General features: G+C 41.6%; 1 long non-coding RNA gene across 1 annotated transcript; it reads left to right on the forward strand.

The window, feature by feature from the left end:
• Positions 1–14,970: 14,970 nt before the first annotated feature.
• Positions 14,971–26,250, forward strand: LOC140104963 (uncharacterized). Its single transcript, XR_011850465.1, has 3 exons — positions 14,971–15,087; positions 21,910–21,982; positions 25,633–26,250. It is a non-coding gene; the product is annotated as an uncharacterized lncRNA (long non-coding RNA).
• The last annotated feature ends 45,839 nt before the right edge of the window (positions 26,251–72,089 follow it).

The raw sequence follows: 72,089 nt of genomic DNA on the forward strand, positions 1-72,089 counted from the left end.
TTTTTTTCTGACCTGATCTAGAAAGCAATTTTAATCTCCTAACTCTCATATTATGTTACTTGCAGCTACACACAGATCAATCTTAATATCCATTGATAAGGATGTAATGAAATCAAAGAGATGCTGAAAATGTCTAATTCCAGCAGCTCCATAAATTAGTTTTTTTTTTTTCCCCAGACAGGATGCTTTGTCTCGAAGGTCACAACTAGGAATGAAGAGCAAATGTATCCTATACAGGGACTTATTCTATCTGACACACTGGCAATGTGCAGAGCACAATTTAATAGATATTGGATTGTGACAGACTGAGAGAACTTGAAGACTTACTGGAATCATGTTATTTATTTTGCTAGATTTCTCTGGTTACTTCCGAAAGCACAACATAAAACTCATATTTATGCTGCAATGTATTTTTGCGAACCCTTCTATATATATATATATACACTCACCGGCCACTTTATTAGGTACACCTGTCCAACTGCTCTTTAACACTTAATTTCTAATCAGCCAATCACATGGCAGCAACTCAGTGCATTTAGGCATATAGACATGGTCAAGATAATCTCCTGCAGTTCAAACCGAGCATCAGTATGGGGAAGAAAGGTGATTTGAGTGCCTTTGAACGTGGCATGGTTGTAGGTGCCAGAAGGGCTGGTCTGAGTATTTCAGAAACTGCTGATCTACTGGGATTTTCACGCCCAACCATCTCTAGGGTTTACAGAGAATGGTCAGAAAAAGAAAAAACATCCAGTGAGCGGCAGTTCTGTGGGCGGAAATGCCTTGTTGATGCCAGAGGTCAGAGGAGAATGGGCAGACTGGTTCGAGCTGATAGAAAGGCAACAGTGACTCAAATTGCCACCCGTTACAACCAAGTTAGGCAGAAGAGCATCTCTGAATGCACAGTACGTCGAACTTTGAGGCAGATGGGCTACAGCAGCAGAAGACCACACCGGGTGCCACTCCTTTCAGCTAAGAACAGGAAACTGAGGCTACAATTTGCACAAGCTCATCAAAATTGGACATTAGAAGATTGGAAAAATGTTGCCTGGTCTGATGAGTCTCGATTTCTGCTGCACATTCGGATGGTAGGATCAGAATTTGGCGTCAACAACATGAAAGCATGGATCCATCCTGCCTTGTATCAACGGTTCAGGCTGGTGGTGGTGGTGTCATGGTGTGGGGAATATTTTCTTGGCACTCTTTGGGCCCCTTGGTACCAATTGAGCATCGTTGCAACGCCACAGCCTACCTGAGTATTGTTGCTGACCATGTCCATCCCTTTATGACCACAATGTACCCAACATCTGATGGCTACTTTCAGCAGGATAATGCGCCATGTCATAAAGCTGGAATCATCTCAGACTGGTTTCTTGAACATGACAATGAGTTCACTGTACTCAAATGGCCTCCACAGTCACCAGATCTCAATCCAATAGAGCATCTTTGGGATGTGGTGGAACGGGAGATTCGCATCATGTATGTGCAGCCGACAAATCTGCGGCAACTGTGTGATGCCATTATGTCAATATGGACCAAAATCTCTGAGGAATGCTTCCAGCACCTTGTTGAATCTATGCCACGAAGAATTGAGGCAGTTCTGAAGGCAAAAGGGGGTCCAACTCGTTACTAGCATGGTGTACCTAATAAAGTGGCCGGTGAGTGTATATATATATATATATATATATATATATATATGCAGGCAGTCCCCGGGTTACATACAAGACAGGGTCTGGAGGTTTGTTCTTAAGTTGAATTTGTATGTAAGTCGAAACTGTATACTTTATAATGGAAGTTCTAGACAATTTTTTTTCTTTTGCCCCAGTGACAATTGGAGTTTCAAAATTTTTGGTGTAATTGGACCAAGGATTATCAATAAAGCTTCATTACAGACATCTTACAGCTGATCATTGCAGTCTGGGACTATAGTAAAGCATCCAGAGAGCTTCACCAGAGGTCACATGGGGCAGAGGGGTCCGTCTGTAACTATGGGTTGTCTGTAAGTCGGGTGTCCTTAAGTAGGGGACCGCCTGTATATATATAGTGAAAGGAAAAAAAGAGCAGATTGTAGTGAAAAAATACCTTAGTGAATTTATTCCATGTGAAAGAGCAATGTTTCGGCTCCAAACAGTGAGCCTTTCTCAGCTTGACCCATTCTCTGTTTTGATAGTGCTGCTTGGATCTTTTCTTACTGTATATATATACAGCACTTCACACTGTAAACTGTAGCATGTACGACCTCTAGTGACATCATAGTCACATGATCACAGCCCTAAATGCTAGCAGTGAGTAGCCAGAGTTACAAGAGTAAATAGCAACTATGGTACAGCATAGACACACTAATCCCTATAATAAATGAAGCATGAATATGACTACTATATGTATGGGACTTCTTTTGTTTTGAGGAGGGAGAGCATTATGACTGTGACTGTATAGGGGGCAGTGTTATTATGGCATATATAGGTTTTTAAGATGGCCATGTGGCAGTGCATGAGAGATTTTTATTAGTGAATCATCATACAGACTTGAGTATTAGCCAGCCCGAATATAAGCTGAGGCCCCTAATTTTACCGCAAAAACTGGGAAAACCTATTGACTTGAATATAAGCCTAGAATGGGAAATGCATTGGTCATAGTCAGTGTATAGCTAATCAGTTCCCTTACCACTAGTATATAGCCATCCAGCCCCTGCCAAAAGTATATGGCCAGCCCCCTTCCCCAGTACATAGTCATCCCCCTTCCCAAGTATATAGTCAGCCCCATGCCCCAGTATATAGTCAGGATTCTCCCAAAATAAAGCCAGCCCCCTTCCCCAGTATATATAGTGCAGCAGGTCCATGTGACACTCTGGACAATCACTGGACTCTGCTGTGTTCGGTATGAAACAATTGACTCCAATGATGGGCTGCAGTGCTGTTTTTTGTGTATGGACACTTCTCCACTCCAGAAATGCTAGTGCTCAGGACCATCGCTGGAAGCATGAGGATTGGCAACTATAAGTTGTTTTTCAGCATTCTCTGCACTTAGGCAAAAGTTTGCACACCTGACAATAGCCAGTGTTTTTCATTCCCACCTGTGATACATGTTAAGAAATATATATTTATGTTTAACTAACTTTAAAAATAGAGCTTTGTTTGCCATATTCTGCAACCCCCACTGAGTACTGCAGTTAAAGGGGTTGTCCAGAGATGAAAAATGATTAGAGTTTTCTGACAAATATAGCTCCTACGTGGTGCATGGGATTACTCGATTCATCTCTACACAGGGGCACAGCTCTAACCAACACAACTCCAAGCGGTCTCATGGAGGTCAAGCTGAAGCTTTGTAACTTTGTAAGTGCTGCTTACTTGGAGTTTGTGTCTGTAACTTGGTTCTGGTGGTGTATGTGTTCTAACTTCTTGATTTAAATCTTTTCTCGTGCCACCCTACTCTCGTGCCGACAGACTTCTTACTCGCCCATGGTAGTACAGTATCTTCATGAGCTTTGCGTGTCACGTGTGTGAAGATAAATGTAGCAATGCTATCCCTTAGAAACCAGACAGCTGTCCTTGGATATGACCACCCACATGCTCTGGCAGCAGTGACCACACATGCTCTATTGAGGCACCCGGCCACTTGGATTAAATGTTCATTACTATACTAGCAATTTCAAACACAAAAACAATTAGTTTCTGTCAGCAATCACTCCAGAAGTGGTGGTCATATCCAAAGACAACAATCTTGTTGCTGAAGGGACAAAATGGCTACATCTATAGCATATTATCTTCATATAGGTACATTTCTTTACCTCGTTCAAGTGAAGAGATGTATGTATATGGAAGATAAATTAAAATAAATATCCTGTTAATATTCATAAGCTAGTACTCTGATTCTAGAGCTGCTGATTGATAACTTTCTATCTATTAAGGTGCACAAGGAGGAAGCTGTCAGCTATGAGGAAACGGTAGTGAGAGAAAGCCATTAATCATGGCTATGAAGATGTGGATACAACTTATATAAAGTGGAATTTTATGGAAACTAACAGTAAGGGACCAGTGAAATCAGAGTGTCTGTCACTATTTTATAGGGTGGCAGCATAAATCTACCAATAGTGATGTCCAGTTACCATGGTATTTCTCAATGTAAATGTACAGTACTGTAGCATCACCCCTATAACAGCTAAAGAATCTTCAGCTGACAGGTTTTTGTATATGTAACTATTTTACATTGGGCTTATTATTATATAATCTGGTTTTACAGACAATTAATTCTCTCAGCAGCTTCCACTGCTGTGTAACCCAGAATAGCAGCTGTACGTTGCCAGCAGATCTGAATTCCAAAGGTTGGTGACTGTATCAGTAAAATCACTCCAAACTGTGATTAAAACATTATATCTTGCTGCTCTCAGAAGTACATGTCATGCCATCATGACACATTCTCGCAAATGTGACAAATAACGCCTTTAAATAAAATGAAGTTAGCTATTCAACTCAAAAGTTAGTCATTAAGTAAGCAGAATTGGAATTTGCATGTGTTTAAAATAAAATACACCCACTCTGTAGAAATGCACAGAAAGAATAAGAAAAAGTCAAGAGTCAACATTGGATTTTATAACAGAAAAGTGAATTGTACAATTTATATATGTTACTGTCGCTCCAGCAGCAGCCAGCAGGTGGTGCCCCTGTTAAAAGCTGTCACAGTGATTCTGTCCGACAGGTAATTGGTCCTGTAGATAGCAGGCAGGTATTGAGCTGCTCCTGACCCCTCGCCCTAGCACCTCGTTCACTTCGACTACAATGGCAGCCAGTAAATGGGAGCTGTCAGCTGTCCTGTCAGAGACCGGCCCAAGATGGAATTTATTGGCTGTGTTTATACTCTGTTCTATGCCAAATCTCAGTAATTATCAGCATGATGTTACCAGACATGCAGAATGAATGTATCAGAGACCTGTAATTACAGCATCGATTCATTCCCTTTCTAGCCCGGTGTGCTGCAAATTAATAACTGCAATGTTTATGAATGTACAAAGCGGCGCGGATGTCTGCTATGTATGTGTCTTTACATATCCAGCTGTGGGCGCATATACTTATTTGTGTAGAGGGATTGCATTTCTCTTTGTCTCTCTCTCTCTGAATTTTAAATTACAGTAAAATGCAAATAGCTGATCCAAAAGGATACATTGTCCATTTTTTAACGCTCTCCTATTAGTAGAAGCATTGCTCCCCTTTCTAACCCTGTCCTACCCACAGCAACATTGTCCTCTTTCTAAACCGGTGCTACTGGAAGCAGCATTTTCCCTTTTCTAACCCTGTCCTACTAGAAGCAGCATTGTCCCTTTTCTAACTTTGTCCTATCAGCAGCAGTATTGTCCCTTTTCTAACGCTCTTTTAGCAGAAGTATTGTCCCCTTTCTAACCCTGTCCTACTGGAAGCAGCATTGTCATTTTTCTAACCCTGTCCTTCTGGAAGCAGCATTGTCCCTTTTTTAACCCTGTCCTACTGGCAGCTGTATTTTCCCTTTTCTAACTGTGTCCTACTGGAAGCAGAATTGTCCTGTTTCTAACACTCTCCTATTAGCAGCAGCGTTGTCCTCTTTCTAACCCTGTACTACTGACAGTAGCGTTGTCCTATTTCTAACCCTGTCCTAGCGGCAGCAGCATTGTGCCTTTTTTTAACTCTGGTAGTAGTATTTTCCGTTTCAAACTTTTGCATATTAGAAGCTGCATTGCCCATTTTCTAACCCTTTCAATTGGCAGCAGCATTTTTACCTTTCTAACCCTCTCTACTGGCAGCAGCATTGTCCCCTTTGTAACCCTGTCCCACTAGTAGCACTATTGTCCCCTTTCAAACATGACTCCTCCTGGTAGCTTCATTGTCTCTTTCACTCAATGTAGTTAGCGGCTGGTATTGGCTTCATTTGCTTCATTATGCAGGTTTTGCATTTGCAAAATCTCACTGATCTCCCACTGCAATTGATATTTAGCCATAAAATATAACTTTTATTTAAACCAAATAAATTATTGCATTAAGCACAATGGAAATGATAACCTCTATTATTAAATGTAAACTTGCAGCAAAGTACATCTTCAAGACAATGCAACATTCATCTCCCAGAGTTGGGTTTGCATGTTAGATATAGGTTTTTAAATCTATTTAAAGTGGTTTCCCACTTTAAGCACATTCCAGCAAATAAGTAATATTGTATGAAAAGCTTTACAATTTTAAAATATACTTACTTCACCATTTTCTAGATCTCTGTTTTCTGTCATGCAACAGGACGCTTCATTATTTACTTCCTGTCGATAGACACCAGTCCATGTGCAGCTCGTTATAATGCACAGTGTAATTGTCAGGATCAGTGGTAGTGGGCCCACTGTATCACCACGGACGATGGTGTAAGCCAACACCTGGGAGCAGAGTCTAAGTGGCACCTGGCTTTCATCCGAGCCCGCCGCTAAGCGGGTTGGACTTACCATGGCGTGGTACCACCAGGTCGCTCCACAGGAGTCGAAGAGCAGAATCATAGTCAGAGACAGGCAGGAGGTCAGGACAGGCAGCACTGTATCGTAGTCAGGGAAGGAAGCACAGAAGCAAGGTCAGAATCAGAACCGAGGTCACAACGGGAAATCAGGATAAATGCACAGGGTTTGGAATACAGCTTTCTCTGAGGCATGGAAGCACAAAGATCGGTCAGGGATGACAGAGGAAGGACATTTATTAGATCAGCGGATGGCCAGCACCAATTAGCGGTGCACAGGCCTGATAAATTTCAGAGAGCCGGCAGGTTGCACACCCTAGGACGTCGGGGACACACACTTCGGAACACATGGGCCGTCGCAGGTCCGCGGGAAGGTAAGTCAGCCCGGGACAGCCGTACTGGGAAACAGGGAGGAACACGTGTGTGCCTGTGTCTGGGTCGCCGGAGCACCCGTTACAGTAATCATTGCTGTGTGATGCAAATGAGCTGTACACCATGACATCACATGACCATGGAACAGTGTTTATCTATAGGAAGCTAACAATGAAGCTTCCTGTTGCATGACAGCAAACAGAGATCTAGAAAGTTGATACAGAAAGTGTATTGGAAAATGTAATAACTTATTTTTACACAAACAATATTAATTATTTGCTGTAATGTGCTTAAATTGGACAATACCTTTAATTCGTGACCTTATGGTCCAAATTAAGAGTCTGCTTCATTTCTAGATTTAGATTTATCAGGCGTGTTTAAATCCTTATATAACAATGTTTAAAATATTGTTCTTATATTGCTCTTATATTATTGATCAGTGTCGGGTGGGATACCATAGCAGCTATATGTGCCGCTAAAAGGCCTGCAGTAAAATCATTTTGGGACCATATTCTTTGACTTGGTGGATGGATTTAAAAACAAACCCCGAATTGATCAGGGGCCCAGCATCAATCGGTACTCTTTAAGGTATTCTTTAACTGGATATAAACTAAGAACAATTCCTGTTATAGTAGATTATCACAAGGATCTTCAGAAGCTGCAATTAGCATGTTGTCAATAATCATTCAATTGATAAAGTTCTATAACTGCAGATTACCTAAATTTGGACAATTTTAAGGATGCATCAGACTCAGAATCTTAAAATGTTTTGTGTACAGATGTGCACTTTAGAAAATAATATGTATTTAGTTCTGAGGTTGTTAGTCTATATCAGTAGACGCCTAAAACTAGCCACAGAACAGAATTTCTATAATGTCAGGGAGAGATATATCCATCAGTCACTTTATTTCATCTTTGCAGTCTTGTGTAGAGCTAAGCAATGGTGTGGGAGGCAAGCGAGAGCTCTGTTATTACTGCATATAGATTGTGTATTCCGCGCTAAAACCTTCTCCTTTGCTAGATCAAGAGGGCTGTCTGATGCCAACCCATGGGACCTTTCCCGAAGGAAATAGTTATTTGCAAAATAAAACCTGAATGGAATTTGTGATTCTCAGGGAAGATGTTAAATAAAAGAAGGAACTTAAGACCAAAACATTAACCCCTTCCCGCACCCTGACGTGATTCTACGTCATAGGATGCGGGTAGTTCCCGCACCTTGACGTAAAATCACGTCATGGCGATCGCCCGGGCTCAGAAGCTGAGCCCTTGCGATCGCCGCGGGATCCCAGCGGTACGCGGTAGCTGGGATCCCGCAGTAACAGCCGGGATCGCGACTATCGCGATCCCGACTGTTTAACCCTATAGACGCCGCGGTCATAGTGACCGCGGCGTCTATGGTGTATCGGCGCGACGATCGGCACCCTCTGTGCAGGGCACGGAGGTGCCGATCGTTGCCATGGCAACCCAGAGGCACGATCAGGTCCCCTGGGCTGCCTATGGCAGCTGCCTGCTAGGATCGTGCACTGTGCACGATCTAACAGTGCAGCTGTCAGCCTATGCAGAATGCATAGGCTGACTATGTAATATGCTGCAATACATTAGTATTGCAGCATATTACAATGAACAAGTGATCAAATGATCACTTGTTAATGTCCCACCCTGGGACAAAATAAAACAGTAAAAAAAAAGTTAAAAAAAAAGGTGCAACTAAAAAAAAATTATTTAAAAAGAATAAAAGTCCCATTAAGTCCCGTCCCATGCAGTAATCATATAAAACATAAAAAAAGTGAAAATCACCAAAAAACCCACAACATATTGGGTATCACAATGTCCGTAACAACCCGTACAATAAAATAAAATGGTCACTGAACCCGTACGGTGAACGCCGTAAAAAAAAAAACACAAAAAACCTCACAAAAATTATTACATTTTCACATCTGACCGCATAAAAAGTGCATAAAAAGTGATCAAAAAGTAAAATGTACCCCAACATGATACCAAGAAAACGTACAGCTTGTCCCGCAAAAAATAAGCTCTAAACCAGCGCTGTAAACAAAAAAATATAAATGTTCTGCCCATTGTTACATGGCGATACAAAAACAAGTAAATGTCTCACAAAATGAGTTCTATATTCTGCAAAACAAGTTAACCATAAAAAAGCCATACAAATGGGGTATCGCCGTAATCGTGATAACCCATAGAATAAAAATAACACATTATTTTTATGGTACGGTGAACGTCCGAGGAAAAAAATGCTAAAAACCATAAACAAGAATTAATGATTTTTTTAACCACCACCAAGAAAGAGTTAATAAAATCTGATTATTGGCTATGAGCCCCCCTGTAAATGATGTACCTGAAAAGTGGATCTCATCCACAAAAAAATAATCCCCCATATATCCAAATTACAAAAAAAATAAACATTTTATAGCCTGTAAGATGTGACATTGCAGATCTGCTCTGAATGGCGCCTCCTTCCGTTCTATGCCCGGCCGTGCGCCCGTACAGCAGTCACCACCACATATGGGGCATCCTCATACTCGGGAGACATTGGGTATCAAACTTTGTGGAGTTTTTTGTCATTTAATACTTTGTGACGGTTTAATTTTTGGCCAAAATGAATATATTGTCTAAAAAAAATGACAGCTTGTAAATTAGACCTCCATTTTGTTTTAACCACTGTGAAGCATCTAAAGGGTTAACATACTTCTTAAAGTTGATTTTTTACACATTGAGGGGTGTACTTTCTAAAATGGCATAATTTATGGGGGTTTACTGCTGTTTAGGCCTCTCAAAGTCAGTTAAAGCTGAGCAGGTGCCTCTAAATAAGGGTTTTGGCGTTTTTCATAAAAATGAGAAAAATTGCTCCCAAAATTCTGAACCTCCTAACAACCTAGAAAAGAGAGGGGATGCATAAAACCCTATGCCGATATTAAGCAGACATTCGTGAAATGTTAGTTATAAAGTTACTTGGGTGCTATGACTATCTGCCTGAAAAGCAGAACATTTTGAACTATGAAAATGAAGAATTTTTAGAAATTTTTGCCAAATTTAAGTTTTTTTCATAACTTAACACAAAATATATCATCAAAATTTTTCTATTACTTTGAAGTACAATGTGTGACGGTAAAACAATCTCAAAATCCCCTGGATATGTTAAAGTGTCAAAAAGTTATAACCTCCTATAATGACACAGGGCAAAATTTTAAAATCAGGCCTGGTCCTAAAGGTCTAAAATGGCATAGACACGAAGGGGTTAAGGCAGGTTTACCATATTTTTCAGACTATACGGCGCACAAAAAATCCTTAGATTTTTTCAGAAATCAAAGGTGCGCCTTATAGTCCAGTGCACCTTATATATGAACCGTACTTACAGACAACATGTGCACAGGTCTGCCACCTGCTAGTCATTCATCCTTATAATCAGGTGCGCCTTATAATCCTGTGCGCCTTATATATCAACCTAGACATTTTAGAAGCATTTATTGATGGTGCGCCTTATAGTCTGAAAAAAATGGTACTCATCAAATTGAGTTGAATTGAATGGCATACACAATTTCTACAATATTTATTTGTGGTCCTTCCCCGATCTGAAAAGGGTAAGAAAGTGGAAGATCAAGCAGCAAATGAAACATAATAATAGTTAGTTTTTTAGACCTGCGCCATCCATTCTCTAAATAAGGAACTGCTGATGGTCAGGTGACCACCATAGGTCTGGAGACTGAACCCAAAGAATTAAAGATACTCTCAAAGAACCTATTTCTGGAGAATACTGGTAATCCATTAGCACAGCGCCTGGCGTAGAAAATGACGCAACCGGCGACTTTTCACGTATGAAAAGTCGCCGACAGCAGCGAGTGCGCAGGCGCGGGGACAGTAATGCCCCACGCGGGCCCACTCCCGCGTCCCCCCTTCACGCCCCTTCACGCCCCACTGGCGTGAAGGTGGCGGATTGGGGAAAATAATTGCAAAAGCTAGCAATAAGCTAGCATTTGCGATTATTTCAGGGCCTCTACGCCACTGGCGGTGCGCAGAGGTCCTGATAAATATCCCCCTATGTCTAAATGACCACATGAACAATTCCTGCCAGCACTTTCTAATACAACCTTAATATTAGTCATATTTGATTCTCCACTGTACTTGAATCCTGAGTTTACTGTCCTTCCTTGCCTGCACTGACCCCCACCACTACAAAAGATTTTGTGAAAAATTTTGAGAGATTTGAAGTATTTATGTAGAGCTTACTTGTGTAGAACCCTGGGTTCACGGAAATCTAGCTGAGAATCTCTGAGAGAATGATCATCATTCAATTAGAATTTTAGTTCTCCCTCTAGTCCTCAACCTGTCTTAAATATGACAAGCGTCATCAACAGCTCAGTGTAGCTTGGATAGGAAACAGAACATGTAACTTTCATGGCAAATGAAACAGACATGTTGTGATATTGTATTGTACACAAACTATAAAATTCATCATTGCTTCTTATTTGATGCTTGCAGTTATTTCATGAAATCTACTTATGATGCATGATATTTAATTTTAGGAACTAAAAAGTACACATTTTTTTCACTGGAGTCTCGGAGTGCTGCTATTCTTTGATATTTATTTTATATACATTATATATTAACATATCTCTCTCTCTCTCAACAATATATATATAGTGCCCAACCTTTTCCACATTTCAGGTCTCAAACATAAAAGATATAAAATTGAATTTTTTTGGGTGAAGAATCAACAACTGGGACACAATTGTGAAGAGGCACAGAAAACAGTGGCATAATCTGATTGGCATATGCACCCAATGCCAATATCCACCATGATCGACATGTTGAATAAGAATACAATTGATCCTACCATAGGAGTTGTTGGAGAACAAAAAGAGTAATCTCTAACCTCAGGGTGGTGAATTCTCCAGGCATCACATAGCTGTAGAGAATGCAGACTCTTCCCAAGCCTGTTAATCTCGTAAGAAATAGAGCAGCAGGTTGTAGAGGAATCAGGAAGAAGGTTAGGCACCATATTCAGATCAGCCCATAAAGTCAGCGAGCCCCTGGTTTTCAGACTTCAAAAATAGATATTTAGCTTGTGGATCAATTTCACTATCTATCTAGGACCTTATGTATTAAGACAGATACCCCCTTGGATTTGCCTTTCGGATTGGTACTATGATAATGAGTAGGATAGTATCTATTATTTATAGTAGGCATGTGCCTTGTCTTAAAATGTGTCTCCTTGATGTAGAGAGGAGAGATATGGTCTGAAAAGAGACCCATTAGGGGGTAGGCTATATATAGCATTGCCCTGGTCTCCTACAGCTTGTGCCCTAGGAGTGCAGCTCAGCTGAGAGGCACTCTGCTGGCTAGAATGTTCCTTCCGTGGAGATGCCATTGTTTCTTAGGTGGAAAGTGGGCAGGAGGACCCCACAGGACCCCAAGGAGGTGTCAGCTGCATTGCTGCACAGGATGGATCGATCAATGTGCCGGCTGGTGCAGGGGCTTTCAGCAAGGCTCGGTGGTCAAATCCCATGATTGTCTCATTGGCCGGAGCTCCTGATGGAACAGAAGCAAGTACAGAGGGAAGCACAGCCCAATGAGGGGAAATAATTAAATATTGGGGTGACCATGGCAGCCCTTTCCTGCAGTCTCTTATATGCTCTTTGGTGGCCAAATCTCCCCAAATATGTCTGGTATGTAATCCCTACTGCAGGAGCAGACCAGTGACTTGACTTCAATTCTGACCACCAGCACATCATCATTGTACATAGTGATCCTATCTCCAGGATTCTAGCCTTTTTTTACCTCTGTTAACAACAGTACCCAAAAACCCAAACAAGTAAGTTAAATAGTGGAGGTCTTTGCTGGTACCTTACAGCGTTAAACATACTGACAGGTTCCTGTCAATGCTCCTACATACTTTAATTACCCCGCTGCATAATAATACTTTTAGCCTCCCTTGCACCTTTCAGCACAACTTTTACAAACAAGACAGTTGCCTGTGCTAATCATAAATTGTTAGCTTGACTCACTTTTCTTTGGTATACGTTGTGCTTGCTTAAGCCAAAGAGGCGGCACGTCTATGCTTACTTTACGTTTAAAATGTGGGTGGTAAAGTAGGAGTGGTTAGTCTGATTTTTCCCATATTTATGAAATATTCATATATTTTTTTTAAATTGCTGCTATCACTTCAGTAAAGTGTTGTTGTATAAAGTACAGCAACATCTCAGGTCAGTATTATAAGTACAGTGGTGACAAATTTATTAAACATCAAACAATTTTATAAAATTTGACACAATTTCCAGCAATACCGACAACAGCAAAAGCAACTTTGGAGGGTTCTGTCATGATTATATTTCCCTCATGGCCCAATAGCAGGATTTTTTTCTTGCTAAAGCATTTTACAATCTATGCTATAAGAGTGGAGAATAGAATACTGAGTGAGCTCTGGGTTATGCATCAGTGACACAAAACATAAGTATTTTCAAATTTATGAAATCCATTTTCTAAAATAGTAAAAAGAAAGTCAAAACTGCATTTGGTAAATAGCACAATTCAGTGTATACTTCACCCATCAAACTTCAGCCCTTTCCTGGTGTGTCTTAGATTTTCTTGATACATGGAAATGGTTTGTCAGATCAACTCTCCAGCAGATACATCAGGGATTGCAGGCACATCCGAACCCAGCAAAGGGAATTCTAGGTTTCCTTTTTTCTCAAAATGAATGCGCTACGTCTCCCTTGGTCGGCTGACAATATTGTCAGTCAGAATTTGTCTGCGTATAATTCCACCTTTGGGAGATGTGTACACTGTGCAGTTTTACAACTTAATTAACTGCAGTGATGGAAGGAATTTCTAAATCCCACTTATACAACAACAACATCAAAACCTGCCTTCTTCATGGAGAGATTGACCTAGGAGCATATACCAAACGCGTGCAGCCAGCTGGAGGGTTGTGTTGGGTCATTATCGTTATTCTGCAGTATAGTTTGAACTTTGTACTTTGTATTATAAAGCAACTTAGTATGATTATCTCCTTAGATTTGTGCCAAACTGCATCATTTGTGGGTTTGGTTGTCTCTTTGAGATGATAGGTGCATGTTTCTCAGCTGTAGGTACATTTGTCTTGTAAAGGGGTCGACCTTTCTGTGGTGTACTAAAACATTCTGAATTTATCATGGACAACTGTGGAAATAACATCTTGTTAGCTTATGTCAGGCCAAGAACTATGACTTTATTTGCAAACTTTGCAATATACAGTCCTGCAGCTGACCCTATCTGCAAGGGCTCTGAGAGGTTAATCTTACGCCTTTGGCAGAGTAGCAGAAAGCAAAGTTTTTCTAAGATGTACAGCCTTATTTAAAGAAACACTCCTAGACAAATTTTCATAATAGAGTATGGTATTATTTTTTGATTGCTAATATTAGGATGCACCTGTATTTGTGATCGCTATGTCGGATTTTAACCAATAAAGAAAAGGATTTCTTCACCTAAATTGTGAGTGCCGGATCCTTTTTCCATTTGAAGATTATGGTATTATGGTACATGTTAGCAGTTTATAGGCTACATTTTCTGGATCCAGGGGTGGGTTGAACACCCATCTGGATCCCAATCTGTCCTAGGAACCTGGAGAGAGAAGATATGCAAAACTCCTAGTGAAAACATAGGAGAAGAGCCATGATTAATGTCAAATTGTGCTGTGGGTCCAGCCAGATCTAATGACAGCACCAACACATGACCTTCCACTGAGAAGTTTTGATCTGCCCTAGGTTTAGTAAGTTCACTAACCAATGGGAGGGAAACTAGGACCTTTCCATGGGCAGGCAGGGAGTTTCGACCTCCCATCCTCCATTAAGGCTGCTGTGATTTCTTGTAATCAGATACATACAGGGTAGATAACATCACCATGGTCACATGAACTTTAGTGTCCACTAATGTAACAGAGCTCATCTCAATGTTCCACACAGCAGCATGTTCTAGCAGTGTCCTGTCAATTAGGAACAAGGATGCAACGCAGAGCAGTGAACGCTGTATATACCATACCTGATTACTATCATTGGACTTACATCAGATGATAAAATGGGTCTCTTTGACTTTATAACTGTAATACATTTATTATTAATGTCCTGCCTCTTTTCATATAGTAATAAAACAAACTGCCTGCAGCCACCTCTAGGGGGAGCTGACTGAATAGGAATTAATGGTGCAACTGACTGAACTGAACCATAAGTGTTTCCATACATTGCTGAGAAACAACAGTGCTGTGTACAGGTGTGTGTCTCTGATTTGGCTTTTTTTGCATACTGCTCCAACTGGACAATGTGGAAACAATATGCTTCTCTACATTGCTATATCTTTTCTATCAGACGCAGTAGCCTACCCTCCTCCAAACTCTGGAGTATATATATATATATATATATATATATATATATATATATATATATATATATATATATATGTGTGTGTGTGTGTGTGTGTGTGTAAAAAGTAAAATCAGTTTAGGAGAAGTAACATTCACAGCTGTTTGTACAATGACATATCAGCTCCAAGTTTGAAGACGATCCCCTTTTCACCTTTTCTGTTAGCGCTGAAAATGACCTTGCTGTTCTTGTTATCGACATCTATTTTCCTTCATAATACTAGGCTATTGCTTTCATAACAACAGACCGGCCCTTTATCCTGCAATAGACAGGAGTAATTTCATTGTCCATTAAGTACGTGACAGAAATGAACCAAGAGGTTAACTCTTTGCTCAGCAGGAGAGATATTAATTCCTTGTGCGTAAACGAGCCATTACTGCGTAAGCAGATGCAATGGTTTGGTTTCACACTAGGCTGAATGCTGAGGAGAATGCTGAATTGTAAGATGCTATTGTCACCTTTCATCAGGACAAGTGTTTGACAAGTACCTGAAGCAAACATCACCGTTTCCAATATGTCTCCACACCAATTTCCATTTTAAAGAAATCAGTCACCATGAAAACACAATGTAACATGTTTGCAGCATGTTGTAGAGCAGGAAGAGCTCTCATTTATAGTTTGGGAATCAAAAGATTCAGTATTAACTTTCTATATGTATATCTTCCAATGCTGTAAAGGCAAGGAGGTGGTCCTCCATCCATACACCAATACACATGTCAATTACCGGTGGCACCACCCCCATGACTTCATAGCGTAGAAAAAGCTGAAATAGATTTAATCTTATTTCTCAAAACTATATATAGAACCCTCTATAAATATGTTAAATTCCTTCTTCTCTATTACATGTCTTCAGATAAGTTGCCATGTTCTATCTGCTCAGCCTCAGCACTTTCCTCTCTATAACATGCTGCCTGCAGATAGGACATTCCCTACAATCTGCTCTACTCCACCTTCTCTTAAACATGCTGATTGCAGATAGGACACTACATACAACCTGGTACGCTCTCCTTCTATGTAACAATGCTGAATGCATACACATAATCCAGCTCTGATATACGAACATCCACTTGTATATTAAAGATCATATATTCTTTATTGAAGGATTCTTCAATACAAATAAATTCACGCAGAGCAGTCACATAACTCAAGGCTGACATGTGGTGAATGCAGATATGAAAATTTGTACAATCTGCTCAGCGCCTCCTGCGCTATAACATGCTGCCTGCAGATAGAACACAATGTACAATCTGTTCTCCTCCCTATAACAATGCTGCCTGCAGATAGGACACAATGTACAATCTATTCAGCTCCATATAATAATGCTGAATGCAGATATGAAACTTTGTACAATCTGCTCAGCTCAGGGCACTATGTACAATTTGTTCAGCTCCTCCTGCTCTATAACATGCTGCCTACAGATAGGACACTAGGTACAATCTGATCAGTTTGTTTTGCTCTGTATCATGCCACCAGCAGATTGCACTTCTTTTTTATGAGAATAGCTTCATTTTAGCGACTGCAACAAAAATAATACTGAAAAATTTAAAAATTACAAAGAGTTATTACCTAGAAATAAGAGACAATGATCCATTTTTAGTACAGTAAACAATGAACCATGCCAACTGGTAAAATGTAATGTTATCGCAGACACAGCTCAAATCCTATTACCTGAATTCCTGATTAATTCCCCAACTGGGATATATGACCTGCAATGTGTAATTCTTTCTCTTGATACTCTTTACTAATATAACTGTCAGGATAAAATATAAATATATATGAAATATAGAAGTACAGACACCCGATCTACAGACGACCCCCTAGCTACAGATGGACCTCTGTAGATGTGACCTCTGGTGAAGCTCTCTGGATGCTTTGCTATAGTCCCAGGCTGCAACAATCAGCTGTAAAGTATCTGTTATGAAGCTTTATTGATAATCCTTGGTCCCATTACAGCAAAAAAATTTTGAAACTCCAATTGTCACTGGGGCAAAAAAAAAAATTGTCTAGAACTACAATTATAAAATATAAAGTTTCGACTTACATACAAATTCAACTTAAGAACAAACCTGCCTGTATCAGAAATGAGTCTCTTTTTTACTTGACTTGTGGCCACACCCTATGTATTGTTAAGCATATTTAAATTATAGTACAGTGGATGAGAGGAGGCTGACAATGGTTTTTAGTTTTATAATTAAATAATTATGTTTGCAGGATAGCAGGTTAAAACCAAAGGAATATGTCCTGGTGAGATTGAAATCAAGGAGCACCTATCGCGTTTAATCTGTGTCTATCGCGTTTAATCTTAGTCTAACTCAACAGCGTTGGGTCACCACTGTGAATGCAAATAAAGTAACACATTTAATGAGTTTATGTGAACACAATTATTACCATGTGAAGGTTGTCTTTGGTCATTGACCTCTGACAAGAATAGACATTGTACAGCTCTGTGAATGACAGCTGTAGCTGGACTCTGCAAGACTTTCCCCTCACTAAAGACTATTTTTATATTTAGTTACACATTCTAGCTTTCTCATCAGCTTTATGTAAAGGGCATATATGGCATCATGTGTTCTCTTATGTCATCAGTCACATGTCTATGTTGATTGTGAGGGGCAGTCCCAGGATTTCACTATATATAATAAAGTTTATTTGAATGCTCTGGGGTGGGGGGGGGGTGGATAGAGCACTAAGCAAGATGTGTCACCTGTGTCTCTGTCTCTACCCCCACCATCTCCCAAGGGGGGGTGACTCTGTTCTCTCTGTATGTCAGTCTGTCTGTCTTAGTCGCTCACCCATAGATAACTAGTTGTTAGCCATTGCAACTACAGCATCAGGGTGGACTGATCAATTGTTATGACACATAAAATAATAAACATGCTCGGTATCCAAACCTCCTAAATTCCTTACTAAGTAGTATGGGGGTATGTGGACAACTCAAGTAAAACAAGGTCCTTGAGAAAATGTTGCAAGTACCTTTCTTTTGTCAATTCCACTGTGTTTGGAATTTTGGAAGGTACTTATTTGTCCTGCAGAACATGTCCATCTATAAGCAGCAAAAGGGTTGCAAGCCTGTATATTTGTACAGTCCAAGTTATTTTATTTTGGTGGTCATGAGTTAACAAAAATGTATTTTAGACGACTAGAGTGGTTTATTTACCAATTTTCAGGTCAATAAAAGGAACATTGGTTGAGCTCCAATAAATTCAAACCTGAATTGATTTACAAAAAATTTGTTGCGGCTTCAACAAAGGGAATCTTAAAGGGAACTCATAGAGAAGAGCAGATCGTTTAAAGGGAACCTGTCACCAGGGACCTCATTTTCACTAAAGACAGGTGACAGAATCCCATCACACCTGCATTGTAAATACATCTTTCTGCCTTCCTTAAGCATTTGCATTACAGTATAATTGTGTGTTATCACTTACCTTGTACCCTGACAGAATTCTCTGTGTAGTCCTAGCGGTTGGGCTTTGATTTGGATGCATTTCAAAAAACAACATGTGACTTGTCTGTGGTGAAGACTGCTCAACTCTCAGCCCCCACCTTTGTGCTCCTGTACAGCTGAGAGCTAAAGAGTGAACAGCACAGACAAGTCAGATGTTGTTTTATGAAATGCATCCAAAACAAAGCCCAACCCCTGGGACTACACAGATGATTCTGTCAGGGTACAAATTAAGTTATAACACACAATTATAATGTAATGCAAATGCTTAGAAAAGGCAGAAAGATATACTTGCAATGCAGCTGTAATAGGCTTTTGCTACTCTCTTTAGTGAAAATGAGGTCCAGGTTACCTTTGAACAATCTGCTCTTCTCTATGAGGACAGGTTAAGGCCAAATGTAAGATCAATATCAGATGCAGGTTAAGAGATTCAGTAGTTAGGTTGAGAAACAAAGTCAGGTCAAAGGACGGTTAAAGAGCAGAAAATCACAGAAATAGCAAATAGGAAACTTGCCTGGAGGGTGTGCTGGTCGCTTTAGGAACTATGAAATAACACCATGGGTATTAGCCCAAAACCACAAGGTTTGGTGATACAGAGGGTTCACACCTTTTATTTGTTGTTTGCGTGGGTCCAAGTAAGCTGTTTGTCTAGATGTACAGCAAAATGCAACAAAAAATTGTGACTATAAACCACCAACTAACCAAAATGTACAACAAAGAAAAGCAGATTGACAGATTGACAACTTGCCACTTGCATTGCACATCAGTCCAGGCTTTTGAATGGACATAACCAGCATAACAGGCAAACAACATTTTCTAAGGCTGCACAATACATAATTGTGAAATTAACATGTGTTATCACAATTACACGGTTATTTTATGCAATTATATGGTTATGAACAATGAAATATTTGTTCAGCACTGTGTCCTGCCATTCTCCACACTTCGGTTTTTGGCACAGTGCTCAGAGTAACTTCTCTTGTGAAAGCTCAGTGGGAACATTTCTACTTCTTTTATTCCTCATGCTATAAATTCTCTTGTAAAATGAAAGTGGTGATTTACAGAGTTTACTTGATATGAAGCGACCAAGAGACGCTTGATGAGAAATTCTCTATTTTAACGCAAGCGCTGTCAGGCACACATTGGGGACCAGGCAACATATTGTAACAGGAGAGGGCAGGAGGCACGGCTCCGAGATGGGAACCTGCTGTGAAATAACCATCTGTGTTTAACTGTAATTTAATTACCGGCATCAGCCTCTGGTGTATACAGAAGGAACGGCACCATATCCATCCACATCTTTACAGGAATACTTTGCACATCCAAACAGCAATTTTGTGGTTAACAGAATTCACTGTCTACTACACTTTTATATGGAAAAAAGGATGGAAAAACAAAATATGAGAGACATAGTGAAACCAAGCCGTCAATACAAATACAATAGAAAGACACCAGTCAATGCTCGAGTATTTCAGGATCAATGGAAAGACACAAAGGTGTTCTGTTGCTGCATGAAGACAGAAAGTAGTAAAAATATAGGTCATATAAAAATGTTATTGACTTTTTGCAAAGAAGCAACTTTCTCCTCTCAAAAGCTCCAGGATTTGGCATTTATGTAACTTTGCATTCATTTTATTGAATACAATAGGAAACATTGTATGGCACCAGCACACGACAAGTCAGAATTACTAAGATGTCCCAGCCTCCAGTGATTCTAGGGTATGATAGAAAATCCTCTAGATAGATATTACTTGTAGTAAATTTAGTGGGCCAGGATATCCCCGGCCTGCATTGTCCATTATAGGGGCAAAAGTCACAATTTCCTGGGTGCATGATAAAGGCCTCCCATTGTATCTCCTCATTTCAGATGTATGTAGCAAGAACTCTCCTGAGCCAAGGGCTGAGTATTTTAGAGTGACCGCAAGATACTGCATAAATGCAGCCATATTATGGCCAAAAGTCCTGCTCTTATACAAGTAAATGAGGTTATAATGAGAGACGAGCTTATCACATCAGAAGAAAATACCAGAACATTGGGGCTTATTTACTAAGGGTCTACGGGGCCGCAATTATGACGGGTTTCGTGAATATCTCCAAATTGCCCCCGTGTTTTTGGCGCACGCGAACGGATTGTAGGGCATCGGCGCTGGCATGCATGCGACAGAAATCGTGGGGTATGGTCGTCGGACAACCCGACGGATTCTGACAAACCGCAGAATTTAAAAAAGAATTGTGTACTGGAGGAAGCGCACGATGTGAGTTACATCAAACTCACTAGTGGGCAATAGGCCCAAAGAACTGTTTAAGGAGATCCCTCTGTCACATCAGAACCCCTAGCTGCTATTGTGGGGTGTCGGTGATGTCACACAGCAACCTGGAGTCCGCTGAAGCACCCCAGGGCTGTCTATGATAACTTTGCCTGTGCCAGTGTTAATAGCTGCCTGTCAGTGTCTGACAATATATTGCGCTGCACGACATGTACAACTACTTTATGTACTTCAAATTGTGCAGTGCTTTAAACAAGAGATATAACGTTTTCATGTCATTGTAAAATATATATAATATAATAAATATATATATATATATATATATATATATATATATATATATAAGTTTTATGTAAAATGAGAAAAATAAAGTCTGAAAATTTTTTTAAGAAAAATACCAACACACAAAAATTCACAGAAAATTAGAAAATTGTAATAGTATTTATCCAGTACGACAAATCACATGAAAACAGTGACCAAATTGAAATTTTTGTAATCATCTGGTAGAGGGCATCTGCAATGACGTTTCTCCTTCAGCTCCTAACAGTGACACATCTTTGGCAAAATATGACTCTTCTCTGCTCATTTTCATGTGTTTTTTTTATGAGCGATGATTTATATATGTAAATAGACAATATTTCCCTTGAAAAAGGTAAGTCTAGAAATATAATTTCATACCCTACTTGAGAGGGCTAGTATTTTAAAGAGGTAAAATCTGGTGACATTATACATTATTGTCGAGTACTTTATATGAAACAAGCAGTTTATTACATCCTCCAAGATCTGCCGCAATAAAAATAGATTTTCAGCCGAGCTTTTGAAATAACAAGTTAACTCATCACTCAATTCAGCTCTATTTTCCCGTCAAACACCATAAAACAACATGCTCTACTACAAAGCTTTTATGATGCATGCCCTAAAAAAAACATTGTTTTGAAGTTGCTTTAATTTCATTCCATGTTAGGTTGTCAGTGGATTTACAACTGCTTTAATGTGTGATGTCATGGGGACATTTAGGATGAGCACGTTTTGCAAAAGTAAGTATTTAACACATTCATTTTCATTTTTTATATTGTAGCATCTTGAAAAGTTGTATACAGTTGAAAAAAGACCATCAGGTTCAACCAAGGAAGGGAAGGGATTGCATGAGGAAGGGATTTAGGAGAAACAATTCTATATAACATAAGCATAAATGGTTTAGGTGTAAAAAGGCATCTAAACCCTTCTTGAAGCTCTCTGCTGTCCCTGCTGTGACCAGCGCCTGAGGCAGGCTATTCCACAGATTAACAGTTCTCATAGTAAAACAATCCTGTCCTTTCTGGAGGATTAAACCTCTAGATATCTCTAGAAAAGCTTTACATATCATAACAATTTTTACTTAATTTTTTTGATGTGAGACTTTATCTTGATAGAATAGATTTATTACTTACACTTACACACATATGTCATGAATATGTACAGCATTATTCCATCACTCTTTCCAAGGTTGAGCTACAGATGCAGAGGGTGCATGTACTTCTGCAAAGTGAAAGTGAAATTCTCCTGTAGCTTCCTCTATATTCTGCCCTCAGCTGACAGTTATTTCAAATGCTCATATCTCCTGAACCCTTTTAATTATTGCGTCATATTAAACAAGAGAGTCTCCTCTTTAAAATGATGTATGGATTGTGCATGAATGCTTAAGAGAGCAGGAGAGATCCACTCTTAAAGTTTCAATCCTGAATAGAAAGATGTACATGAAAATAATTTTTTTAAGTTCAACTTTCTCTAGTTAAGTTAGGCATCCATAGACAATTATCATTAAAGAGGAAATGCTTCTGTTTAAAATGACACAAAAATTGTGTTTCCATGTGCCAGGGTTCAGGAGAAATGGCCGTTTGAATTTAGTCACTGTCAAGACATTTATAAATGTCCCTTTTGCACGGGTTATGTGCAAATAGGACGTATATAGCTGTATGGCAGTCGTGAAGGGGTTAAGAACTCTGGGGTGTAGCCCATCTGGTCCAGGAGCCTTGTACACATTGATTTATTGAGCTTAGATTGGATCATGTCTACATTCAGCCAGTATATTACAGGATGCATGACTGCACTGGCACCACCCACGTCAGAAGTTCTTTCCTCTATTGTATAAACGGAGCTAAAACACTTAGTATCTCCACCTTCTCTTGGTCGCCAGGCACTAATGCCCCAGTTTCAGAATATACGGGTGCAACCTGCTCTGACCCATTTTTATACATCTGTCTTTCATTTTGTATTTTGGCTGTAATAATTGAAAGCCTCAGGTGATCAGATTTTTTTTTTTTGAATGCCCTCTTTTTATCATTAATTGCCTTTTTACCAGTAGCTCTATGCCACACGGGGTGTAATCTTGGAAATCTCTGCCTTTTTTGCAATCACAAGGTCTATGACAATGCATCACCTCTTGTGGAATCCTCAACAAGATGCACCATAAAATTATCCTGCAGAAAGTTGATAAAATGTCTCCCCTTCACAGATGAAGAAGAGCCCTGACCCCATTTTATATTTGTAAAGTTAAAGTCTCCCATTATCACTACTGTCCCCTCCTGTGCAGCCCACTCTAACTGTTTATATAGGTGACCCTCTATTTCCGCAAATGATGTTAGGGGGTCTATAAATTACACCAAAAATAATTTTCTCAAAACTCTCTTTAATACCCTGAATATTAACACTCCAATCGTGTGATGCATCGAGCCATGTCTCCACTACACCAACAACCAACAACTGTTCTTCTAATACCAGAGCCTCAAGCTCGCTCATTTTGCCTGTGATACTTCTGGCATTTGTGAACATACAGTTTAATTTTCCACTGTTATTTATCTGATTTATAGTAATGTTACTGGCACATAATTTCCTCACTATTGTTTTTTAAACTGTGTATCTCCCTCTCCACTGCCCAAGTCCCCCATACACCGCCCATTTCACCATCCACCAACATAACCTGTCCCCTCTCTGACCTGTCTACCCCTTTAGCCACCCCTGCTAGGATCTTCTCCCCCAGCTCATCAGCTTCCCTTTCATTTAGGTGCAAGTTATCTGCAAAAAACAGCTTGTACCCCAATGAAAAGTCAGCCCAGTGCTCTAGGAACCCAAATCCCTCTGCACCAGGATTTAAGCCATGCATTTAACTCCCTGAGCTCCCCCTGGCTGCTCTATGTAGCACATGGCACAGGTAGAAATCCGGAGAATACTACCTTGGAGGTCCTTCCCTTAAGCTTTGAACCTAATTCTTTAAAACTATTCTTCAGGTTCCTCCACCTACCATCTATTCTGTCATTGGTCCCAACATGGTCATTCCCACCCCCTCCCAGTAATTTATCCATCCTTTCCAACACATGCCGAACCCTGGGACTAGAGAGACGGCAAACCATTCGGTTGAGGCGGTCTTGGCGACAAATTATTCTATCCGTCTTCCTGATTATAGAGTCACCTACAACCACTAGCTGCCATGGCCGTCCTGAACTCCCATCCACCCTACTACTAGCTAACCTGCTCCCCTGGCTGTTAGGGAGAGCAGGATCCGCTATGGCTGCCATTTCTGACACTGACATCCTTACATCATTGCACAATTTTGTAATTTTGCTGAAGTGTTCAGAGTTAGAATTGGCCTTCCTTTTCTTGGACCCCTTTCTACCCCCTCTATTTACAGTAACCCAGCTACCCACCTGGCCCTGCTGGCTTGCTTCTCCACCCTTCTCCACCCTGAACACCAGTGGTTTATAAGGAGGGGCATGCATGCAGTAAAGAGTGCACAGTCCCCTGACCCACCAAACCCGGCAAGATTTGAGACATCCCAGCCTGCTGCGGGTGGGTCATGTGACCTGCGGCTCCTCCAGGTCAAAGGGGAATGTTTACCATCATGTCAAACAAAAGCTGATGCACCTACATGTGGTGTATGAAAGAAAATCCATGATTTATATAGTCATACCTCTATTGTAAAAAGAAAGTATTGAGACATTGGCTGTATTCTAAAGAGATGTAGCATCTAAGATTATTTTAAGATAACTATACCAACACAAACTTAACATTTAATGTAAGCATATATTAGCATATATCATACAAGACATGAAGATACTAGCCCTTATTATTTTATATTCTGATGGCTCCCTTTAAGAAAATAATCACAATAATAACCAATGGTAGATGCATATTTATAGTTTATATACAGTTGTATTAACTAATACAAGACATACAGTAAATATAGGCCACGTGTACTTCTATTAATTAATAAGATACATGGCTCTATATCCTCTAGGTAAAGACAGAGACTGCTTTAAAACTGTGTTTATTTCATTCTTTTCCCTGAATCTGTCCTGGGAACCGGGGCCCCTCGTGGCTCTGACATCTGCGCTTTCAGAAAACCTTTGCCCGATGTTTTTATTAACTCAATTTAATGGAAATCTTCTTTTATGGTGACCTTAAGAATTTAATAACTCTTCAATGCAAGGACAATACCATCTGCAGGTCCTGTGGGATTACTCTGTACTGCTCAATATGTCTGCAGGAAAACATTAGCAGGGAAGTGGAGGGGGATGAAGCAAAGTGAGAGGCGCAAGCCTGTCAGTCTTTCATCTAAGACTAGCTCTGTACTTCAGCCGTAGTGCCTTGTGTAAAGTGCTGGGTATTTTTCAGCTTATGTCTCATTTTACTCATAATATCTGTGTTGCAGGTGGGAATGAAACACAGGAGATATGGAACTGCTTACGTCATTGGATGAAAATATCATTCAACCAGGTTTCAAGCATAAGGAAAAAGCCACTGATGACACAAAATATATAGAAGAAAAGAAAACGGATAAGCAAATGCACCCGAAATGGAAACTATATTGTGATTCATGTGTATGTTTAGTACTACATCTAATACTATAGACTGCTTTACAAATAATAGGAGCTAATGTAGACAAAGGCATCAGAAATAAAAGTGTAATACAGTGGAGTGGGAAATTACTTTTAGATGCATATTCAGTACATGGTATAATAAAGGGTAACCCATCAAGGTTAGTAATGATCGGACCCATAAAATTTGGCTTCAGCCGAGTTTACCCAATCCCAACAAAACGGCACGCTGCTATTTTGGGGAGGGGCGTCAGTCACACCCAATGATGTAATTGAGGAGCGATGATCCCTCCCAAAAATAGTGGCACCAAACAGCATTTAAAGAGTTAACATCTGTGCCGGAAACGATCACAGGAGTGAACCGCAGGCAGAAGCTGAGCCAAATCAAGCCCCATACTTCTACTGAAGTTCAGTTCAGGGTCCGCTCAACTCTAATCAAGATCAGAAAAGATCTGTCAGTTCTGTTTGTCTGTTTTGTAAATAATTATTGTATTATGGGACAAAACTAAAATTTTAAAAAACAAAATTTGAACTGTTCTACTATTTGAAAGGGGCTGATTAAAGTTGTGATTATTATTATTATTATTATATTATATACAATAATCAGGAGATTCCAATGGCATCTGTTGAAATAAAATACATGTTTTAAGACCATAGCAGGTTCATCTTGGTTAAGACCAAGCAAGGTATCATACAGTGTTACATCTAAAAGGGACAAGGGCAAGAAAAAGTGCAGGAAGGGAGATGTAAATGATCTGAAGCTCCAGGACTGGGGATCACACTGAGAAGAATCCAGGATCTATTATTGAAATACTTCTTATGTTGTAGTGACAACTCACACCCTGACCCGATGTACATACTACCACATACCTAATTTACTCTTATCCTTATGGTGCCCGAAAATACTACACAATATGCTTGTAGCTCTTTTGTTTTTCCTATTATTTTCACAATCTAAAACAGAAAGCTGAGTGTATATGTGTGTATATGTGACTCACTGAAGAGAATTCCTGAGGGGGAAGATAAAGGGACTTGAAAGAGATGTTTGCTGCGTGTGACTCACTGAAGAGAATTGCTGAGGTAGGTGTGAATGAGGGAGTTGAGAGAGATGTTTGCTGTGTGTGACTCGCTGTAGAGGAATCAGTTTCCTCCTTCTCCTCTCTCATGCTGTAGGCACACATGTGAACACTTATGAATTAGTCAGCTTACAAGAAGGACATGGATACTTTAGCATGTGACCTCAAGGAAGCGTGAGTAAAGACCTCATAAAGTTCAATCCAAGGGTAACTGGAGAAAACGGGTACCAACGCCACACAACAACATCAACTAGCTGTGCAGCTGGATGATCCTCAAAATAAAAACAGGAGGACCTCCCGAAAGCAATCCACCCATCAGATCTTGCTCCCACCATAACGAGTATTTTCAATATGCTACTTGATCGTCTGGCAGATACCCCTGTAGAGATGGACAGTGCTCATAGGGCTCTCAGAGCAAGAAATGATAACCAATCCAAGCCATGAGATGTCATCTGTAAGGTGCACTTCTACCCCCTAAAGAAGCATAGCTGCCCTGCACCCACTCCTGTCCTTCCTCCAGGAAAAGGGTGTCCTTCTAAATATGCGCTTTCCTCTTTTGCCTTATATGTTTGCTCTGGGGCAAACCAACTCTTGCTGAAACATCCTGAGGAACTTCCTGCTTTTCTACATGCCCTGGACATCAGTCCTCAGGGACGTCGCAGAGTGAGTTCGCCACCACTTACCTAGTCTGACAGCTAGCGCCAAGCCTGGTTGTGGTTGTGCGGTTTGCTGGACGGGTGCTGACAGTTTGACTGTGAATTCTGCAGAGAAAAACCATAGTCGTGAGAAATTGTAAATAAGTCTTCTTCCTGGTAGAGCAGATCATCACCTGTAAGCTACTACATACTAGATGTCACTAATGTCTGTGTCACTGACTGACTACTAGTGTTTAAGGTAGCATCACTGGGCGCGGAGGGGGAGGCATTTTCAAGTTTTGCCTCAGGGAGCAAAAAGGCTAAAATCCGCCCTGTCTGTAGGTCCCATGTTCCATTAACCTTCAAAATGCTGTTGACTACAATTGGACGTCCTATGTAGGATGAGGCACTGTCACACTTTCCATGTCAACCCAGAATGCAGGGGGATTAAACACAACAGACACATTTCTACAACACTAACAAGGTCACATTGAACTTAGATCTCTACAACCCTTTGACACTTGATGCTTCCCCCCTTCTCTATTATGTGATCTCAGCCATATACCACCTTCTGCTGGACAAATGGGCTGAACCAGAGCTTCATTTTGTGTGAGCCTGGGAGTCTGAAATCTGAACAACCTATTCTCCTGAAGATGCAGGATGCAAGTTTCTGGAGACCAATTACAAAGTCTTATCCCAGTAGTATTGGATCCCTGATTGCTTGCATAAGATAAACCCCTCATGCCAAGCGGAATGCTGGAGTTGCAGGCATGCTCCTGCCACCATGCTGCACATATGGTGGAAATGTCCTGTAATTCAGCCATTCTGTAGAGTCTGAGTCATAACCCTGATACACAAAGTGTCTAGAAACCACATGAAAAAAATTCCCCAGCAGTACTTCTATCATTCATGTTCCCTATGGCCATCAGTAAAACCAAACACTCTTTAGTTGGTTTTCTATAAATTGCCTCCAGAACCTTGATTCCTAGATAATGTAAAACCACACGCACCCCCTCGATCTCGGACTGCTTTGCAGAGATTCTTAGACTTCAGAGAATGAAGGAATTAACTGCCTACTTAAATAACACACGAGAACAATGGGGCTCATTTACTTAGCCATCCGCTGGAGTGGGCCGAAAGTGCATTGTCCAATAATAATACACTGTTTTGCGCTTTTGAGTGCCCAATATCCTGCATGTGTGGCTTCCCTGCTCATGTCCAACAGAGTTCACCATTATATTAGTGGTGAAGCTAAGTGCTTGGGGTTGCGTCACAATTTTAAAGTTAAATCCCGCGCTCAGTCCAAATCAGTAAACTATTATACTGAATCCAAAGTATGATGTAGTGTATTTCTAGAGTGGGTGGAAAACAAGGAAACACAAATTTTATTGCAGGTTTCAACCATGTCACTATGCATTGCCTCAATTTTTATTAATAGCCATTATGTACTGTATACTTGTTCAAATAACTTATATGTCTTTTTCATCATTCTGCTTTGGTTCTTCTTGATAACTGACTGTACACATGCTAGCTAAAAGCAACTTAAACCATCAAGTAAAAGACAGATGGAAGGCAACATGCCCACTGGGGGCAGAAAATGTATGGGGGCAGGTTTTAACTTGAACCAGAGCGGCTGGCTTGGTGTCATCTGGGCCGCATGTGTCAAGGTAACCTTCTCTGAATGGATGCCCAGGGTGGAAGGGGCAGGCCCAGGGATGTACACAGAAAATGGAGATCTTAAAAACTTACGGTTCCTTTATTAGGAGAACTTTTCATGGAACAGCAACAGATAACAGCCTGGTAACAAATGTATTTTACGCCTGACTTAGCAGGAGTAAAGTCCTCTAGATAGCAGGAACAATGGAGGTACCTCAGCCAGGACCCTTGGTCAGCTTGGCTGGCAGCAATCTTCAGAAGGTCAGTAGCAGCAAAGGATAGCAGCATGTAGTGGCTAGTAACAAGGGTCTAAACACCAAAAGGCTTTATCCTGAAGGGTCCCAGAGCCCCAGACAGAGCCTATATTGGCTAGAATGGTTGCTCCCCCCCCTCCTTATGTATGTATGTATGTATATATGTATTATGTTGGGAGCCCAGCCCCTTCAGTGCACCAGATATATCACAAGTCTCCTGCTTTCTGATGTATCCAGTGGATGGCTTGAGCTGGTATATAATTCTATGCCAGGCCATGGGCGGCAGGAATGCCCCATACCAGCCCACTTCAAGTTTACACTACATGTTTATTATAAGTTCATGAGTGTGTACTGCAAGTATATGGGTTTATATGTATAGTGGGTGTACATGCATTTATTTTATACTGTAAGTGCAGGAGTGTGTAAGATGGGGGTGTATTACATGCGTATGAGAGTGAATACAGTATTTGCATGATGCATATTGTGGTATTTAAGATGTTGTATAATGTATTTGCTAAGTGTCTATTCAAATAATTAAGTTGTAGATTGCAATTAATAAATACAGTCCTAGGTAGGCTTTAAAACATTTAGGAGAATTGCAAGAATAAATATGGCTAAGAAATGGAAGCTCTTCCGTTTCCACCAATTCCCATACACTTTATATGTAAATGTATATAAGGGGCTTTACTGCCATGCTTCAGTTATAGAGGACAGAATTTATAATGCAGGTTTAACTATTGTTTGTGATATGTATAATAAAAGCATGGCATGCTCTCAATTCATTCACACTTTGGTTACCATATCTATATAGTAAGCATGTTTTTGTTACCATATATAACCAGTAAGCCTGGTTCTATTGCTATATCTGTACAGTAGCTTGTTTCTGTTACCATATGCTTTCAGAAACCCTGGTTCTGTGATCATATCTATACAGTAACCTGGTCTAATTACCATATCTATATAGTAAGCTTGATTATGTTTTATGTCTATACAATAAGCTTGAACATAGATAGTTTACATCTAGAGATGAGCGAGCACTAAAATGCTTGAGTGCTCGTTACTCGAGTCCAACTTTTTCCTATCCTCGAGTGCTCGTTTCGAATAATGAACCCCATTGAAGTCAATGGGAGACTCAAGCATTTTTCAAGGGGACCATTTGTCTTTTTATTGAGAAATAAGGAAGTCAGTCCTGTTTCTTAGTTGTTTTATTCAATGGAATATTCGTGGAACTTCAAAAAGGAGAATGACCTGTGTTAAACATCTGCAATGTGTTCTTCACACATATTGTTCTTCACATACTATTGTGAAGAACACCGTTCTGCACTACTGTCTTCTGATAAGTTAGCAGATGTACGGAATCATCTGCAATGTGTTCTTCACTGTGTTTTCTGTGTTCTTCACCGTGTTATTCACTTTAATGATCCTTAATGATCCTTAAATGATCCTTTATTGTGTTCTTCACTGTGTTTCCTTAAGTGAAAGCTCGTTCTCGAGCTGGCAAAATACTCGTCTGAGCAACGAGACGTTTAAAGTACGCTAATACTTGAACGAGCATCAAGCTCGGACGAGTATGCTCGCTAATCTCTATTTACATCACTTGCTTCATTCAATTTTAGAACTTCAAACCACAAAAAATAAGTCGCTGTCCAAGTAAACAAGCTTAAAGGAAACCTACCATTTCAGATCTTCGGTGTAAGCTGTAAACACCGAGCACCAGCTCAGGGTGGTCTTTTGAACATAAGCAATCCTGGCAAAGCATGCATGTATATGGGACAGTTGTCAGGGCTTTTTCACACTTTATAAAATGTTATCCAGGGGCATTTGCTGAACCATCATGAGTTCCCGGGGCACATCAACTCCAAATAAAGCTCTGGGTGTTGTACCATGCAGCCTAAACCAGGGATGAAAAATGCAGTTTTAGTGCCTGAAAGAGATGATTTGGAGCGTGAAAGTAAGTAGTGACCTGGGCTGCAGATCCAGTGTGGTGATCAGTCCCACTGGGTGACTCAGGCAAGAACTTCAGGTAGCAGTTTTCATAATGGCCAAATTCCAGGACATTTCAGCAGAACAGCTGCAAGCTTAAAACCTGTTGCTTGCCTGCAGGTTTTATCCAAGAAGCTTGCTCTGTGTGCTTGCAAGATTTTCAGGACCGAACCTCAAACTACTGAACTGAACGGACATGCTGAGTTCAGTTCACTGATTCAAGGCTTGGTTCGTAAAATCGCATAAATGAAGGAGTTTTCTCTGAACAAATTCACCGGTCAGTAAATGTAACTAACCAGCTGTAACTGAACCAGCTTTTAAGATTTTTGGGCAGCTAACATGTGAATCCTTCCTTAAGTTGTATAGTCAGTAACAGGATCTGAAGAAAACAGGTTGCCAAATCAGTCAGCAGCCACCATCACATTTCAAAGTACAAAATTCGGGATCCTAAAATTCCATGGAGGGGGGAATGCGAAACCAATGTGCCCCTGTTCTTAATTATCTCAATTTGAAGTAAAAATAAAAAAGCATACAAATACATATATGTGATGATAATACCATGATCCTAATGACTTGAAGAATACACTAACATGTCGTTTATACTGCACAGTACCCATAAATAAATGGCACATGGTATGTCCCCTAAAATGGAGTCATTAAAAAAAACACTCATTCTGTAAAAAAAAGAAACCTTCTGCAAGGAGATAAAAATGTAAAATGTTATCGCTTTTGGGTACAGCAATGAAAAGCAAGATAAATTCTGGTGTCCTTAAATCCCTTAAGAAGTTAATTAGGTCCACAAGTTGTGTTATTAGCGAACAAAGTTCTTATTATAAATGTAAGTGATGAATAGTTTTAGTTGTTTACTATATTTTATCTTAAAATGAACCTTCCACACTAAATAATTGCTATAAGGAATGAAAAAAAGCATTATATTCACCCACAGCCTTATCTGCATAAGCTGACATTATAGTCAATACTAATGATCACTCATCACCCCTTTGCTTCACTGAATGGTCTCTTGGTATTAACTCAAATATTCACAATAATTCAATTTTAACGCATCGGACATCTGCTGCCAATAGTTGTAAAATGTGCATAGTAACATGCAAGACAGCATACACTAGACTATAATGCATTGAAAGAGCTTTACTTTACTTATTTCTGCTAGTTATTGTTATACTCTAGCTATCAGGGCTTATAAATTAGGAAACAGGAACAAAAGAATTTTGCCCAGCCAATTGCCATTAATAAGGCTTATGCACACTTTTTGCAGGCCCCATATAATGCTGTGATCCCTTGTTTGTGGCATGTCTGGGTGAGCATTGCAAAGGTGAGGATGACAATAGAAAAAGATTCACAGAGACGCAAACTTGAGTAATCTTTTGTGGCCAGGGCAGTTGGCGCTTGCACAGTACTGTTGGCCACCGGGAGGAGGAGAGGGGGCACGTGTGTCTATTAGTTATAGCCAGTGTACCTGTGACTATATTGTGCTACAATGGGGGCATGTGTGACTATACTGGCTACAGTGAGGCACTTCTCACTACTGACCACTGTGTAGGCACCAGTTACTATAGGCCCCTAAGGGGGAACCTGTGACTAAAATTGGCTGCAATGGTGGTACCTTTAACTATATGGGCTACAGTAGGGGCATCTGTGACCATATTGGCTACAGTGGGGGCACCTGTTACTATTTGGGCTACAGTGGTCCTTTTTGACTATATTGTTTACATAAGGGGCACCTGTTGGCTATAGTGAGGGTACCTGTAACAATATTATGCTACAGTGGGGGTGCATTTGCCTATATTGGCTATAATGGGGGCACATGTGACTATATTGGGCTACAGGGGGGTACTTGTGACTTGTGCCCACTGTGCAGGCACCTGTTACTTTTTGCCACTGAGTTGGAACCTGTGACTATATTGGCTACAGGGGAAGCACAGATGACTATATTTGGCTACAGTTGGGGCACCTGTGACTATATTGGTCTACATTGGGGACACCAGTGATTATTGGCCACCGTGTGGGCATCTGTTACTATTTTCCACCACGGGAGAACCTGTTGCTATTTAGGCTACAATAAGGGAAGCCTTGGCTATATTGGCTACAATAGGGGAATCTGTGACTATATTGGTTACAGTGGGAGGCTCTTTCTGGTATAGAAAAATACTTTATGCTCCTAGAACCATAACTACGATGCTCCCAGAATCATAATGCTTACTTTCACCTCCATCCTGATGTTCGCCACAGTGGGGGCAGCAGGGGAGGGGGAACCTGTATATTGGCTAAAATGGGGGCACCTGTGACTACACTGGCTACAATGGCAGCACCTTTGACATTTGGCTACAGTGACTACTTGTGATTACTATGTTCGGCTACAGTGGAAGCACCTGTGACTATATTGGTCTACAGTGGGGGAACATGTGACTAAATTAGTTTACAGTGGGGGACCTGTGACTATTGCCCACTGTGCAGGCACCTGTGTCTGTTGGCCTTTGAGGTGGAACCTGTGAATATATTGGATACCATGGGGGCAACTTTGACTACATTGGCTATAATGGGGGAACAGGTGACTATACTAGGTAAAGTGGCAGAACCTGTGACTTTTGACGGTGCGCGCCGGGTCCCAGTGAATGGAGAGGGCTCGCGGGCCGAGCCCTCTCCATAGCCGGTAAGTCTTTGCTGCAATATGGTTTTTTCCCACCGATCGCTGGCAGCAGCTTTAAAGAGATGGCGCTGCATCGGCGCCACCATCCTGCCGTGAATCATCGCTCCCTGTGACGTCATCAGGGAGCAGTGATCCGTCGCCAGCACATTGTAATGAGTGAGGATAAAAATCCCCATATACTGCCATACTGTATTATTATTAGGATTGATCAGACAAACTAGGGTTAAAGTACCCTAGGGAGCCTGATAAATAGTAAAAATAAAAATTAAAAAAAGTAAAAAAACAATTATAATAAAGAAAGACTATTTTGTCTCAATTGAGATTTTTTTTTGTCTCAACTGGGACACATATGTCTTAAAATGTAATACAAGACAAGGGGGACATCGATCATTGAATTTCTGCTGCTTCTTTTCAAAACTGTCTGCTGTCTGAACACTTGTGTGTTCTTATGTATCCCAGTCTGAGATACATAAGAATATGTTTTTTTCTTGTTACTTTTTAGGGTAATTCTCACACAAAGTAAAAGTATTACATTTGCGACCTCCTAAGCAAATCGATTGTCAAATTATTTACACCGCCGAACGTTGTAACCAAAATCTACAAAACATTGCAAAAAGTCATGAAAAGTCAAACAGAAGTCACATTATATAATTGAAAAAAAAATTGCAAATGTTTTAAAAACAGGATTCCCAAAATTAGATAAAAACACAGCACTCTTCCAGAAACAATGGTCCTGCAGTGTCAGTAAGAACCACAGTAGTAAATAGTTTGGGGCTGCAATATCAGACGCAACCTATGGATAAGTGTGGCGCTGTTTTCTTAAAGTAAGCCCTGTTTTTTTTTTTCATCTTTAAATCCAAAACTTCAATAAGTCTTTTACAAGATTTCCTCTGTTATTCAATATTAAACCATAGAGTTTTCCCTGGCTTGTAAAACCTTCAATAGTCTAATTGTTTGGTCATTTTTTTCTCTCTAGTTAATGATAAACTAATGTAATATCCAAATTACAGTTATTGTAATTTGCATACTTAACCCAATAATTACCACACTAGGAAACAAGGCTTAGGCAGCAGAAAATTGGCATTCATCAGTAACTTAATTTGATGGTGTCAAGCAAGTTAGCAGTTTCCAGTTGCATGGACTGGGCGCATATATCACAGATAAATCAATAGGTTATTAGTCAACAAGCTGACAGTGACCAATAGATTAATCCCTTTCTGTTAAGCTAGCACTTTCTATGATGCTGAACTCTCATCTCTTCTGTATTCTCGAGACAGGTTTTTAATTCAATTAAGGTGAAATTAACCTATCTTCATTTATTTCCGTGTTCTCCCTATGTCACCTTTCCTTTGAGCGCAGCCATCAACAAACATGCATCACTCTGCACATGATACTGGGGCCTTATTTAGAGGCAGAAATTTCCGTCATACACAGTCAGGACACTAACACATTACAAAACAACTATAAGAAGATACAAAAGTGTAACAAGTGTAACGTCAGTGCCTAAATATTGCACTATCCGCAGTTTGCGGAAAAGATGGCATTCATTTGTGTGTGAACTGTGGCTTATTGCTTGTGTTTGGATTAACTGAGCCACACCTTGCTTCTTGTATTTCAGTCCTGCCCAGCAAGGGTTACTAGCCTGATGGACAGTTCCCCCAGTGTGCTGCTGGAGGCGTGTCCGGGAACTGCCTTATATACCTGCCTATTCCCATCAGACCTTGCTGGTTATTTTTAGTCTTGTCCTATCTGTGTATCTAGTTTAGTTTTACCTGTCTCCACTTGTTTGCCTGTATGTGTACCTGACCTGTATATAACCCATTTGATATTGACCTGACCTGTATATAACCTGCTTGATCTTGACCTGTCTCCACTTGTCTACCTGTATCTGAACCTGACCTGTATCTTGACCTGACCTGTTTATACCTGCCTGAAGTCCTGTATATACGTTGTTTGTTCCTGTCTCAGTCCTGTGTTAGTATTCTGTGCACCAGTGTGAACACTGGTCAATTCCTGTATTCCGGGTACCTGTCCGCACCACCATCCAGCAGCTGCCAGAAGAAGTAAGTCTTCCTTGTCATCTTGCTAGGTCACTCAGGGACCATCAGTTAGGTTCCTGATAGTGGGTTAGCCCTTATCAGGGTGGTCTATCTGTGGTTGCGCGATTGCTGGACAGGTACTGACAACAAGATTGTGCTCCTCTAAGGTAGATAAAACATATAGTGGAGACCACTATTTCTCCCAGATAGTGTGGGGGTTTACCTTATCAAAGGCTTGGTTTAAGCCTTTCATTAAATATCCAGGAGGAGCTGCCCAACAGTCAGATATCGAGTGTAGACTGCACTCGGTGGTCACCCCTCCCTGGTCTCCCCAAGTAGATTACCAAACTAGCAGCCCCTTAAGTAGGTTTCAAAATCCTCCTCCAAAGTCATGTGAAAATGAGCATAAAACGGTCATATTTTGCCTGAGAAGAGTCTGAGACTCTGGAGGGGGAGCGTCACTTTAGATTCCTATTTCTAGGGTTCTAGAGCAGCTAGAACTATGGTAATAGTAGAAACATTTTAAGATCTAAGATCCTTGCTCCTCATGACGGCTTTTACGACAGAATCTAAAGTCTAACACCCTTGATCAGTGCCAGCATGGTTAGGGTTTGGTATCAAACTTTACCGGGTCTGCTCATCTCTAGTCAGGATTGTGGATCTGTGAGCTACACAACCAGAAATATGGGCAGGTCAAATCATAGTTGGAAATGCAAGCTGCAGATAAAGATCCAATTCCCTCTTTTTCAGGCTGAGAGACACTGGAAGGTAGGACTTATTTCTGATGCCCATACACTGGCCATTATACAGTAGGTACAGAAAGTATTGTTTCATTGCAGCCAGTTGGTGAGATCAAGAAAGTTCCTTTCAATGCTTATAAATGTACAATATGCACCCCATCTTGACAGAAAAAAAAAATAATTTTAGATGTTTTTGTTCATTTATTACATTTTCAGACCCTTTGTTTAGTATTGAGTAGAAGCACGTTTTGAGCTGGTACAGCCATGAGTCTTTTTGGGAATGATGCAACAAGTTTTTCACACCTGGATTTGGGGATCCTCTGCCATTTGTCAGATCCTCTCCAGTTCCCTATGGTTGGATCGTAAACATTGGTGAAAGCCATTTTCAAGTCTCTGCAGAGATGATCAATTGGGTTTAGGTCAGGGTTTAAGTTCTGACTGCATCAGTCAAGAATGGTTACAGAGTTGTTCAGAAGCCACTGCTTTGTTATTGTTAGCTGTGTACTTAGGGTGATTGTCTTGTTGGAAGGTGAACCTTTGGACCGGTCTGAGGTCCAGATCACTCTGGAAGAGATTTTCATCCAGGATATCTCTGTACTTGGCCGCATTTATCTTTCCTTCAATTGCAACCAGTAGTCCTATCCCTGCAGCTGAAAAATACTGCCACAATTGCTGCCACAATTTGTTTCACTTTTGGGATTGAATTGGCAGGTGATGAGCTGTGCCTAGTTTTCTCCACACATACTGCTTAGAATTTACACCAAAAAGTTCAATCTTTGTCTCATAAGACCAGAGAATCTTATTTCTCATAGTCTGGGAGTCCTTCATGTTTTTTTTTTCAAACTGTATGCGCTGAGGTGAGTTTTCTGTCGGCACACTCTTCCATGAAGTCCTGAGTGGTGGATGCTGCAGTGATAGTTGACTTTCTGGATCTTTCTGCCCTACTGCGTCACTGGAGCTTGGCCAGAGTGATCTTGAAGTTCTTCGTTAATTCTCTCACCAAGGCTCTGCTCCCACGATTGCATTGTTTGGCTGGATGGCCAGGTTGAGAAAGAGTTGTGGTCATATCAAACTACTTTCATTTAAGTATTATCAGGGCCACTGTGCTATTAGGAACCTTGATTCCTGCAAAAAATTCATTTTTAACTGTGGTCAGATCTGTGCCTTGCCTCAATTCTGTCTCTGAGCTCCTTGGGCTGTTCCTTAGACATGAATAGTGAGCTGTGAGGTCTAACATAGACAGAAATGTGTCTTTCCTAATCAAGCCCAATCAGTTTAATTAAACACAGCTGGACTCCAATGAAGGAGTAGAACTATCTCAAGGAGGATCAGAAGGACATGGTCAGCATGTGAGTTAAATATGCAAAGGTTCTAAATACTTATCTATATTTCAGTTTTTTATTTGTCAAGATGGGGGGCAGAATGTACATAAATGAGCAAAAAATAAAAAGCCAATTGGCTGCAATTAAACAAAGACTGAAAAAATTAAACGTATCCGAATACTATCCATATCCAGTGTAGTGCGTAGCACCATGGATTTGATATGAGATTAAAGGAAATTTACCACTAGTATGGTTGATTGTTGCCCGACTAATTAACTGCCCCGAATGCCGGACATTGTGCCTGCTGCACTGTAGCTGTTTTTTAGAACTCCTTTTTTACAGTGATCCCAGCGTGTCAACATTAAAGAAAACCAGCATCGGAATCCCGGAGAAGATGGCTCTAGGTAAGTATGTGTTGTTTCATTTTACTACCAACTAGTGGTAGATTTCCTTTAAAGAAGAGAATCTCGCCTTTCAAATCAGATTTGTGATTCTGCAAGCTATAGAGCCTGATATACAGGGAGGCAAAAATATCATAAAGAATTGGATATTTTTCAGCAACTTGCATTGGCAACTATGACTCAATATGTGTTTTGTAGATCACAGAGCAAAAAGCCATATGTAGTTGGAAAACTAAAATGATTTTCTTTAGGCTTTTTCACACAAATGTATGATTTCTTCCTTTATTTCTGTGGTTTATGAAACCATATACACTCACCGGCCACTTTATTAGGTACACCTGTCCAACTGCTCGTTAACACTTAATTTCTAATCAGCCAATCACATGGCGGCAACTCAGTGCATTTAGGCATGTAGACATGGTCAAGACAATCTCCTGTAGTTCAAACCAAGCATCAGTATGGGGAAGAAAGGGGATTTGAGTGCCTTTGAACGTGGCATGGTTGTTGGTGCCACAAGGGCTGGTCTGAGTATTTCAGAAACTGCTGATCTACTGGGATTTTCACGCACAACCATCTCTAGGGTTTACAGAGAATGCTCCGAAAAAGAAAAAACATCCAGTGAGTGGCAGTTCTGTGGGTGGAAATGCCCTGTTGATGCCAGAGGTCAGAGGAGAATGGGCAGACTGGTTCGAGCTGATAGAAAGGCAACAGTGACTCAAATCACCACCCGTTACAACCAAGGTAGGCAGAAGAGCATCTCTGAACGCACAGTACGTCGAACTTTAAGGCAGATGGGCTACAGCAGCAGAAGACCACACCGGGTGCCACTCCTTTCAGCTAAGAACAGGAAACTGAGGCTACAATTTGCACAAGCTCATCGAAATTGGACAGTAGAAGATTGGAAAAACGTTGCCTGGTCTGATGAGTCTCGATTTCTGCTGCGACATTCGGATGGTAGGGTCAGAATTTGGCGTCAACAACATGAAAGCATGGATCCATCCTGCCTTGTATCACCAGTTCAGGCTGGTGGTGTCATGGTGTGGGGAATATTTTCTTGGCACTCTTTGGGCCCCTTGGTACCAATTGAGCATCGTTGCAACGCCACAGCCTACCTGAGTATTGTTGCTGACTATGTCCATCCCTTTATGACCACAATGTACCTAACATCTGATGGCTACTTTCAGCAGGATAATGCGCCATGTCATAAAGCTGGAATCATCTCAGACTGGTTTCTTGAGCATGACAATGAGTTCACTGTACTCAAATTGCCTCCACAGTCACCAGATCTCAATCCAATAGAGCATCTTTGGGATGTAGTGGAACGGGAGATTCGCATCATGGATGTGCAGTCGACAAATCTGCAGCAACTGTGTGATGCCATCATGTCAATATGGACCAAAATCTCTGAGGAATGCTTCCAGCACCTTGTTGAATCTATGCCACGAAGAATTGAGGCAGTTCTGAAGGCAAAAGGGGGTCCAATCCGTTACTAGCATGGTGTACCTAATAAAGTGGCCGGTGAGTGTATATGTGATGTGTTTCATCTGTATGTGTATATATGCCACTGTTTCCATACTGTAGCTGTATAAAATATGGTGGGCTGGCAAATGATGGATGGTTAACTATTGGCTGGCTGTCAGAATGCACCTCCAACTGGTTCTTGTCTTCCTGCATACAGTGCACAACCATATGCAGCACATATATAAAAATGTAAATACTGGAGAAATAAAGACATTATCTATATATTTTTTTTACATCTTGGTCATGGTATGATAAGGTGGACAATACATTAGTATAATTTGATGGCAATTTTCCCCTTTGAAATAAATGTGTCCATATGCTTCCCTTATGGAAACGGTAAGGTACGACTAGCATACTGCCATGGCCGTTTTCATGCATTCATGTCAAAGAGGGCTAAGGCTGCTATCATACAGTCATAGGCTCGCACGGCCATAGCACAGTTGAGCCTACAGCCATGGACTGGAGAGAAGGAAGGGGGAGCGATGCACGACACCCATCCATACACAAGTCACCGTCCCTGAAGTTTAGGGTTGGCAGACATCTTGTTCTTCTGCCTGATGCTGCACTGAGCTGCTCTCTCCCTCTAGCCCTCATCCTTGCATTCTCAGACACACACTGACTTTCTGTCGGCCTGCTCCTGAGGAAAGTAAAGCTACAGAAATAGAAGATCTTTATCCGGGGGAGGCTCAGCAGATCTGACAGTATGTGTTATAGGTGAGATATAGTAGAGCTATGCTTGCTATGTCTATATAGTAGTCATACAGAGTGCTGCTTCATCGTCTGACTGTGCTGTGTTGCGGTTCCTGTCTGAACCTTACCGAAGTCATGCACCCGGTTTTTCCCTTACACAGTGCTGTTCCATATCCTTTGCTTGCCTGTAGTCATGTGTAATATGCATCTCATCGATATCATCATCTCTCATCATCTCTCATCTCTGATTTGCCTTTTTCTATGTGTCAGATACTAGTAATAGCAATAAAACTGTCAGGATTCGGGATCATGGATCCTCTGGACCACCGAGGACCGGAATCTAAGTGGCACCTGGTCTTCATAAGAGACCACCGCAAAGCGTGATGGTCTTGCTGCGGCAGGGTACCACCTGGTCGTTCCACAGGTGTGACTAGCCCGCGGTCAAGGTACCTTAACAGAAGACAGTCTCGTGGTCAGGTTCAGGCACAGGGTCAAGGCAGACGGCAGAGATGCAAGATCAAGTCCAATCAGGGCTCAGCAATGGGAGGTCCAGGCAGAATGGAAACGGGAACAAAGGAACAGACTGGAACACACAGGAGCATGGGAACAGGAACATAGGAACACGAGAACAGGAACACGAGAACAGGACCGCAGGACCACACAGGATTATCGCAGGTACACACAGGAATATTGTAGGGAGACTTTCACAATGGCATAAGCACAAAGATCCATCAGGGAATGCTGGGAGATGCTGGCCTTTATCCATTTCCTGATTTCCGCCAGCACCAATTAGCGGTGCGCTGGCCCTTTAAATCTTCTGAAGCCGGCATGCATGCTCCCTAGGAGATGGCACTTTGTGCGCACGGCCGATGGGTGGGAATCAGGAACCGGGAAGACACGGCGGGGAGGCGCTGGGGCCCACCAAGGATCACGGGTGAGCCCACGACCCGAGATGTGGATCGCGGAAGCACCTGTGACAGAGTCTGAGTAAAATAAGGAGTCAAAAATTAACTTTATTGTGTAAATATAACTAGGGGATTAAAACTTAAGAATTTTCTTTCATAGGCAAAACCCCTTTAAATCTGCAGCATAAATTAAGAAGTATTATCATATCCCGTTGTTCTTCTCATTTTTAAAGAACACCTGTCATCAGGTCTCTGTCACTATTTATGTCACCTCTACCTGTTGGAGCAGCTCACAAGGATCCCATCCCAGCCTTTATCTAGTCAATTCATACATTAATCATTATAATTTTGTTTTCTTTATTATGTAAATGAGGCTGGTCACGTGATCAGAGGCAGTGATGTCACCCCTGTTACACCTCCCCCTGACATTTCACAGGTCATTTGTAAGCAGCTTTAGGACTTCATTGCTTAAGTTTACAGGCATGTAAAGGGACAGTGAAGGGATAGAGGCAATGCTTTCTAATGGCAGTTTATGAAAATATATTTAGTCTAGGGGGTTAATTAGCCTGACGGGTTCTCTTAAAGAGCATAACCCAAAAAACTCTTTTGAAAACTCAAACAAACGTCATCTGTACTTTTGCTATTTGATTTGAAAACCATTACAGGACAACTTTATGAAAACTTATTTGCTCAAACGCAATGGGGCAGATTTATCAAGCTGCCTGAAAGTCAGAATATTTCTAGTTGCCCATGGTAACCAATCACAGCTGCCCTTTGAAATATTCATGAGCTCTGGTAAAATGTAAGCTGAGCTGTGATTGGTTGCCATGGGCAACTAGAAATATTCTGACTTTCAGACAGCTTGATAAATCTGCCCCAATGTGTTAAAAGTTTCATGAAAGTTCCCTAAAAGCTGAAATTGTGGGTAAATAGTGACAGGTAAAAAAAAAAGTCAAAGTAAAGTCAAATAAAGACATCAGATGACAGTGTTTGTTGCAGACCACAGACATCTCCTGTATAAGTGATACACTGTATAACAGGGTTATATACATTAAATATTTCTCGTTCACTTCATGCTGAACACATTTTATATGCCTTTGTGATTGCAAGAAGATTCATCAGATCTTCCTGTGCCTGCGCCATTGTGTGCAGTGACATACAAGGGAGAGAGGTGAAAGAGAGCAAACAGTCATTGTAGCTGCTTGAAACCCTAACAAAGGGGAGACAGAAAAACATGTACTGCAAACAGAACATTGTCACTAAAACTAAACTATTAAATACAGCTGCGAGGATCAAACCTAAGTGTCCACTGAATGTGCTACGTACAGAACACCAAGCATCATGTCATTATCTGCCTGGTCCAGAAATACTTCAAGGACTCATTGTATAGGTTTCTATAGCCACTTACTTAAAAGGAAGGTCCTCGGAAGGATATTTTTTATATATATAAATTAATTCTATTATAAGAAAAAAATACACATATGAAAAACAAAAACTTACTGTATCATCCAAGGATAGAATAAGGTTATAACGGTCCAATCTCTTAGGAATATGGGCCCCACACCAATCTTTAACTCCTTAAAGGACACCTGTCATCAGGTCTCTGTCACTTGTCCTCAGAAACGAAAAAAGCGGGACTAGCACACCTAGGATGAGTATAATGAGGGTCAATGCTATACATATAAACTATGGAACTCACAAGAAAACAGAAGTATGCCAAAGGACCAAAAAAGGTAAAGTATAAACAACTTTTATTGATATATAAATTACACCACAACACAAAAAAAAACATAAAAACATTTAAAAGTGTGAACAACACACAAACAAACAATCAAGCAAGGGGACCTAGCATGTGATAGTGCTGGTCACCCCTACAAACCACCAGCTCCCCCTCCTGAAATAACACCCCCCTAGCCGCACAAAATCCAGAAATGTATCTTATAGTGGATGAGATATCCACTGTGTGTGGTCAAAGCTCATAATCCCGGGAGAATGAGCAAAAAGTAAACCAGCAATCCTCCAACAGAACAATCTATAAGCAAGTGCAATGAGGTGAGGGGAAGCTGGGGCACACATCCCCATGCGTATCGCCACCCAACTGGCTTCCTCAGGGGTCCCTGTCACTTGTCCTGTCACCTCTATCAGTTGGAGCAGCTCACAAGGATCCATCCCAGCCTTTATCTAATCAATGCATACATCAATCATTGCAAAATCATCTTTTCTTTATTATGTAAATGAGGCTGGTCATATGGTCAGAGGCAGTGATGTCACTCCTGTTACCCCACACCTCTCCTCCCCCTGCTCATGTCTGTGTGTAATGTATAGGAAAGAATAGCTAGTGTCTGTGCTGCATCTGCTGACATGCTGCATCCTCCTAATACACAGACATCAGCTACACAGGTACCTGACATGTTCTGCTATAACATGGCTGCATCCTGGAGCTGTTGTATCTCTCCTATACACACACAGGCTGCAGGGGGTGCCAGCACCAGGAAGCACATCATTATACAGCCTCACACCATTATACCTCACATCATTATACAGGCTGTCAGTCAAGCACTGAGGGTGTGGCTGTGCCTCCCACTCATGAATAAGCTGGACAGCTTGAATATGCTAATGACTCATTGGACATTTCACAGGTCATTTGCATACAGCTTTAGGACCTCATTGCTTAGGTTTACAGCCATGTAGAGGGACAATGAAGAAATAGGGGCAATGCTCTCTAAAGGCAGTTTATGAAAATATATTTAATTTAGGGGGGTTATTTTGCCTGACGGGTTCTCTTTAAGGACGCAGCCATTTTGTAGCTTAAGGCTCAGCCCGATTTTTTGGATTCTGACTTGCGTCGCTTTTTATGGTTAACTTTTGAACACTGTTACTTATCAAAACAATTCTGAGATTGTTTTTTCCCCACATGTTGTATTTCATTTTAGTGGTAAATTTTGGCAGATTTATTTACAAAAAAAAAGAAAATATGATTAATTTTTTGAAAAATTTGCCATTTTCGAAACTCAAAATCATTGCGTTTTCAGGTAGATAAATTTATCACCTAAATAAGTTGCTGAATAACATTTTCCATTTGTCTTCTTTACATTTTCATAATTTCTGAAATGACGGGATCATTTATTTTGATGTCACTCGGCTTACAAATCCAATATCGATTTTCCGGATTTTCAGAATTGACTATTTTGGGGATAAATTCAGTTTTGAATGAAATTTTACATATTTAGCATCAGTACCCCCTATATAACCAACCCATTTTCAAATCTGCACCCCTCAAGCTATCAGAAACCGCTTTTACGAAGATTGTTTACCCCTTGAGATCTTTATAGTAATTGAATCAAAATGGAGGTGAAATTTAGAATGGTCATATTGTTCCCTTATACGTTCATTTAGCACAAAAATTTACACATTTCCAAAATATAAAAAGAGAAAACCCACCATAAAATGTGTTCTAGAATTTCTCCTGAGTATAGAGACCCCCCACATGTGGCCATGACTTGTGTTATGGGGGCACAGCGAGGTACAGAAGGGAAGGGGCGCCCTGCAGCTGCCAGGATTTTAGTTTCCTCATTCGCCCCTTTTGTAGGCTATAAAATTTTCGCTTTTTCGTTATTGGGGCCATGTGATGGCATTTTTTTTGCGGGAGATGCTTTTTCCATTGTTACAATTTTGGGGTTGGTATCCCCTATTTTTGAAAATTTAGGAACTTTTTTTGAGGGCTGGAGTAGAAAAGCATCAATTCTGTACTGGATTTTTTACTTTTTTTTTGGTGTTCACCATATAGACTAATAATCATGTTATCTTTATTCTTTAGTCGATATGATTACGGAGATACCAGACTTGAATATATTTTCTTACGTTTTACTCAATTTGTCAAACAAAACCCTAATGTGGGGAAAAATCTATCAATTTTGTATTGCCGTCTTCCAAGTGGCATAACATTGTTACTTTTTTGGCTACGGAGCTGGTTGATGGCTTGTTTTTTGCGGGACATGTTGTACTTTGCACTAGTATCATGTGGGAGTACATATGGTTTTTGATCACTTTTTATAGCATTTTTTGTGGGATTGAATAGGTAAAAATCATAATTTTTGGAGGGTTTATAACAGTTTTTTTTACAGCGTTTATCGTGGGGGTTCAATAATGATTTACTTTTATTCTACGGGTTGTTACGGACGCGGTCATACTATATATGTGGGTTTTTTGTTATGATTTAGACTTTTTTGAGTTATATGTCTCTTTATATGTTTTGGGGCTTTTGGGCATTTTTAGTAATTTATTAGTTTATTTTTTTATTGAATAACTTTTTTTTTTAATTTTTCACTTTTATACCATGGGACACGAACAAGCAATCATCAGAGTATTATCAGTGTCAGCCTATACACCTGCATAGGCTGGCACTGTGCCAGTTAGATGAAGTCACAGACGCCATCTTACCGGCACCGGCAGTTCTTGCAGGTAACTCTGAGGTCCAGATCGGACCCCAGAGTTGCTATAGCAATGTTCGTGCCCCCCGAAAATTGTTCGGGGGGGGGGGGGGCGATCGTGGGGGGAAGACCCACGCTGCGCTTAGACACCCATGTCCACCTGTTCTGTATCAGGCGCTGATGAGCGGGCGTCTAGATAGCCACCTGAGTGTAGATTTTGTGCCAAACAGGGGCATGGCCCGGAGATAGGACTGTGCAGAAGCAAAGGAAGAGGTGGGTATGTATTTATTTTTTAATTCAGACCCTCCCCGGCCATTTCACCTTTTCTTTACCTATTTAATGGCCCTTAACTACTGGGCCATTTTACAACTTACAGACACAGTTTTTTTTTTTTTTAATCTGAAAATTGTTACAATTATGATTCATTGCTTTTGAACACTTTAAGATATGCAGGTGACTTAGAATTTTTTTTTCTTGTGACACATTGCACTTAATGTTAGTTGAAACTTTGGATACAATTCTGCAAAAGTCTCCATTTTCCAAATTTTGAAATTTTTGGCTTTTCAGACAAATAGTCATACCACCAAACTAACTTGACAGCTAATATTTCCTGGATGTTTCCGTTTGCATGTTTTTTATGTATCCTCTCATTTTTGTAGAATGTTTGGAGGCAGAGAACTTTAGGCATGATCTTTCACATTTTCATGTAAATAGTAAAGACTCACATTTTGAGGGATAACTCATCTTTTAAGTGACTTTCAAAAGCTGTAAAATCCAATAAATTACCCGATTATAGAAACTACACCCCGACATATGAAAAACAACTTTTGGGAAGTTTGTTAATCCTTAGCGATGAGATTTTATCAACTCTTCCTGGTGGAGGAAAAGAAAACCATCAATTCTTGTTTTAGATTTTTAGCATATTTTCAGGAAGATAGCAATTATTTTTTCCTTTCTGCCACCTCCATGCCATGCGTGGAAGGGCGTGAGGGGGGACACGGAGGGCCAAAAAAATTGGCAGCCCCCTGCCAGATACGTCAAGAGGCTCCAACCTCTTGATGTATCTGGCTGCGCCAGTGCAGTGGCAGGGCTATCGTACACTGGTGCATGATCGCTGGCATATGACAAATAACCCCCAATATCTTTATTTTCTGGGTCACTACAATTCTAGTGATATCTCATTTTTATATATTTGCTTAATTTTTCTGAATAAAAAGCTGGCTGAGGGCTTTTTTTTGTGTGAATAGTTGTTCTTCATTTTCGGGTATGTATTGCTTTTATGTTTTAGAACATTTACTCTCAAGGGATTTAATGAATTATCAACCCGTTTAGCGAGTTTTTTTTTCTACGATGTTCACGGTGTGCGGGTCAAATAATGTTTCAGATTTTTAGAGGAATGTCAGCTCACCTATAAGTCCGAAATCAAATGCGTAACCACCGGTGCTCAGGAGAGGGTGGTAGCTGAAGACAAACTCCAGACCTCCAATACCGCGTCAGTAGGCAGCTCGGAACAATAGAATGGAAAATGGACAAATGTTGTCCTGCACTCCACTTTTAATAAAATCATCTTCAGTTTAATAATCACATTAAAAAAAGTGTGAATACAAAGTGCAACATAGTTGGTACATAGACAAACAGGCATCGAAACAGGCATCGAAACCACGCAGCCGTAAAGAAACTTTGAATAAACACATGAACTTCAATAATATTAGGTAAGTAAGAAGAAACAAAAAGGGGGAGGGTTTGTAGCAATAATATGTAAATAAGATTATGCATCCTTAAATCAAAAGACTTCATGTTCATACGTGGTCTATATGTGTTACATATGTAATGGGGATGTTATTTGAACTTTCTCCTTATTTTTTTTATTATTATTTTATTTAAAAAATTTTTTGTCACTTTACCCCCCCCCCCCCCCCACAGCTTGGCTTGAACAAATGTATAGCAGTGTGTTCAGTCCAGGGGGAAAGAGGTATGAGTATTCTGCAAACACATGTATGGGGTTAACAACCAGGTATTTCCTATCATGTGTGTTAGAGCAGGTTTTTTTCTTTTCTATTTGGACAATTTTTGGACAATGTGTGTTGCTGTGCTCCTAATGTATCTTTGTAAGACAGCTGTTTTATTTGCACCTTCTTCTTCGCCTATTTCTCATTAAATTAGAGAGTTTTTAGTCTCAAATTGAAGTACTGACCCATACTTACCTCCAGCCCAAAAAGTCCCAAAAAATTTAAAAAATGCACAAAAACTTGTTCCCAAAAACACATGATAAAGCCCCCACCTTGGGGGATACATCATGAGGCTTAGATGTTTCTGCCGGCCATACTACACAGATAGACCAAACTATGCCAGGTTCAATCTAGGAATAGTTTTATGTAAACACCTATGAACATTCAGTGGTGAATGTTACAGGTTTATGGAAAGTGCACAGACAAAGGGCACAAACACTTTGTGCCGGCCCACTTTGCCAGCGGCTGTGCCCCTTCACACCCCCTCCACACCCACATGGCATGAAGGTGGAGCAGTTGCATAATTACATTATTAAGTTTAATTTAATTTTAGTTCTTCTACGTGCTAAGAAGCACTGATAAATCTCCCCCACTATGTGTGTCCACATTAGGACATCTACTATGGACAAGCTGTAAACAATCCTTAGAAAACAGCAGGTGGCGCTAACTTTGTTTATGAAATATCTACAGATGTAAGTATGTTTAAAATTATGGGATAAATATAACTGTTAATAAAATATTTTATGAAACAACCTCTTTAAAGGACATCTATCATTAGGTCACTAATTCTGTCACCACTACCTGTTGGAGCAGCTCACAAGGATTCCAGCCCAGCATTTATCTAGTCAATTTATACATTAATCATTCTAAACTCATCTTGTGAGAGACACAAACATTAGCTACACAAGTACCTGACATGTTCTCCTATACACATGTGTGAGACACAAGCATCAGCTACACAAGTAACTGACATGCTGTGCTATACACATCTCTGGGACACATCTCTACTTCCCACGCTGCAGTCTCACATTTTGACTCCGAAACGCGTTGTGACCCGAGATATCAAATAAACATTTCCTAAAACCTGAAGACGTGAATCATTTGATTCACTGCGTGCATCATCCTTGACAGTTCCCTGTATACTCCATTTTGACCTCGATCCAGACCGTCCTGGAAACCACGTCAAGACGACGACTGTCTTGAGGCAGCACCTGTGATACCCTCACCAGTACCCAACAAGCGATAAATAGCGTTGTGCCTAACTCAGCAATACCGGATCTGGTGAGCCTCCATCCATATATCTTTGATATCACCACACTATATTCTAACAATACTACCCTATGAGCACCTTTCAGTCTCTCCCTGTTTGCCTTCCTCTTTCTCGTGCTATACACATGTGAGATACACAAACATCAGCTGCACAAGTAACTGACATGTTCTGCTTTACACATGTGAGAGGCACAGACAGCAGCTACACAAGTACCTGACATGTTCTGCTATACACATGTGTGACACATACATCAGCTACACAAGTACCTGACATGTTCTGCTATACACATGTGTGAGACACAAACATTAGCTACACAAGTACCTGACATGTTCTGCTATACACATGTGTGAGACACAGACATCATCTACACAAGTACCTGACATGCTCTGCTATATACATGTGTGAGACACAGACATCAGCTACACAAGTACATGAAATGTTCTGCTATACACATGTGAAAGACACAGACATCAGCTACACAAGTACCTGACATGTTATGCTATACACATGTGTGACACATACATCAGCTACACAAGTACCTGACATGTTCTGCTATACACATGTGTGAGACACAGACATCAGCTACACAAGTACCTGTCATGCTGTGTTCTGCTATACGCATGTGAGAGACACCAGACATCAGCTACACAAGTACCTGACATGTTATGCTATACACATGTGTGACACATACATCAGCTACACAAGTACCTGACATGTTCTGCTATACACATGTGTGAGACACATACATCAGCTACACAAGTATCTGACATGTTCTGCTATACACATGTGTGAGACACAGACATCAGCTACATAAGTACTTGACATGCTGTGCTATACACATGTGAGACACAAACACTAGCTACACAAGTACCTGACATGTTCTGCTATACACATGTGTGAGACACAGACATCATCTACACATGTACCTGACGTGCTCTGCTATATACATGTTTGAGACACAGACATCAGCTACACAAGTACCTGTCATGCTGTGTTCTGCTATACACATGTAGAAAAACCAGACATCAGCCACACAAGTACCTGACATGCTGTGCTATAAAAATGGCTGCATCCTGGAGCAGTTATATCCCACACAGGCTGCAGGGGCTGCTTACACCAAGAAGCATAGAGAGGAGCCAGCACCAGGAGTGTCACATTATTATACATGCTGTCAGTCCAGCACTTGGGGTTGTGGCTGTCCCTGGCATTCATTAATAAGCGGGACAGCTGAATATGATAATGATTCATTGGTTCTCTTTAACCCCTCATGGTGGTTATATAAAAAAGGTGCTAGGTACTGATTCTGGCCAGGAGACTACTTCATCAAGAATAAAACTTGGTATTTCTGTGACCCTACTGACCCAAAGAAAAAATAAAACAAATGTGTAATGTGTGCTGCACAATGAAATCCATTCAAAAAAGTGAGCAGAAAACTGAGCAACTGGGGTTTTTTTGTCAAATCCACCTCATTTTAAATATTTCTCCTGCTTCCAAGCACAAAATATAAACTGCTGCCAATAGGAATCATGTTTGGACACAGCATAAAATGCAATAAGCCAATAGGAAGTACAACTTGTACTGCAGAGAGAAAAAGCCCACATATGATTCTGAACTAGAAAAATAAAATAGTTATAGCTCTGTGGAAGGCAAACGTAAAAGCAAAAATGAAAAGGACTTTGTGTTAGAATGGGAACAATTAAAAGAATTAGGTAATTGAATGCGGTATGTTTTTTTAATTACACAGCAGAGGTCAGTGGTTGACTGGTTTTACTGCGTGATGAATAGAAAGGAAAGTCCTTCTTTTGAATGACTCTGGAGGAATCTCTGTTTCTTCCAGCTCCCTGTGATGTTCATGGATACGGATCCTCCCTAGCACCTGTCCAATTCAGCCTGTAACAACAAAGTGTAGACTGTAAAGTTTTTTTTTTCATCTTTATTTCCTCAATATGAGCATCTTGTTAATGATATAGAAAGGACATGAGAAAAGAGAGGACTTCAGCCTGAATACTGTAGAAAATACTGTAAATAATGGAGTGATATAATCATCAATAGGGTTTCCCTGCAGGTCTATCAGCACATGCAGATACTACTGTATCTCATAGTGTCAGAATAAAAGTAGATCCCCACCAATATGTTATTTTACTCTATTTGTTAACAAAGCGGATCATGATTGATCAAGTCAGGGCTTTAAAGTGACTTTGGCTACATGACACCTTGTCAAGTCATATACAGTATTGATCTTGATGTATAGTATATACATGCATAAACAGTAAATAAGACAAAACTGAACAAGACCATCTGAGAAACAGCACTAGAATAGGCTAGAAACTTTTATTTTTAATAAATTTCCTGCTTTCAGGAGAACATGCCTTCTGCAGAACCTCTCAAGGAATTGTTATAGATCGATATAAAATTGTGATGCAAAGTATTGATTACCTACCATGAGCCATTTAGAATGTTGAAATCTTATTGTGTTGAAGAGAGTCCTCTGGTCCACTTTGGGTGCTATGATCTGGATAGTACTGCTATCTCTGTACCTAGCCAGGGACTTTTAAAGGAATTCAACCAGTATGAAAAAGTAAAAAAAAAATTAAAATACTCACCTATCCTCCTTTTCATCTTAAATGTATGACGTCACCTCCCTCTCTCAGTATGGCTAATTAGATCACATCCCTGCGCTCCGGTATGCTTTTTAGAAATCTCTTATCTAGGTGATCCTGATGTGTAAAGACTAGCGAAGAGCACTGCAGGGATCAAGATGAACAGCAGCGTAGGTGAGTATTTATTTTACTTTTTAATACTGCTTGATTTCCTTTAACTGCTAAGCACCAGAGTAAGGATTTGGTTATCAAGTGTTGCTCGGTATAATAGGTTGGCGTTGCTATTATCAGAGCCTACCTATTTCCAGGTCTTATCTCATTATGGTTGCTAGGTATATTTTTTGACATTTGTGCATGTCGCCTCAGATTTTTCTAGACATTAAAGAAAATCCAAATTATTTTTTTCATCACTTCAGATTAACCTTTTTTTGCAGAACCAGATAGGAGCTTTTCATAAAAAAATGGAGTTTTAGAAGACTAGAAGGGGTTACATACCAATATCCTCGACATTTGTAGCTATATCAGTTTGGATTAAAAAGGTTAGTACCCAAACCACATACAGGCGATCCTTGACTTAAGGACAACCGACTTACAGATGACCCCTAGTTACAAACGGCCCTCTGGCTGCTGGTAATTTACTGTACTTTAGTCTCAGGCTCCAAAAATTTTTTCCAGTGGTTACAAGCATAAAATATACCATTCCGACTTTCATACAAATCCACTATAAGAACAAACCTACAGAAGCTATCCTGTATGTAACTCGGGGACTGCCTGTATTTAGAAAATATTTAAGAAGCTTCAGCACAGGAAATCTTGAATGATTCGCTAATCTCTATTGTCTAGACCTGAATGCAATAGGTGAAGTATAGATTAAAATCTAACTTTTAATACATTTTATAAAAAGTAAGAGTCAAACACATTGGGGCACATTTACTTACCTGGTCCGGCGCGTTCCGGAGTGTCTGACGATCCTGCACTCTGCCGCGATTCACTTACATTGTGCGCCCGATATCCTGCATGTTACGCTTTCCCACTCAGGTCCGCCTGAGTTCACCTTCTTCTTCCTGGTGCATGTAAGTGCATGGCTTGCGGCACAGTTTTAAAGTTAAATCCTGCGCTCTGTCCGAATCATGACGCATGAAAGTAGATGCAGATGTGCCAAAAATCCGATCGCGTGTGACACAATCCCCTCCTTAATCCAATGACTCCAATGGCTTAGTTTTTCTGTATGTCACTTTAGACAGAAAGAAGAGATTGTTTTCAGTAATGCCCTTGTACAGTAGTACATATGAGAAGAAATTTATGCTCCAATCCGGGGTTGCTTAGAGGTCAATAGAGGTCCCATATGAAAAGAAATGTGTGCCCCAATCCGGGGTGTTTAGAGGTCAATAGAGGTCCCTACATGACATTTTTAGCCTGTCTTCATGAGACCAGTATGTCCAATATGTGTGAGGATATGTGAAGAATTGAAAACAAAGTCAGATGCTCAAAGGCAGGAGAAACTCATAGAGATCAGGGCAGTAGTCTAGTAATGCTGCACGTAAAATCGCTGTAACGGTTCCAAGAGGCTAAGGTAGGTGAGGAAAGAAGGTCGGCTTGTATACTGCCGATGGGAGCGATCTTGCCTCACACGTGCCGGGTCAGTGCAACTCAATGGTTTTTCATACAACTTATTTCCTTGGGTTGTGAACCTTTTTGTAATTTGCTAATGTACTTAAAGGGAACCTGTCAGCAGATATTGACCTAAGAATCCACTACGAGTATGTTGCCAATCAGCCGAACACCTTCTTTCATGACCCAGTGTGGCGGCAGCATCCAAAAAAGCAACTTTAAAGTGAGATGTAAACTGGTTGTATAAAGTCAAGGAGGCAGAGATTTTAAGACGGAAGTCAAGCTCTCTCTTTCTCAGAAATCCCTTTTTTGCTGTAATTAAAGGTCCTGCATCCAGAAACATCACTAACCAGATCTCCTGAAGTCCAATGTATGATATCGACCACAGTGGAAAAGGCATTTAGTGCTTCCACCCCTTGACTTGATACAACCAATTTACACTTCACTTCAAAGTTGATTTTCAGGATGATGCCTCCTCACTGGGCCGTGAAAGATACAAATGCTAGAAGTTACGCTGTTTGACAAGATAGTGGTAGTGGTTTATTACCTGCTGATGGCATGTTAATTTAAAGGATTCACTGCATGGTTTTTACGCTGATGGAATTCTAGTATTTATTTCATTTTGTAGAGTCATTGGGGGGAATTTATTAACGGACTTGCGCCACAATTTTAGCAGTTCTGCGCTAAAAAACCTGTGTGAAAAGCTTTAAACCACATTTATCAAGGCTTTTTAGACCTGTTTTCAGCCATTTTCCAACTTGTCTGACAAAGGGGGCGTGACCTTCAGGAAAGGGGCTTGGTTTAGTCTGAAAGGAGGCGTGGTCTATTTGAATGTTCCGTGTGCCAAAAATTGTGACGCAGAGTTTAGATCACTTTAAAGTAGTTTTAAACTGGAAACTAACAGGCTTATCCTGCACCAGATTCATTAACAAAGTGATAAATCTGGCGCAGAGAATTTTCCTCCACTAAACTGACGGAACCTGGGACACATTGATAAATCCCCCCCCCCCATTGTGTTTGACTACTTTTTATAAAATGTATTAAAAGTTAAATTTGAATCTATGCTTCACCTTATGCTTCATGTCTTTGCATCATTAAGGTGAAGCTACCAGGATTATACGTAGCCTAGTTATTTGATGTATTTGTTTCATCTCTATTGTCTAGTGTATTTTCTTTCGATCTGGAGTCTATCATCTTCTCTGAATATTTTCTACAAATTTTAGTTTGGTTTTGTGTTTGTATTTAGTCTGAGGATGTGTGGTGACATTTTGCTGGATTGAATCTAGATAGGGACAGCTCAGTATCGCTTTTCTTCTGTTCACTATTACTTTTTCTGCTATCTACCTACACACTATGCATCTTCAATCTACTCCATAAATGGATCTTCTTCTACTTCCACAACCTTATGCATTTGACAACCATAAGCAGTTCAGTTGCTTGTTTCCGGCCAGTATTGATTTGTTCTTCCTTAATATGGTTTTGTGTCTGACAGGTTTATGTTCTATTCAGTCTTACTGCTATGTCCTGGGGGTATGGGATTGCACTGGCCTGTTAGAAAGTGATAAATATGTTCACTTTCCACCGGTTTTGTGGTCTTGTTCACCACAGTTTCAAAGTTGAAGACACCTCATCTACTTGTACTATGGTCTAGTAGACTCAATAGAGTTAATATCACCTACAGTTACATAGACGTGCAGTATGTCTCTAATATGCCTCTGAATGCCCTTACTCTGATTTTGTAGACACAACTTTGAAGCAGAGTTAGGTAAATGATTTTATTCATCATTCGGTTCCTCACCTCGAATCATCATTTCTTCTTAATAGTTTCTCTTTTCTACAAACACTAATAACAATCTCTAACATCTGCGCAGCAACTGTTTTTGGCAAGTCGTAATTCATCAGGGATATAATTAGTAATCTTTATTATTTTATTAAACATCAGCCACAACCACTGATGTCTAAGCTCATCTAATAGGGAATAATTAATCATTGCTTGGCTAACATTGTACGTTTTACTGAGCTAAACTGAGCTAATACAAATACAGTAAAGTTCAGGTAATCCACCCCATTTGGGGACCTGCATTGCTCCATAAGCTGAGATTTAGAGGACTTTTTCTGTTTTTAATTAACATATTTCACATATGAGACCTCTGTGCCTTTTGAGGGGAACATCGTCAAAGTTGATGACAATCTCATGGATTATTATCTCATTCAAGAACATTTCATTCAAGCACAAAAAAAACAGTATTGGGCTCCTTTAACCTCCCCCAACCCGCACTTTTCTCCCCTTATTAGTGTTTTACTACTTTCCAGATTTATATTGGAAGCAGGTCCTCTCTGTTCACATATCAAATGGTGTAGCTGTACCAGACCATTGGGCAGCAGGGCCCCCTCTGTGAGTATCACCTTAATCTCTATGTGCTTACTCTTATTATGCATATATGGGCAGTGCATAGTAGTACTGCTGAAAATATGAATGAAATCTTATATCCATGATATATGGGGACCATTACTTTTTATATATCGGTTTTCATTTGGGGGGAATATACGGCACACTTTTCAAACCTTTGAATTGGATCTTCAGATGTATTAAAGTGTCCCTGAAAGTGGGTCCATGACAGAACATTGATGTTAACGTGGTCAGCTAGACTTGGAAGGGACCATCAAATCGAGGATCTAATGCAGTGACATGCTCTCTAGGGTTTAAAGGAAACCTACCACTTAGAATGGTCGGTGTAAGCAGTAAATACCGAGCACCAGCTCAGGACGAGCTGGTGCCGGTACTTACTTTCGTTAGTGTTATAAACCGCGGTTTTAACACTTTTTAAACTCTAGAGCAGAACAGGCTTCAGCGCTGCATGCGGAGCCATTTTTATGATGACTTGTTTATTAGATTCTAATTCGGTGAGGGCCCTGGTGGGAGGAGGAATTTATTTATTCAGAATTGAATCCATTTTTGGGGAGCATTGCCTGGTACGGGCGATACATCGACGACATACTTATTGTGTGGTCGGGAGATGAGTCTTCCGTGCCAGGCTTTGTTACCCACTTAAATACCAATAATGCCAATCTGAGTTTCACTTTTGACTCTAATAAAAATGAGGTAGCATTTTTGGACCTCATGCTGACAGGATGCACATCAGAGAAAAGAGTTAGGACAACTTTATTTAGGAAAAAAACAGCAGGGAACACAGTGTTAAGTGCCAGCAGTAGCCATCCAGCCCACACACTTAAGGCAATACCAGTGGGAGAATTTATCAGACTTAGAAGAGCTTGTACGGGCAAAGTAGATTTTTTTAATCAAGCCAAAATCCTTAGCCAGAGACTAATGTCCAGGGATTATCCTAAGTGGTCCATCGATAGAGCATTTAATATTGCCATATCTAAGGATCGACATAGTCGCTTAGAAACCAAAAGAAATAGACATAACACCAAAAGGTTCCAACATTCTAAGGTCCGATTTGTAGTATAGTGTTGATTTTCCCCACATAATAAGAATCCTAAAAAAGAACCTTCCAATTCTATACCAAAATGACAGATTGAACTCAATACTCAAAAATGGTTGCAATTTTATTTCTAAAAAAGGTCCCACTTTAGGTACAAAATTATCCCCTAGCCTTTTTCAGAATTATACCAATAATGATAACAAGATAACTTGGCTAAGTACAAGGGGTTTTTATCGCTGTGGGTCTACACGTTGTAATGTATGACAATATGCCAAACATACAGTTTCTTTATCACTCGATGTTGATGTGAGACCACATTTGATTAAAACTTTTATCAACTGTGACACTACATTTTTAGTTTATGTAATAACATGTGAAACCTGCAATTTGTTCTATGTAGGATGTACCACAAGAAAATTAAAGACACGGATTGCGGAGCATCTACGGGACTGCTCCAAAAGAATAGAATATAACATGTCGGGAGCCTCCAGGCATTTTGCCACTGTTCATACAGGAGATGTCTCCTCATTCCGTTTCTTTGGCTTGGAAAAAATCCACAGAGGAAAGAGAGGAGGGGACATGCGCAGGGTTCTCTTAAAACGTGAGGCATTGTGGATTTTCAAGCTAGGCACAGGGGCCCCTTCAGGTTTGAATTTAAAATCGGATCTTTCTTTCTTTTATTATGACATACATTCATCTTCCGATTCCCCTCATGAAAAAGGTGGGCGCCTGGGAGCAGAAAAGACCAGGGAACGTATAGAGCGGAGCTTCTTTTGGCCCAGTATCTATAAGGCAATAGAGGACTTCTGCAAGTCTTGCCCAGAGTGTCAAATACACACCCCTAGACCACACTTCCATAGTCCGCTGATCCCACTACCCATAATTGAAACACCCAGTGAGCGCATAGCTATGGATTTGGTTGGGCCCCTTCCTAAGTCTGCCAGGGGGCACCAGCATATTTTGGTCGTACTTGACTATGCCACACGTTATACAGAGGCCATCCCTCTGAGAAACACCTCTTCAAAAGCAATAGCAAGGGAACTATTCCAAATGTTCACTCGAACAGGGATACTAACTGACCAAGGAACACCGTTTATGTCAAAGGTCACCAAAGAGCTATGTAATCTTCTAAACATTGCACAATTATGTACGTCTGTATATCATCCACAGACGGAAGGTCTGGTCGAAAGGTTTAATAGAACCTTAAAGGGGATGCTCCGGAAGGTAATTGACAAAGATGGGAAAAACTGGGACCGCCTTTTGGCCTACTAGATGTTCTCTATAAGGGAGGTGTGACAGGCATCCACAGGGTTTTCCCCATTTGAATTGTTATAAGGTAGACACCCCAGGGGGCTATTGGATATAGCCAAGGATACTTGGGAACAGGAACGCACACCACACCGTAGCCTTATTGAACACGTGAGTGAAATGCAGGAAAGGTTGGCCGCCATAATGCCCATTGTGAAGGAGCGCATGTTGCAGGCTCAAGAAGCTCAAGCTAGGGTGTACAATAAGTCTGCAAAAGTCAGGTCCTTTCAACCCGGTGACCGTGTGTTAGTGCTTGTGCCGACAGTTGAAAGCAAATTTTTGGCAAAGTGGAAAGGCCCCTATTAGATTCGGGAAAAACTATGTGAGGTAAACTATAGGGTGTATCAACCAGGGAAAAGAAAGCCACTCCAAATTTACCATGTGAACTTGCTTAAGCCTTGGAAAGACAGAGAAGTGCTGACTGCTGGAAGTTGGTCAAGAGATTCACCTAGTCATGAACTACCAGCAGTCCACATATCAAAATCCTTGTCTGCAGTACAGGTACAGGAGGTCAAGGAGTTCCTACAGAGAAATAGAGAGACTTTTTCTGACCTGCCAGGACAGACCAATGTCATACAGCACAACATAGTGACAGAGCCAGGCCAAAAGGTAAGGTTGAGACTAGAGATGAGCGAACATACTCGTCCGAGCTTGATGCTCGGTCGAGCATTAGCGTACTCGAAACTGCTCGTTGCTCGGACGAATACTTCGCCCGCTCGAGAAAATGGCAGCTCCCGCCGTTTTGCTTTTTGGCGGCCAGAAACAGAGCCAATCACAAGCCAGGAGACTCTGCACTCCACCCAGCATGACGTGGTACCCTTACACGTCGATAGCAGTGGTTGGCTGGCCAGATCAGGTGACCCTGGGATAGACTAGCCGCTGCCCGCGCTGCTCGTATCATTCTGTGTCTGGATGCCGCTAGGGAGAGAGCTGCTGCTGGTCAGGGACAGCGTTAGGGTGCTAGTAGATTACTGTTAGGCAGGAGTGATTCAACAAGAACCCAACAGCCCTTCTTAGGGCTACAATAACGTTATACTTTTTTTTTTTTATTTGCAGCTAGTACCATATTGTGAGGAATTTGTAGTGAGACTTGCGACTGCTGTGTTTTGCGCTTAGTGACGCACATATCCATCGCAAAGACCGAAGTGGGAAAATTTATTAGGGGTTGGATTTCAATTAGGCACAGTCTGCCATTTCCTTTTTTATTTTACGTTTATTTTTTTAATAACTCAGCGTCATCTCATCTGGCATAGTAGTGTGCTTTCATACTTGGCTAGAAAATAGCCATAGGAGAATCCAAACGGCTTACTTACGCCTACAGTAGCGTTATATATATTTGATTTCTGGTTGATCTGCTGGTGGCTGTACTTGCTGCAGTGCATCTACTAGCAAATTGTGAGCAATTTGTAGTGAGACTTGCGACCGCTGTGTTTTGCGCTTAGTGACGCACATATCCATCGCAAAGACCGAAGTGGGAAAATTTATTAGGGGTTGGATTTCAATTAGGCACAGTCTGCCATTTCCTTTTTTATTTTACGTTTATTTTTTTAATAGCTCAGCGTCATCTCATCTGGCATAGTAGTGTGCTTTCATACTTGGCTAGAAAATAGCCATAGGAGAATCCAAACGGCTTACTTACGCCTACAGTAGCGTTATATATATTTGATTTCTGGTTGATCTGCTGGTGGCTGTACTTGCTGCAGTGCATCTACTAGCAAATTGTGAGCAATTTGTAGTGAGACTTGCGACCACTGTGTTTTGCGCTTAGTGACGCACATATCCATCGCAAAGACCGAAGTGAGAAAATTTATTAGGGGTTGGATTTCAATTAGGCACAGTCTGCCATTTCCTTTTTTATTTTACGTTTATTTTTTTAATAACTCAGCGTCATCTCATCTGGCATAGTAGTGTGCTTTCATACTTGGCTAGAAAATAGCCATAGGAGAATCCAAACGGCTTACTTACGCCTACAGTAGCGTTATATATATTTGATTTCTGGTTGATCTGCTGGTGGCTGTACTTGCTGCAGTGCATCTACTAGCAAATTGTGAGCAATTTGTAGTGAGACTTGCGACCACTGTGTTTTGCGCTTAGTGACGCACATATCCATCGCAAAGACCGAAGTGGGAAAATTTATTAGGGGTTGGATTTCAATTAGGCACAGTCTGCCATTTCCTTTTTTATTTTACGTTTATTTTTTTAATAACTCAGCGTCATCTCATCTGGCATAGCAGTGTGCTTTCATACTTGGCTAGAAAATAGCCATAGCAATAGGATAGCATCGTTTGGTTTTAAAAACTAAAAAACACAAAAAAAAACAAAAAACACAAAAAAAAGTTAAAAAAAAATTAAAGTTATAACTCTCATTTTCAAAATGTTTAACCCGAGGGCTAGGGGTAGAGGACGAGGGCGGAGACGTGGGCGTCCAACTACTGCAGGGGTCAGAGGCCGTGGTCCTGGGCGGGGTGAGACACCACCTGCTTATCAGGGAGCAGGGGAACGCCGCAGAGCTACACTCCCTAGGTTCATGTCTGAAGTTACTGGGACTCGTGGTAGAGCACTGTTGAGGCCAGAACAGTGCGAACAGGTGATGTCGTGGATTGCCGACAATGCTTCGAGCAATTTGTCCACCAGTCAGTCTTCCACGCAGTCCACCCATGTCACCGAAATCGCCACTCCTCCAGCTCCTGCACCTCAGCCTCCTCCCCCCCCAGTCTGCCCCCTCCCAGGAAAATTTGGCATTTGAACCGGCATACTCTGAGGAACTGTTTTCTGGACCCTTCCCACACTCACAAACCACTTGTCCGGTTGCTGCTGAGCAATTTTCCGATGCCCAGGTTTTCCACCAGTCACAGTCTGTGGGTGATGATGACCTTCTTGACGTAGTGGAAGAAGTGTGTAAAGAGGTGTCCGACGATGAGGAGACACGGTTGTCAGACAGTGGGGAAGTTGTTGTCAGGGCAGGAAGTCCGAGGGGGGAGCAGACTGAGGGATCGGAGGATGATGAGGTGACAGACCCAAGCTGGGTTGATAGGCCGGGTGAACACAGTGCTTCTGAGACGGAGGAGAGTCCTCGACCAGAACAGGTTGGAATAGGCAGTGGTGGGGCCAGACGGAGAGGCAGGGCCAGAGCTGGTGCATCAGCGCCAAATGTGTCAACTAGTGAAGCTCCCGTGGCGAGGGCTCCTGCGGCGAGGGCTAGATTTTCAGAAGTCTGGAGGTTCTTTAAGGAAACACCGGATGACCGACGAACTGTGGTGTGCAACATTTGCCAAACCAGGATCAGCAGGGGTTCCACCACTAATAGCTTAACTACCACCAGTATGCGCAGGCATATGAATGCTAAACACCCCACTCAGTGGCAACAAGCCCGTTCACCTCCGGCCGTGCACACCACTGCTCCTTCCCCTGTGTCAGCTGATAGTCAGCCCCCTGCCCAGGACCCTGCCACAAAAACCCCATCGTCGCCTCCACGATCCTCCACAGCATCCACCAGCGTTCAGCTCTCCATACCCCAGACGCTGGAGCGGAAACGCAAATATAGTGCAACCCACCCGCACGCCCAAGCCCTTAATGTCCACATCTCCAGATTGCTCAGCCTGGAGATGCTGCCCTATAGGCTAGTAGAGACCGAGGCCTTTCGCAACCTCATGGCGGCCGCCGCCCCTCGGTATTCGGTCCCCAGCCACCACTACTTTTCCCGATGTGCCGTCCCAGCCCTGCACCAGCACGTGTCAGACAACATCATCCGTGCCCTGACCAACGCCGTTTCTGACAAGGTCCATCTGACCACGGACACGTGGACGAGTGCTGCCGGGCAGGGCCACTATATATCGCTGACGGCACATTGGGTTAACTTGGTGGAGGCTGGGACCGAGTCTGACCCTGCGGCTAGTCATATACTGCCGACGCCGAGGATTGCGGGGCCTACCTCGGTCCAGGTGTTTCAGGCCTACTATGCCTCCTCCTCCTCCCACCCCTCCTCCACCTCCTCCTCCGAACTACCATCCGTGGGCATGGCGCCATCAGTCGGTAGCTCTAGGCACAGCAGCAGTGCCGTCGCTAAGCGACAGCAGGCGGTGCTCAAACTGCTGAGCCTAGGCGATAAAAGGCACACCGCCCAAGAGCTATTACAGGGCATCACGGCGCAGACTGATCTGTGCCTGGCACCGCTGAACCTGAAGCCAGGCATGGTTGTGTGTGACAACGGCCGTAACCTGGTGGCGGCTCTGCAACTCGGCAGACTGACACATGTGCCATGCCTGGCCCATGTGTTAAATCTGATAGTTCAGCGTTTCCTCAAGACATACCCCAATCTGTCTGATTTGCTCACGAAGGTGCGCGGCATCTGTGCGCATTTCAGGAAGTCCAGCACAGATGCTGCCACTCTCAGGGCAGCGCAGCGCCGCCTCCAACTGCCCGCTCACCGACTGTTGTGCGACGTGCCCACGAGGTGGAATTCAACACTGACCATGTTATCCAGAGTTTACCAGCAGCGCCGAGCGATTGTAGACTGCCAGATGTCAACTTCCACCAGAACTGGTAGCCAGGTCAGTCAGCTTCCTCAAGTCTACAATGAGGAGTGGACGTGGATGTCTGATATCTGTCAGGTGCTGAGTAACTTTGAGGAGTCAACACAGATGGTCAGTGGCGATGCCGCCATCATCAGCCTCACCATCCCGCTGCTTGGCCTGTTAAAAAACTCTCTGATCAGCATGAAGTCGGAAGCTTTGCGCTCGTCACAAAAGACGGGGGAAGAAGATTCCCTTGTTGATAGCCAAAGCACCCTTAGGTCTGTTTCTCAGCGCATATCGGAGGAGGTGGAGGTGGAGGAGGATGAGGAGGCAGAGGAGGAGAATGTTGGCGAGACACAAGAGGGGACCATTGTTGAGTCCTTCACTGTTCAGCGTGTATGGGCAGAAGAAGAGGAGTTGGAGGAGTTGGAGGAGGAGGAAATGGACAGTCAGGCCAGTGAAGGGAGTGAATTCTTACGCATTGGTACTCTGGCGCATATGGCAGATTTCATGCTAGGCTGCCTATCCCGTGACCCTCGCGTTCAAAGAATTTATTCCAGCACCGATTACTGGGTGTTCACTCTCCTGGACCCACGGTACAAGCAAAATCTTTCCACTCTCATCCCTGGAGAGGAAAGAAGTGTGAGAATGCATGAATACCAGCAGGCCCTGGTGCACAAGCTGAAACAGTATTTCCCTTCTGACAGCGCTAGCGGCAGAGTGCGTAGTTCTGCGGGACAAGTAGCGAGGGAGAGTAGGCAAGCAGGCAGCTTGTCCAGCACTGGCAAGGGTACGCTTTACAAGGCTTTTGCCAGCTTTATGTCACCCCAGCAAGACACTGTCACCTGTCCCCAGTCTCGGCAGAGTAGGGCTGATCTTTACAGAAAGATGGTGAGGGAGTACGTAGCTGACCATACCATCGTCCTAAATGATCACACAGCTCCCTACAACTACTGGGTTTCAAAGCTGGACATGTGGCACGAACTGGCGCTGTACGCCTTGGAGGTTCTTGCCTGCCCTGCCGCTAGCGTCTTGTCCGAGCGGGTTTTCAGTGCAGCTGGTGGCATCATCACCGATAAGCGTACACGCCTGTCGACTGACAGCGCTGACAGGCTGACGCTTATTAAGATGAATAAAGCCTGGATTTCTCATAATTTCCAATCTCCACCAGGTGAAGGAAGCTCAACCTGAATAATTTATCCACTCCTCCTCATTTTCCTCCTTCTCCTCCTCTTTGTACAGTAAAGCAGAGGAAACTGGCTATTTTTTGCCAGGGCCCACTGGCTCTAGCTATAGTACTTTATGCATTTAATTTTTCTGGAGGGTCACCGACCCGGTCCTCTGTTTTAAACAATTTTTGGGAGTGCCACATACAGGCACTCAATCTATTCAATTTTTCTGGAGGGCCACCTACCTGCTCCTCTGGTTTGAAAACTTTTTTGGACTGCCACATACAGGCACTCAATCTATTTCATTTTTCTGGAGGGCCACCTACCTGCTCCTCTGGTTTGAAAACTTTTTTGGACTGCCACATACAGGCACTCAATCTATTCAATTTTTCACTATCCAAATTAAATTGTCTCCATAGCAGCCTCCACACGTTGTCTCCATTGCTACCTCCAAAAGTCGTCCATATAGCTGCCTCCATACATCGTCCCTTTATCAAACGAGGTGTGTCAGGCAGAAATTTGGGTTGTTTTCATGGATTCCACATCAAAGTTGTTAACTTTGTCGCCACCCAGCTGTGTTATCCACAAAATATACTGGCAAACTTTTATCATTTACCAATATTATTTCAGCGCTTCTTGCGCTTCTGTTTACATTCCCCTCACCCGCCATATCCTAAACTTATAAGAACGCTACTACACTTGATCTTATACAAAAGGTTCTTAGAAGTGCTGTTTGGGGAGTAGCCTAGAGACACGGGCTTGGATTGGCGAAAGCTCGCCTGGCAGCGGAGCGCCAGCTCCATGCCAAGATCCAACTAACATAGTTTTAACTGCAGCACCTTTAATCTACTACCAGTTCACTGCCTCCATACATGGTCCCCTTATCAAACGTGTCAAGCTGTGTCAGGCAGAATTTTGGGTTGTTTTCATGGCTTCCATGTTAACTTTGTCGCCACCCTGCTGTGTAATCCACAAAATATACTGGCAAACTTTTATCATGTACCGATATTATTTGAGCGCTTCTTGCTCACCTCCTTTGGTTCCTCTCTGCCACCCATTGGTTTGAAGCCTGAGTCCATTTAGGGTATGTCGCCATGCCACTCTCTAGCCTGCCGCTGCTGCCGCTGCCTCTGCATGCCGTCCCCTATAGTGTCAGGGTCAATTATTGGATGTTTTAGATGCTATCTAGCTTCATTCTGTCACTCTGTCATGGCCATGCTGTTGCCCATAGTTTTGGCATAATGGTGCGATTAAGCAGCCTCAGAGGCATCCATGCATGCTGCCCCTGCTGTTTCCTGTCCATTTCCGTGGTGTTTCCATCCTTTTCTGAGGTTCCCAGGTGTTTGGCCAAGCTTCCCTGTACAGAGCCTTGGTCCCCTTGAAAAATGCTCGAGTCTCCCATTGACTTCAATGGGTCTCGTTATTCGAGACGAGCACTCGAGCATCGGGAAAAGTTCGTCTCGAATAACGAGTACCCGAGCATTTTAGTGCTCGCTCATCTCTAGTTGAGACCTTATAGGGTACCAGAGGCTCAAAGACAGACTATTTCAGAGGAGGTGGGAAAAATGTTGTCTCTGGGGGTTATAGAGAAGTCTAACAGGGGTTGGTCAAGCTCCATAGTTCTGATTCCCAAACCTGATGGCAGTCTTAGGTTCTGCAATGACTTTAGAAAGTTAAATGAAGTTTCAAAATTTGATGCCTACCCTATGCCACGAGTAGACGAATTGATTGAAAGATTTGGCCCGGCAAGATACATTACTACTTTGGATCTGACCAAAGGCTATTGGCAAGTGCCACTTACTGAAGCGGCGAAGGAGAAAACAGCATTTTCCACGCCTGATGGTCATTTCCATTATGTAGTCCTCCCATTTGGCCTGCATGGTACGCCGGCTACATTTCAAAGATGGATGGACCTTATTTTACAAGGAGTATGCGTCTGCATATTTAGATGATGTGGTTATTTTTAGCCCAGACTGGGAGTCTCATTTAAAAAAGGTCCAAGGAGTGTTAGACTCAATTTGAGAGGCGGGCTTGACTGCCAACCCAAAAAAATGTGCAATAGCCCTGGAGGAAGCCAGATATTTGGGATATACCATTGGGCGAGGTGTCATTAAGCTAGTGACTAGCCGGGTATTAGATAAGGTTTGTGCCAAACTTTGCCACAATTGCATCACCCCTCACAGACCTTACCAGAGGGTCAAAATCTGCTTTGGTCAAGTGGGATGAGAAAGCAGACAAAGCATTCCAACAGTTAAAGGAGGTGTTGTGCAAAAGGCCATTGTTGATAGCCCCAAATTTCAGAGAAGAATTTGTGGTCCAGGCAGATGCCTCTAATGTCAGCTTGGGAGCTGTCCTCTCACAGATAGTCAATGGAGAAGAACATCCTGTTGTTTATCTGAGAAGGAAATTGTCCTCTGCAGAAAAGAATTACGCCATCATTGAGAGGGAATGTCTTGCGCTGAAATGGGCGTTTGAGTCCCTAAGATATTACCTACTAGGGAGACAGTTCAGGTTGGTGACAGATCATTCTCCCTTAAACTGAATGGCTCAGAATAAAGGGAAAAAACAGGTGGTTTTTAGCCTTTCAGGACTATAAGTTCTATGTGGAACACCGCCCAGGGTCTAAGCAAGGTAATGCTGATGCGTTGTCCCGTGTCCACTCTCTAGGGGCACAAAGTGCTCCTCCCCACAGGTCTGAGCAGAGGGGGAGGGTATGTAGGACAGCGGCTGGAAAGGTAATAGATGGTGTATATATTCCTTTCAGGTTACTTCCATACCTGGGGTAAAGGGTTAATGCACTGACCAGAGACTGCACAGCCCTAATTACCAAGTGCAGCTGGGAGATGGGGTTATAACCCAGAGCTGCATACTGGGCTGGAGGACTGTGTGAGAGACATTGCTCTGGAAGGCTTGCCAGCCGTATGTCACTAGCCGCTGTGAGTAAACTGTTTTTCTAGAGAGGGACTTACTGATGTACAGGTAGTGCTCAGACCAGCCTGTTTTTGTTTCCCGCTTTGTTTTATTTTTCTCCAGTTTTTGTAACTTTTTTTATTTTTAACTAACCCTATGTGACAGGAAAAAAATGCAGTCACCAAATTATGGCCCTCAAACCAATAAGTATGAAAATTTGTTACAGATTCTCCAGTCAGTAAAGCCTTTTAAGGTTAGAAAGGGTTTAAGAGGAGTTCAGGAAGAGGAAGTCAGCAGTTTTGACCATGAAAAACCACAGACATTGCCAGGAAGATGCAGCCCTAACTGTTTTATCACAAATTTATGCATATTGTTGGTGTAACAATTCTCTTGTGGTTCACCTTATTCCCAGTCACTGCTGTTACCTTCCTTAGCCCTGGGAAAGGTCTTCATTAGTGATGAAGACCGGAACTGCAATGTTGAACCCCCGCCGGTAATAATCACAAACAGTTAGCTATTTTAATGCCAGCAAAGCCCGATGACATCAGGTTTTACCGGTGGCATATAAAAGATAACACCCAATACCGTTGCTGCTGCTCCTGGTGGGGATGACTTTCATATTTGGTTGAACCGATCCTGAATAGGTGCACTCATCTCTAGTGTTTATCATTACGCATCACACCATAGTCTAGCTCCCGCGTGGTCCTCTATCTCCAGCCCAGTCAGGTTCTTTATTAACGCTACTTTAATACCAAACACTTGTTTTCTGCAGCCTGAGGTGCCTTGCTTGGCTTTAGCAGTCTTAGCTTGTGGGTGATGAGTGCAATTCATATGTTGTGTGCCACACACCTTCTCCACAAGATGTCTGTCATATCTGCATCCACACATCACTGTAGAAATTATTGTATTGTTGCATTCTACTTCTTAGTTATTTGTCAAGGGGGGGGGGGGGTTACCGGGGTATAGACTCTGAGAAGCAGGTGCCAAGGGGTTTAGAGCCGAGATTTGCATTTCTACAAGCACGTCTATCGACTACAGTAGATGATAACCCTTAGCTTAACTCTGGTACATTGTATCCAATACCTGCCAGTGCTTTGACCATATGTAGACTGTGCTTTATATTGAGTATATACAAATGGGTAGAAGCAGGTACAGAATGCAACCGGTCGTACTGTGCTAGCAATGTCTAACTCTTTGTGTCAGGATTAAGAAAACATAATGCCACATAGCGAAGTTTCTTTATGAAACTCGTGAAAAACAAAACTAGAACTTTGTAACAACTTCAATATGAAAGTTTAAATGCAATTAACAGCCTGGGGTTTGATTCAGTCCACTCTAAGTTTTATGGTTTGGTATTTAGCCTAAATGGGATGGCGTGGAGCTGCCCCTGCGGTTCTGCATTAGAGGAAAGCCTAAGCAGACTGTTTGCACGGTCAGAAAATGAATTTCTGAATGTTTTTAATTGTAAGTGTGGTTCAATAGCAGCTGGAAGTGCTTTTCAAGGCTGTATTAGATGTGACTGAGCCTCAGCCTGTGTGTGGGGGTGAAAACAGTTGTTGGGCTTTCAGAGCCAACAATAAACCATTAACCCTTTCTCAGTCTCAGATTCTTCATTGGCTCAGCTGCTTCACTGTAAAGAATTAAGGATGAATTAGCCTCAATGAAAGTGAAATACTGTGAACTTGAAACATGAGCGTCCAACTAACCAGGGATCAGGTGAAAACACTCCATTATTTAGTATGGCACAATAAGGAGCCACAAGATGAGTGGGGGTAAAACATTTTTTTTTGTTCAGCGAATTCCCCCATAATAAGCTGATCATAATTCAGCTTCTGGTACCCCCTCCAATGACAAGAGTTTAGTTCCTCTTAAAGGAAATCTACCATCAATCTACAATCTACCCAAATCAGGCATGATAAACCAGTGACACTTACCCATAGATCCGGGCACCGTGACTGTGGTTATCCTCTTCTATTTGTTATCCATGACTTCCTTCCTTCTGAAATCAACTTTTAAAACTATGCTAATGCACCTGAAGGGCTCCTGGGGGGATTACCAGAGCCTCTCTATGCTGCAGCTTCACAAACTATTTCAGTTTGCTTCACCTCTGCTGCACTAAAATTACATCAGGCAGAGGGAGGGTAAGTGCTGAGAGAGCAGGGAAAGAGACAGTGTAACAGTCAGTGAAGCTACAGCACAGAATCCTCCTGACAACACCCACTACAAATGACACCTCTCGTGTATTCTTTGGGGTGGCAAAATAATTGAAACACCAAGTGAATATAGGTTTTATTACATTTAAACCTTAGTACAAAAAGAGCCTTCATTTTGCCATATTCTAATAGTTTTTTCATACTCCGGTTTACGGAGCTATGTAATGTGTCATTATTTGTGGGATGAACTGATGTTTTCACTGCTGCCATTTTTGGAACTATATGACCATTCAATCCCTTTTTATTAAATATTTTATATGTTGTAAAATGTCAAAAACGTGTCGATTCAGACATATGGGTGCTATTTTTTTAATACCGGGCTCATCACTGGGAATAACCATTTTTATATTTTGCTAGATTTTGAAATTTGGGGCATTTTGGAAATGTCTGACATCTCTATATGTTGCACGGAGGCCGGAAGAAGCACAGATCACGCGAAACGGCCGTAGCCTTCTTTTGAGCATCATGTTTGCACTCCCTCCCTCCTTGGTCCTATTTTTGTGAGTATTTGGTACTTGTCACCGAAATAAAGAGTAACTTGATTTCTGCAGGATATGGGTGAGTGCAGTCCCTTTCATTTTGCTTGTATTCTTCGTATGGATTAACTATTTTTGGGTCTGTGCACCAAAGAAATCCTGGTGGACACTGCACCTGCGATAAGTATTGCAGTTGGACTTTGCATCCATGCATGTGCCTATACACTCACCGGCCACTTTAATAGGTACACCTGTCCAACTGCTCGTTAACACTTAATTTCGAATCAGCCAATCACATGACGGCAACTCAGTGCATTTAGGCATGTAGACATGGTCAAGACAATCTCCTGCAGTTCAAACCGAGCATCAGTATGGGGAAGAAAGGTGATTTGAGTGCCTTTGAACGTGGCATGGTTGTTGGTGCCAGAAGGGCTGGTCTGAGTATTCAAGAAACTGCTGATCTACTGGGATTTTCACGCACAACCATCTCTAGGGTTTACAGAGAATGGTCCGAAAAAGAGAAAACATCCAGTGAGCGGCAGTTATGTGGGCGGAAATGCCTTGTTGATGCCAGAGGTCAGAGGAGAATGGGCAGACTGGTTCGAGCTGATAGAGAGGCAACAGTGACTCAAATCACCACCCGTTACAACCAAGGTAGGCAGAAGAGCATCTCTGAACGCACAGTACGTCGAACTTTAAGGCAGATGGGCTACAGCAGCAGAAGAACACACCGGGTGCCACTCCTTTCAGCTAAGAACAGGAAACTGAGGCTACAATTTGCACAAGCTCATCGAAATTGGACAGTAGAAGATTGGAAAAACGTTGCCTGGTCTGATGAGTCTCGATTTCTGCTGCGACATTCGGATGGTTGGGTCAGAATTTGGCGTCAACAACATGAAAGCATGGATCCATCCTGCCTTGTATCAACGGTTCAGGCTGGTGGTGGTGGTGTCATGGTGTGGGGAATATTTTCTTGGCACTCTTTGGGCCCCTTGGTACCAATTGAGCATCGTTGCAATGCCACAGCCTACCTGAGTATTGTTGCTGACCATGTCCATCCCTTTATGACCACAATGTACCCAACATCTGATGGCTACTTTCAGCAGGATAATGCGCCATGTCATAAAGCTGGAATCATCTCAGACTGGTTTCTTGAACATGACAATGAGTTCACTGTACTCAAATGGCCTCCACAGTCACCAGATCTCAATCCAATAGAGCATCTTTGGGATGTGGTGGAACGGGAGATTCGCATCATGGATGTGCAGCCGACAAATCTGTGGCAACGGTGTGATACCATCATGTCAATATGGACCAAAATCTCTGAGGAATACTTCCAGCACCTTGTTGAATCTATGCCACGAAGAATTGAGGCAGTTCTGAAGGCAAAAGGGGGTCCAACCCGTTACTAGCATGGTGTACCTAATAAAGTGGCCAGTGAGTGTATATGGTGGTAGAAGGTGGTGTCGTTGGTTTTGAATTGGACTTTTCTATATATAGTATATTTATTTTGATATCAGTTCTAGCGGGAAGGAATGATTTGAATTTTTACTTTATTAAACAATTTACATTTAACATTTTTCAACTGTATGTTTAGACCCCCTAGGTTATTTGAATTCCAATAGCTTATTCTAGTATATAAGGTTGGAAAAAGACCCACATCCATAAGGTCCAACCTATCTAATTAAATCAAACATTTTTTTCCCCATAAACCTTGATATATTTGTTCTCAAGAAAAGCATCTAGGCCCCTATGACCTCAAAGTATCTGCCATAACAACCTCCTGCAGCAGAAAGTACTCTTAGTAAAGAATCCCTCTGTTTGGCGATGTTAGAGCCACCTCTAGTCCTGGCCACAAGCTTAGGTATGAAAAGATCTTTGTAAAGATCCCTGTATTGCCCATTGAGGTATTTGTACATTGCAATAAGGTCTTTTTTCTAAGCTAAACATTCACAAGTTTTGTAATCTGTAATTGTATTCTAGTGACCCCCCCTCTGAATAATCTTGCTTGCTCTCCTCTGCACCTATGTCCTTTTCATACACTGGTGGCAAAATCTGTACACAATTTGCGGTACTGTATCAAATGCCTTGAGAAAAGTCATCCACAGCCCCCTCCAGGTCCATTATGGAATTAACCACCTAATAGAAGTTGATCAGATTAGTCCAATCCCTCATAAATCCATACTGATGCTGGGTTATAAGGTTATGTGAGATACTCCAGGATATCCTCTCTAACAAACCCCTCAAATATTTTCTCCACAACCAAAGTTAAACTCACAGATTCGTAGTTTCCAGGATCTGTTTTTGATAGTTGTTTTGTATATTGGCACTGCATTTGCAATGCACCAGTCCTGTGCAACAGAACCTGTCCTTAATGAATCTTCCACACCTTTTAACCCCTAACCGACATGTGACGTACTAGTACTTCACACGTGGGCTTTAGGC

The sequence above is a fragment of the Engystomops pustulosus genome, chromosome 10 (genome assembly GCF_040894005.1).
Source record: "Engystomops pustulosus chromosome 10, aEngPut4.maternal, whole genome shotgun sequence".
Classification (NCBI taxonomy): domain Eukaryota; kingdom Metazoa; phylum Chordata; class Amphibia; order Anura; family Leptodactylidae; genus Engystomops; species Engystomops pustulosus.